Source organism: Callorhinus ursinus, unplaced genomic scaffold, assembly GCF_003265705.2.
Source record: "Callorhinus ursinus isolate GAN/ISIS: 27379988/994484 unplaced genomic scaffold, GSC_fseal_2.0 scaffold23, whole genome shotgun sequence".
NCBI lineage: Eukaryota > Metazoa > Chordata > Mammalia > Carnivora > Otariidae > Callorhinus > Callorhinus ursinus.
In genome coordinates this window covers 26,470,909-26,540,260 of record NW_027397085.1, presented here as the reverse complement: position 1 = coordinate 26,540,260, position 69,352 = coordinate 26,470,909, and the positions used below count along the sequence as shown (strand labels likewise).

At 46.6% G+C, this 69,352-nt stretch overlaps 3 protein-coding genes across 11 annotated transcripts; 2 read left to right on the top strand and 1 right to left on the bottom strand.

Moving 5' to 3' along the window:
• The first annotated feature begins 6,026 nt into the window (after window positions 1-6,026).
• DELE1 (DAP3 binding cell death enhancer 1) lies at window positions 6,027-20,050 on the top strand. Of its 3 annotated transcripts, XM_073905537.1 has the most exons (14): window positions 6,032-6,187; window positions 6,603-6,765; window positions 7,266-7,380; window positions 7,475-7,598; window positions 9,936-10,086; window positions 11,042-11,203; window positions 11,457-11,545; window positions 11,679-11,775; window positions 14,263-14,405; window positions 15,242-15,400; window positions 15,494-15,586; window positions 17,761-17,926; window positions 18,461-18,700; window positions 19,467-19,604. In XM_073905537.1, the coding sequence occupies exons 2-13, from the start codon at window positions 6,741-6,743 to the stop codon at window positions 18,697-18,699; spliced, it is 1,563 nt and encodes a 520-aa protein (XP_073761638.1). In that variant the 5' UTR covers window positions 6,032-6,187; window positions 6,603-6,740; the 3' UTR covers window position 18,700; window positions 19,467-19,604. The 3 variants fall into 3 exon arrangements, with proteins under 3 accessions (XP_025708019.1, XP_025708020.1, XP_073761638.1); XM_025852234.2 differs by lacking the exon at window positions 6,603-6,765 and having other exon boundaries at window positions 6,027-6,187; XM_025852235.2 differs by lacking the exons at window positions 6,603-6,765; window positions 18,461-18,700 and having other exon boundaries at window positions 6,027-6,187; window positions 19,467-20,050.
• Window positions 20,051-25,674: 5,624 nt separating this feature from the next.
• Window positions 25,675-38,952, bottom strand: PCDH12 (protocadherin 12). Its single transcript, XM_025852168.2, has 4 exons — window positions 35,770-38,952; window positions 32,418-32,515; window positions 30,362-30,513; window positions 25,675-26,522 (listed from the first exon to the last, which is right to left on the bottom strand). The coding sequence occupies exons 1-4, from the start codon at window positions 38,647-38,649 to the stop codon at window positions 26,047-26,049; spliced, it is 3,606 nt and encodes a 1,201-aa protein (XP_025707953.1). The 5' UTR covers window positions 38,650-38,952; the 3' UTR covers window positions 25,675-26,046.
• Window positions 26,404-66,554, top strand: RNF14 (ring finger protein 14). 7 transcript variants are annotated; one of them, XM_073905538.1, is made up of 9 exons: window positions 26,404-26,426; window positions 52,293-52,468; window positions 53,853-54,022; window positions 55,083-55,234; window positions 57,972-58,499; window positions 59,377-59,605; window positions 62,341-62,513; window positions 63,475-63,605; window positions 65,132-66,554. In XM_073905538.1, the coding sequence occupies exons 3-9, from the start codon at window positions 53,869-53,871 to the stop codon at window positions 65,187-65,189; spliced, it is 1,425 nt and encodes a 474-aa protein (XP_073761639.1). In that variant the 5' UTR covers window positions 26,404-26,426; window positions 52,293-52,468; window positions 53,853-53,868; the 3' UTR covers window positions 65,190-66,554. The 7 variants fall into 7 exon arrangements, with proteins under 7 accessions (XP_073761639.1, XP_025707956.1, XP_025707955.1 ...); XM_025852171.2 differs by lacking the exon at window positions 26,404-26,426 and adding an exon at window positions 49,891-49,914; XM_025852170.2 differs by lacking the exon at window positions 26,404-26,426 and adding an exon at window positions 49,931-50,261.
• The last annotated feature ends 2,798 nt before the right edge of the window (window positions 66,555-69,352 follow it).

Below are 69,352 nucleotides of genomic sequence, written 5' to 3'. Positions count from 1 at the left end.
CTCCAACGCTCAGAAATCTGCATCTTCCAGCAGGATCTGGTGAATTCTGACAGGTGGATCTGAGGTCACAGCAGGACATCGAATGGAAAAGTCTAGCAGATGATGTCGGGCTAGAACTCAGGAAAAAGAACAAGGGTAAGGCTAATAATTGTTGCAATTTTTTGAGTTCTTTCTGTGTGCCAGGCGCTGTGCTAACTAAGCACTTTACATGTGATTGCTCAGTGAATCCTCACATCAACCCTGTCAGGAAGGTGCCAGTACTAGCCCCATTTCACAGATGAGGAGTTTAGGCTCAAAAAATTCAAGTCACTTTCCCAAGTTCACACAGCTAGAAAGTGGTGGGGGATTTGAATCCAAGCCGTTAGGACTCTGGAATTCAAACTCTTAACCACTCCACTCTCCTTTAGGAGTCTACAACAGAAGAGAGTTCAAGAAGAGGTCAATGGATAGAGAACTGAAACATGGGCAATGCTTAGACTCCGGGTCAGGAGGAGGAAGAGGCAATGGCAGACACAGAATGATCAGGAGGTAAACAAACACAGGAGATGCAGTACAAGGGAAGCTGGAGAGGAGACAGATTCAAAGGCCTGATGCAAAAGATGGTGATTTTTTATGGGTCCTGGGGACTAGGTAGGTGTGGGAGTATTTAGCACCTTTGGGGTATCTGTGCAGATCATGAAAAAAACCAGAAAAAAAGCTAGAGAGAGGAGACTCACTTGATTGAGTCCTAAGTCCACAGTCCCGGTCTTTCCTGGGTTCTGGCTGCAGCCAAACAATTGTCCCCCCACTCCACCATATCCTGATAAAACTTTTCCAAAAAGGCAGCTTTAGTGAATTTCTAATATTTGCAATAAAAGTCAAAACTAATGTGGGGGAGGGCAGAGAAGGGAGTTGAGCCAACCCTGAGTTCAAGGTTTCTTTCCTGAATGGCTTGGGGAAATGATATAATTGACAGAAATAAGGAAGTGGGATGATGGGATGGCTTTGTATGTGGAATCAAGGAGTGGACAGTCAACTGAGTCAAGTGCTCTGGGCCAAGGAAATTGATTGAGCAAAGGCCCACTGGTGGTTAACAAGGTGGTCTTTGATGACCGCACTGACAGCTGTGTCAGAAGAACAGTGATGGAAGCTGGGAGACGAAGCTGAAGAGCAAAGGAGTCTTGAAGTCATGGGAGGCAGTATGTGCGCTACTTAATTAAGAAATCTGGCAGTAGAGAGAATGAAACAGAACGGTAGCTGAAAAGGGCAGGAGGATCAAATAAAGGATTTTCCCCCTAAGATAAGAAAGGCTCTTGTATATTTCATAGGCGGAAAGAAAATAACTGGTAGAGAGACACATGCTTTGGCATGAGGGTCAGGATAATTATAGAGACAAGGTTCTAGAAGAGACAGGAAGAGAATGGGACTAAGAACAAACACAGTTTGGCCTTAGAACAAAGGGAAGAGACAGACCTCTCCATTGAGGTTGTCATTTCCTCTAACTCATATTCATGCCTTACATTTATTTGTATAGTGTGCAACTAAACATCCACAGCTATACTCACAGCAGCTCTCAAGTTAGAACCTTCTTCGTTGTCACCATTTACTGACCATGTATGTGCCAGGCAATGTATATACTGTTATCTCACAAGGAGGCTACAATTGTCATTCCCATCTTCTAGATGAGGAAAGTGAGGGAAAAGATTTATAATTTGTTCTAAGCCTTTTAGTACTGTTTGACTTTTTCCTAGAATAGGGACTCTTTTAACCAACCATTACTTAAATGAGGGGTAAAATCCACTGAGCCTGGTCTGCTCCTTGTTCTTGGCAGGCAGGCTCTTCCTTAACACACTTTACACTTAGGTACAAGTTATTTGAACCACCTAGCCAACGTCATGTCCACATCCTACCAGGTAGCAGGCTTCCTATGACATGTTTTTTTTTTTTAAGATTTATTTATTTACTATTTTTTTTAAGATTTTATTTATTTATTTGACAGAGACAGACACAGCGAGAGAGGGAACACAAGCGGGGGGAGTGGGAGAGGGAGAAGCAGGCTTCCCGCCGAGCAGGGAGCCCGACGTGGGACTTGATCCCCGGACCCTGGGATCATGACTGGAGCCAAAGGCAGCCGCCCAACCAACTGAGCCACCCAGGCGTCCCAGCCACACTGACCTTACGTTGTGCTCTCTTTGCCTCTCTGGGAGGCACCAGCTGTTTTCCCTGCCAGAACTGACTTCCCCTTCCCTTCTTCATCTGGCTAGTTCCCAAACCTCATCATTCAGGTTCATCAGTTAAGCTGTTGCTGTTTCCAGGAAGTCTTCCTGACTTCCAAACCTAGATGTTCTCATAGCACCCTGTACTTTCCCCACTAAACCACACTTCCTAGTATTTGTGCAAACCTTTGCACTGATTGTGGGCTGACTGTATGAACTGCTTTAGCCAACAGAGTATAGGTGCAGGTTCCAGGCCTAAGGCTTAAGAAGCCTGGCAGCTTGCACTTTTGTACACTGAGAGGCTCTGAGCCACCACTTAAGTTCAGCTACTCGGCTAGAGAGGCCTGAGACTGCATGGAGAAGGAAAGAGGCTCAGCCATTCCAGTATCCTAGTTGAGCCTTCACAGGAATCCAGCCACAGCTGCCATCTGACTGCCACCTCATGAGACCTGAAGTGAGACCAGGAGAATTACCCAGCTGAGGCCAGTCAATTCACAGAACTGTGAGAGATAATAAAATAATTGTTTTAAGCCACTAAATTTCAGAGCATTTGTTATGCTGCACTAACTAAAACACTATGCTGTATTTTATTTGTCTACTGAGTGTGTCTGCCCTGCTAGATTATTTTCTCTGTGAGGACAGGGACCACATCCTTTTTCTTTTTTTTTAAAGGTTTTATTTATTCATTTGAGAGAGAGAGCATGAGCAGGGGGAGAGGCAGAGGGAGGGAGAGAGAGAGAGAGAGAGAGATAAGCAGACTCCCCAGTGAGCAGGGAGCGCGACGGGGTGCTTGATCCCAAAATCCTGGGATCATGACCTGAGCCGAAGGCAGACGCTTAACCAACTGAGCCCCCCAGGTGCCCTGACCACATCAATTTTTTAAAAAAATTGTAATATACTCAGGACATTCTCCACAGAATAAGCACTAATATATTTGATTAATGTAAATTAAGAGTCTCTACAAAAACAAAGACGATAAAAAATGTCTAGAACACTCACTGTGAGGAGTATACAGTGTTGTCAACAAAAGGTGAAGAACTGGATATCTGGGCAGTAGCTTCCTTTTTTTTCCTTTTTAAAAATTTTATTTATTTATTTGTCAGAGAGAGAGAGAGCACAAGCAAGGGGAGCATCAAGCAGAGGGAAAAGCAGGCTCCCTGTTGAGCAAGGATCCCAATGCTGATCCCAGGACTCTTGGGATCATGACCTGAGTTGAAGGCAGACACTTAACCGACTGAGCCACCCAGGCGTCCCTGGGCAGTAGGTTCCTAATGTTAAGTTAGACAGCTTATCTCTGTAGAAGGATTGAGTCAAATGGACTGGGCCACAAGCCAACAACAGAGAGCAACCTTGGGAGCTGAAGAAGAGAATGGCCAGTGGCTTTAGCAAAGGTAAAGGCAAGGGAACAAAGTTGTCATTCTTTTTTTTTTTTTTAAGATTTTATTTATTTATTTGAGAGAGAGAATGAGATAGAGAGAGAGCATGAGAGGGGAGAGGGTCAGAGGGAGAAGCAGACTCCCCGCTGAGCAGGGAGCCCGATGTGGGACTCGATCCCAGGACTCCAGGACCATGACCTGAGCCGAAGGCAGTCGCTTAACCAACTGAGCCACCCAGGCGCCCCAAAGTTGTCATTCTGATGGTGCTCCTCAGGGCAACACTGAACAGGTGATCTGGTGTGCCAATGAGGACTCCAGCTGCCCTTGCCGTTGACCCCTCACACAAGTGGTGTTTAGATTTCTAGAGACAAGAGACATCATGTCATTTTACACATGGAAACAAGACATCTTATCTTCACAATTTTTCAGCTAGCTTCAAACATGAAGGGCCCTCAGTGTTTGTACATGGAATGAATATGTTCCTAACCAAATCAATAAATCACTGATGGGGGTCTGGTGCTCTTGTCTGTAATCATCATCAGCACAAGGTGTCCAGTCAAGAGACATTGTTTGACAATTTTTGTCAAGTTCTATGTGGACACAAAATGGGAAAATGCCATCCCTCCCCTGAGGGAAAGAACTGGGGAGAGTAGACTTACACAAATGAGATAATTAAATAACAGGGCAACATATAATTACTGCTAAATTGTGTGGTAAGAAATTAAGTGCTACAGGAATTGGGAAAAGCGGAGAGCAGTGAGGGCTCAAACAGTTGGGGAGTCGTCACTGAAGAGCTGGATGTGGCCGAGCCTGGGGGCATGAAAAGAACTGCAGACAGGCTGACAGGAAGAAAGGTGCAGAAGTCCCAGGAGGAAGAACAGAGCCAAACCAGCACGCTGGTTATTTTGAGGCAGCAAAACAAGGAATGTGAAAGGTGGCTGCCCCAAATCCCAAAACAAGGATATCTCTGAATAGTTTCCCAATACTTGCACTCCTGGGCCTTTATTTTTTGTTTCTTCTGCTTGCAATGGCTTTCTGCCTTCTCTACCTAGCAAACTCTTTACTCATATGTAAAAGTCCAGCTCGAATACATCTAGTTCTCTGTATCCTTCCTCAGTATCCCATAACCCAGCATCATGCTTCTTTTGGAACATATCTATTGTTTTTGCCTACTCACCTCCTCCACCACCGCAATTCACATCAACTTACATTTATTAGGCTCTTACTATGTGCTAGGGGCTATGCTAAACATTTTAAATGTACTATTTAATCCTCAGCAATTTCATGAGGTATTTTTCCTACCATTTTATAGATGAAGAACCTGAGGCTTCAAGTGCTTAATTAAACTGCCCAAGAGCACATAGCTAGGAAGTAAAAAAGCTATGATTCAAACCATTTGTGGAACTCCAGAGGCCATTCTTAAAACACTCGAAGGTTTATTTGTGGAGGCCACAAATACTCTTTCCTCATCTGTCTGCTCAGATTCTAGGACGGTGGCCGCCATATGTCTTAAATATTGTTGAACAAATACAACTGTCCTATCACATGCCAAGGTCTAAAAGTAGGCGATTCCTGTAAACTGTTACCCCAGGTGTAGACTTCCACCCAACCAAAAGTCATGTACCTGGGGGAAAGGAGGAGGGTGGAAGTCTAAGCATCTTACATTTGAATTTGAGTTCCTTTAATTTAAAAATTCAAGTGTAGTGGAAGCAGAACCATTCTCTTCCACACAGAATAAGGCATAGATAACATTGGGTGGGTCTGGGGAGGGCTTTGATTAACAGGTGTGTGGGGGGGTGGGAGGAGTCTCCTCTTAGGTATTTTGAAAGCCACTCAGGTAGTTCCTGTCGAGCCAGCAAGGACTGGTCGAGATCACTCCATCAGACCCTATCACCGCGCAGGCTGAGGCCCAGACAGGGGAAGGGGTCGTGCGGAGGCTACACGGTGACACAAAGCTGAGCCAGAGTTGGGACCCCGGCATCAGAACGCTGCCTTTTTTCATCGCCTACCCCGTCGGTCCGGGCCCGGATCTCCTAGTCGCGGGCCTTGGACGGCAAAGCTCGGACTACGGGCTTCTCTCGTCGGACCCTAGCGCTCCTCTCCTCCAGCCACCGGCCCCGGTGACTCGTCTAGTGGCGGGGCTGGGAAACAGGGTTCCCCTTTCGCTTCTCCACTGTGTCTGCAAAGCCGTCCTGCGCTACCGAGGCCCCTAGGCCCGCCTCTCCGCAGTCCCGTTTCGGACGCGGCCCAGCTCGGCCACCTGCGATCCCCCGCCGCTGCGCGCCCTCCCCACTGTCTGGCGCGCGGCTAGCGACACCTCTTCCAGGGGCAGGTCGGGCCCATATCCACGCCCTTGCCGCAGTTCACCTCCTCGTCAGCCCCAAAGACGCCTACACCCCCACTTCCTTTCGCGTAGCGCCGGCCTTCCGGCTGCGCCCCTTTCTAATTGGCTGACTGAGCGCTTCCTCAGGACTCGGCCATTCGGAGGGCGAACGGGCCGTCCCGGCGGGCCGTCCCTCTAGCCGCCGGTCCGTGGTCGGCCCTGTGTGTTGGGCCTGCGAGTTCTCTATGCTGTTGGCAACGACATGTGGCGCCTCCCGCGACTCCTGGGCCGAGGTAAGGGGCGTTGGAGCCGCGGGTCGTGAGGCAGCTGGAACTTCGAACTGAAGGAAGAGGACGGGCCAAGGGGATGGAGCCGAAGCTTCAGTGGGCGGGGTTAAAGTTGAGGGAAGGCGGAGTCTAAATAGCCGTGGTTACAGCCGCCTGTCAGGGGCCGCGGGAATTCGAGGTGTGGGTGGGGCTCATGGGGAAGAGGGTGGAGCGTAGAGCCACGGAGATGGGTGGGGCTGTTGGAAGGGGAGGAGTCAAATGGCCAGGGCTCGTAGTCTGGGAAAGATGAGTAGGGGCCGGTGGAGTAGGCGGAGCCAATGAAAAGAGGCGGGATTTAGAGAGGGACGATTCAAGCATTGAGTTTGTGTGTGAATGTCCGGTAATTTTTTTTTTTTTAAGATTTTATTTATTTATTTGACAGAGAGAGACACAGCTAGAGAGGGAACACAAGCGGGGGGAGTGGGAGAGGGAGAAGCAGGCTTCGTCGGAGCAGGGAGCCTGATGCGGGGCTCGATCCTGGGGCTCTGGGATCATGACCTGAGCCGAAGGCAGACGCTTAATGACTGAGCCATCCAGGCGCCCCGGTAATTTTATTTTATTTTTTTAAAAGATTTTATTTATTTATTAGAGAGCGAGCGAGAAACAGCATGAGAGGGGAGAGAGCCAGAGGGAGAAACAGGCTCCCCACTGAGCTGGGAGCCTGATGTGGGACTCGATCCCAGGACTCCGGGATCACGACCCGAGCCAAAGGCAGTCACTTAACCAACTGAGCCACGCAGGCGCCCCCCGGTAATTTTATTATAACAGTGATTGTCAGCCCTGGGAGGACTTCGGAGTCACGTGGGGAGCATTTTCAAAATATGCCCTGAATGAGCCTGGTTTATTGGTTCTGGATGGCACCTCAGAAACTGTACTAGGCAAAAGAGTCCCGTATGTCCTTGTTTAAGAACTGCAGAGGCAGATGCCAGTGATTCCTCGGTTCCTGGAGTGGGGCTCTGTCAAGTGGCAGAGGGAAGATCGGTGGGGCTGCCACTACCTCAGTGCTGTTTATGTCGAGGTGATTGATCTTTGTTGTTCTACACAGCTCTTCCCCGTCTGCTGGGATCTGGCCTCCGGGGGGTGACCCCCAAGTCCCCCAACCCAGATGGGCTGCAGGCTGCCTCCTCCAGCCTGCTGGTCCCTGTCCCCAGCTTTGACAGGTGAGATACTTCCATTCTGTCACCCATCTCTTCCTCTGGCCTCCTTCTCCTCCCACTTAGGATAGAACTTGATAGCCTTTCTTGCCTCATCTAGGTCGGGCCCCCATGGCCCAGGCCCAGGCACAAAGAGGGGCCCAAGGTCTCATGGATGGAAGGATGCCTTCCAGTGGATGTCTACCCGTGTTTCCCCAAACACCTTGTGGGATGCCATATCATGGGTAAGGCTTCCCCAGTGCTGTCCTTGCCCTTCTGTGTGGATGAGAATGATCCTGCATGGAAATATAGCCTGGAAACAAGAGCTAGGGCATCACTGTTCCCACACTTGAAATTTGAGTAACCCATGGCATTTGGAGCCTGTTTGAGTAACCCATGGCATTTGGAGCCTGTTTGGTGAGATATTGCTGCTCTCCTTCCCCCACCCTCTTCCTCCTTTTATTTGTTTCACACATTCTCTGAGCATTTTTGTTAGGCACTAGTGACACAGTAGAGAACAAGGTAGATGTGATTCTTGCCTTGATGAAGCTTACAATGAATAATACTAAATAGCTGACATTTTATGTATTAATGTAAATATTATATATGCATTATTGTCTTTAATCCTTACAAAAATCTTGCAAGGGAAATATAATCTCCATTTTATAGATAAGGGAACTCAGGCTCTGAAACTTTAGGTAACATGCTTAAGGTCATACAGCTATGAAGTAGAGAAACCGTATTTATTCTGGAGCTCATGCTCTTAGCCACCATGCTCTACAGCTTATTGTTTATTTCTCTGTGTACTCAAATTTTGTCTTTCTCCCTCAGTGAAGATGTAAACTCCGTGGGGACAGAGACTGTAACTTGTCTTTGCCAGTGTACCCAGCGCCTGTTGTAACAGAGAAGTATTTGAGTGTGCACAGGAAGGGACAGGGAAAACCTAGTACAGATCCAGGTACATGGTAGTTGCTCAAAAAATATTTGTTGACTCTGACCTATAAAGTCAGGTGCTCAGCAGCGAACACTAGGTCCAGCAAGGCAGAATCTTCGTCATTCAGGTTCTGCACACATCACTCTCGTTTCTGTCACATCTCATCCCTATCACTTTTATGCTGTATACTTTGAGCAAGTAACTTGACTTCCCTGAGCATCAGTTGTCTCATTGTAAATTGGTGTCATCAGCAGAATGGAGCCTAGAATGTGCCCGTGGCAGGGCCACTTCTCTCTGTGGAGCTGTGGACTAGGGGCATAGCATACCCTGGAGAGCAGAGCATTTTCCCAATTTGTCAAAGATCTGAGTCCTAGAGCAATTCCCCAGTGAGTCCTTCTAGAAACTGGGCCTGGATTCCAGGGGTCCTGATGCTGTCCCTCAGCTCTGTCACTGTTGACCATGTGAAAGGGCCTGAATACAAGCTGTCCCCACTGCCATGGATACATGTCTCTTATTACATCCTGGCACCTTCTCTTCCTTCTGGCGTCAGTTCACACATCAGCCCTCTAGAGAGGCTTTCCTTGATGCCCTGTCTTCTCAGACCTCCCTCTTATGCTCTGTGAAAACTCCTGATTTGTTTCTTTTTTGGCATTTAGCATAACTTGTGGTTATTGTGTTTATTTCTCGGTGTACTCGAAATTTGTCTTTCTCCCTCAGTGAAAATGTAAACTCCATGAGGACAGAGACTGTAACTTGTCTCGGCCAGTGTACCCAATGCCTGTTGTCATAAATAAGTATTTGGGTGTGCACAGGAAGGGACAGGGAAAACCAAGCAGTCACTGGGCTAGGAGCTAGCTTAGGTCTTCCACAGACTTGTCAGGGAAGAGATACCGAGACACCTTCAGCAACCTGTACCTGTGAATGTGTCTCTGGTGGGGTGGCTTGGGCAGAGGGAAAGGAAGACCTGGTGCCCCAGGCTAGAGAAGGACAGTGAACCTGATGGGGAACTCTGACCTGCACTGCATTTGTGGCCAAGCCGCAGCTTACCACATTATCTTTTTGCCTGCTTAAACTTTATTCATTAACTTATTATGCATTTAATAAATACTTGCATGTATTTGTTAGTGCTATATCTTAGTACTCTCCTAGGCTCCGGGGATATAGTGGTGAGCAAAACACACACAATTCCTGCCGTCATGGCGTTTAAGACTAACTAGAGAGACAGAGCTTAGCTCAGTAATTGTCGAGGTGATTATTTAAGTACCACTGTGACCAGGGCTCTAAGGGACATTTGGGCACTGGGAGAGGATTTTTTTTCTTTTCAAGATTTTATTTATGTATTTGACAGAGAGAGACACAGCGAGAGAGGGAACACGAGCAGGGGGAGTGGGAGAGGGAGAGGCAGGCTTCCCGCTAAGCAGGGAGCCCAGTGCGGGTCCCGATCCCAGGACCCTGGGATCACGACCCGAGCTGAAGGCGGACGCTTAACAACTGAGCCACCCAGGTGCCCCTTCGCTGGGGAGAGGATTAGTTGGCCATAGCCAGGCGTCAGGAAAGGCTTCTCGAGGAAGTGATGTCTGAGCTGAAGGGGGAGACTGAGGGAGGTGACCAGTGCAAAGCTGGGTCCCTGATGTGCTGTCTTTCCCAGGGCACTCTGGCCGTGCTGGCCCTGCAGCTGGCAAGGCAGATCCATTTCCAGTCGTCCCTGCCAGCAGGACCTCGGCAAGCGGGGCACTGCTTTTGGCGCCGTCCCCTGGATCGTTTCCTCTCATCTCCCTTGTGGCATCCGCAACAGTCCTGTGAGTTCTCAGTCCCAGGGACGGGAGGGCTAGGCTGGGAGTTTCTCTGGGCCAGGAAGCATCTCTGGACACACCTCAGGAAAAGAGCCATCAGCAGCTCCTTGCCTTTCCTATCTGAAGTCAGAGGAAGGGGAATGTGAGGAAGTTCTGTCCACCCAGGGTGTGGGCCACACCTGCCCTTCAGTGTCCTCCCATGTCCTCCCCTCACCTTCCATGGAGGGAGCCCCACAGGGAGCCCACAGGCTACTTTAGATCCTGGGTGTGGCTTCCTGCTTACCTCTCAGCCAGTTGGATCATTCTCTGGTTAGTCATTCATGAATAAGTGGATCTTCATTGGAGAGCTGTTATGTACCATGGTACCCAGGCAGTACAGCCTAGTGGTTAGGACCCTGGAGTTAGTGTCAGGGTTCAAGCCCCAGAGCTGTCGCATACTGGTCTTGTGTCCCTGAACAAGTCACTTTTAACTTCCCTGTGCCTCAGTTTCCTCATCTATAAAATGGGGTAATAAGAAAACCTACCTCATAGGTTTCTTGGGAGGAGTAAATGAGTTAATACACGTCAAAGAGTTAGAATAGTGCCTGGCACGCAGTAAGTACCCAGAAAGTATTAGTTTAAGTTCTTGTTCTTATAATTATAATCATGATCGATATTATTATCAAAGTGCGAGGTGCTGGGGCTACAACAGTGAATAAGGTAGATATCTCCCTGCTACTGGGAGAAATCAGGCATTGGCATGATTTATACCCGGGGCAGGAGATCAGCATAAATGGGGGCCCCTCTGGACCCCTCCAGATGGAAGCCAGCAAAGGAAACGGAGGAGGGAGGTTGAGGTGTGTGAAGGAGGTGTCAGAGGGATCCCACATTCTTCCCCCAAACCTCAGGGGACCCTCAGTCAAGCCCAAGCAAACCGAGCTGATCCCCTTCTGATGTGACTGCTCTTACTGGGTCTTTCCAGCACTTCGGAGACACATCCTCCCCAGCCCTGATGGCCCAGCTCCCAGGCATACTGGTCCCAGGGAACCTGGGCTGGGCCAGAAAGAAGCCTCCACTCAGCCCAAGAATCTCTCTTCACACAGCTCCTTGAGGGCATCCGGTCTTCAGGGTCCCTCTGAGGAAGGTATGTTTCCACCTTCTAGAATCAGCCAGAGGTAGAGGGGGTGGGGAATTGGGCAGATGGACATTTGTTGCTTCGTATGCCCGATAAGGGAATCGTTCCTGTCAGGCCCCTGCTTTCTGGGGCACTTCAGAATGATTCTGTTTCCTGGCAGTGGCGCTGGCTGGAGGGGCTAGGGAGACTGGCACAGTGGGAGAAAAGGAGAAACCACACTTTCTCCTTTGCCCTGACTGGGTGTCACCCATTTTCCTTGCAGATCCCAGTGATCTGGGCTTCCTGCCCACCAATGGTAGCTTCCAATCCAGGGCAAAGCCAGCCCAGCCTCAGCCCGCTGGAGAAAAACAGGTATTGTTCAGATTTGGCCTCTGGATCCTCATAACATTCCCCTGGGCAGGTGGCAGTTCCAGTGAACTGTCCCCTGGGCAGGTGGCAGTTCCGAAGAACTGTCTCATGATGAGTCTTTGTATTTCTTCCTCAGGAGCAAGATAAATCAAAAACGCTTTCCCTCGAGGAGGCCGTTACTTCCATTCAGCAGCTCTTCCAGCTCACCGTTTCCATTGCTTTCAACTTCCTGGGTAACTGGGTGGACCTTGCGTCAAGGCAGGCGGAGGGGAAAATGGCAAGGGTATGGGATTGGTCAAACAGAGTTAGGGTAGGGAGCAATTTAAACGAGAGAGTTTATTTTCGCCCGGGTAGGTAGACCAAATGTGGCATGGTGGCACAGTGGTGTCAGGGACCCATCCTCCTGGTTCTGCCGTTCTTAAAACTGGCTTCCATCTCAAGGTCCAGGTTGGCTATTCCAGCTTTTTTCAGGAAGGGGAAAGGTGGGAAAGCTAAAGCATCACTCCTTTCCACCCTACAAGTTGTACAAACCATTGACCAGAATGTAGGCTTATGGCCGCACCTACTTGCAGAGGAGCCCGGGAAGTGTCGCCTTTAGCTAAATAACCACGTGCTTACCTGAAAGTTCTGTTACTGTGTAAGAAGGAGAAGAGAAATCTTGGAGGATACCTTGCATTTTCTGACACATTTAGGCAAGAACAGGCTCCTTAGGTTTGGAGCAGGCCCTCAAGTGCACAGACAGGACCTTCTTACCCACATCCAGAGATTCCAGGTGCTCCCCCACCATCTGTCCTGTTCTTCATGGTGACTTGGCTTAAGTTTCAGGCCTTTCAATGTGGCGACTCAGCTAATGGGCAGATGGGGGAGAAGCTGGGATTCATTTAGTACAAATTTCACCTTTCGCTAGGCCCTATTTTAGGTTTCAGGGATACAGTGATTCATAAGACAGAGTCCTTACTCTCATGGAGCTGACATGTGAATTGGGGTGGAGGGGAGAGACAAACAATACATTGTCAAACAAGAGAATTTCCAATGATGGTAAGTGTTATAGAGAAAAGTAAATAAGGGAATGTGTCAGTGACTTGGGGAAGTCCTCACCAATGAGAAGAACTTTGCACTAAGACCTGACTGACAAAAACAAGCCAGTCTTGTTTCCATCCAGAGAAAGAGCTTTCCAAACAGAGGAAACAGCAAGTACACAGGTCCTGAGGCAGGATTGAGTTTTGCTTGTTAAAGGAACAAAAGAAAGGTGAGTGTGGCTGGAATTCAGAGATCACCAGGAGAGTAGAAAAAGCAGGGAGGGGCCAGGTCAGGCAAGGAGTGTCGCTTTTTGAAGCAAGCAAAGCCAGTGGAGGGTTTTACACTGCAGTAGGAGGAGGTGCCATCACATGATCTGATTTACTTTTTCAGATTTCTCTGGCTGTTGTATGGACAGATGTGGAGTGCAGAGATGCCAGAGAAAACCGGAGACTGGGTTGGAGCTGTTGCTGATGGCATAGCAAAGCCTCATGGTAGCTTGGTTTAGGTTAGAGGCAGAGGAGACAAAGAAGAGAGATGATCAGGGAGCCAGTGTGGGGAATGGGCAGGCACGGGGTGGAATCCTTCGCCCTCTTGAGTCTTCTCAAGGACAGAGGGCTCTGTGAATCCTGGACAGCAAATTTTCAGGCAGCAGGGAGGTAGGTGACTTTTAATTCACTCCAGGCTGAATGGAACCTGGCTTCTGCCTCATTAGCTTTTTATGATTCTGATGGGCAGACAGCCTCTTCTGAGAATTTTCTTGCCCATTCCTTCATTCACATATTCATTTATTCAGCAATGCTAAGCAGTGTGGCAGAACACAAAGGGAGCAGAAACCATAATCATATTTTGCATTTGTATAGAGCTTTCACCCTATGCAAAGCTATTTCTTCTACATTCTTTTTCTGCTTCTGCTTCCAGGATTTTGCAGTCTAATTGAGGAGACAGGGCTTGTACTCTGGAAACCGTTTAGTTCATAGAAAAAGGCTTGTATATTAAGTAAATACCAAAAGAGTGTTAAAGCCAGAGTGTGGTCTGAAGGTTCCAGAGAAACAGGATGGGAAGGCCTGATGGTGGAGGCAGAGAGATACCCCAGGCAGGAGAGACAGCTTGAGCAAAGGTTTGAATGGGGAGTCGGCGTGCCCAGCCCTGTCTCTGTTTTTCGTTTGTTTGCTTGTTTAGTTATGTTTAGTTGGTTACAAGCAGCCTAAACCCACTCTGGCTAACTTAAGCACAGAAGGAATCCATTGAGATCTATCGACTTTGCCACGTGGCAGAAAGAACAGGAATCAGGGTAGCTCCTGGCGTCCCGGGGGCAGTAACTTAGGGACAGTATCTTCAGAGTGCTGCTGTCAGAATAAACCTACAAAAGCTGTTTTCTCTCACGCCTCAACCAGATTGACTGACTCCTGAGTGAGGGACTTATGGGTTGGGAAGAGCACGGCGCATTGATTGATAGCACGGGTGCGGGGGGAAGGGGGGCTGCTCCCGAAGGTAGATCGGGATGCTGTCACCAAGAGGAGGATATTGTATAGGAGGACGGAACCCACTGATGTCTCTGGCAAACCAGTGAAACATTTGGAGGATGGAAACATGCAAAGTGTCTAGCACCAAAAAGAAAGGAAGCAGCCTCTGAGTATCTGGCCAAGGATATGGGGACGTTCACAGAGGAAGCTGTGTTTCCACCCCGTGCTTTCTTACAGGGACAGAGAACATGAGGAATGGGGACTACTCGGCAGCCTTTTCTTACTTCCAGAAAGCAGCAGACCATGGCTACAGCAAAGCACAATACAACGTGGGCTTGTGTCATGAGCATGGCAGAGGCACCCCCAGGGACCTTGGCAAGGTACTGCACCTTCTCCCTGTCCCTAGGCCTGTCCCCCATGCTGCACTGTCCAGAGCTGACCTCCAGAAATGAGCAGTGGACAGGGCTTGGGGAGACAGCTTCTCTCTCTCTGCCACGAGAGAAAAAGAAGAGACTCCTAACTTCTAGGAATTTAGATTTAAAAGGAGTCAGGGACCTTGTCTCCTTTGCAGCTGTATCCTCAGGACCTAGAACCTTACCTTGGTGAATGGATTAATTCATTCTAAACAAGTAAGATAAGAACACAGAGATGTTATATACAAGAGTGGATTTCTTAGAATTGTATATGATGGCAAAAAAAAAAAGAAGGAAGGAATTTGAAGTTCCTTGAATAGTGAATTGGTTAATAATATCTATGTGGGTCTTAAAAATGATGCACCAGATCTATATTTACTGGCTGGGAAAGACATTCTTGGTGTATTGTTAAGTGAAAAAAATAGGTTACAAAATTGTGAATGTTGTTCTCTCTCTCATTCTGTTTCTTTCTCCCTGTTAGACACACATACATTTATATGTGTCTGTGTGTGTGTGAATGTATGTGCGTGTACGTATACATACATGGGTTTGTGGGAAGAAACCTGCAGAGCTGTAAACTAAAAGGTGAGCAGAGAATGATCTTTAGGAGGCAGAATTTCTTGGGATTTCATGTTTCTATTTTCAGTTTATCTGTATTTTGAAATTTTGGCCTATCTGTATTTTCTGACTAATCTATATTGATTATGTCCTATTTAATTAAAATAATTTTTACAAATTTCACTCGAAGGGAAAGCTGGCTTGCCGGGGTGCCCGTTGACTAGGGGTCTCTCCCTTTGTTCCAGGCAGCCCTTTCCTACCAGCTGGCTGCCAGCCAGGGCCACAGCCTGGCTCAGTACCGCTATGCCAGGTGTCTGCTGCAAGGCCCGGCCTCCGCGGGGGGCCCTAAGCAGCAGAGGGCAGTGTCCATGCTGAAGCAAGCTGCAGACTCGGGCTTGAGAGAGGTGAGTGCCCGGGTGGGGTCTCTCCTGGGCATTTGGAGCACATGGGGCCGGGAAGTGACCGAGATAACCTTTTTCCTTCCTCCCTGACCACAGGCTCAAGCTTTCCTTGGGGTGCTTTTCACCAAGGAGCCACACTTGGATGAGCAGAGAGCTGTGAAATACTTTTGGCTTGCAGCCAACAATGGGGTAGGACATCTCCAGCGTCCTGGCATGTTGGGGGATCAAGTCTGAGGAAGGAGGGGATTTGGGAACTTGTACCCAGCTCCAGGGTGCACAGGAGACGGCCGACAGGAACACACTGAGCCAGCTTCAAGTCTTAACTATCACTGACTTTCTGTGTGACCCCTGGGCAGGTCTAGTGGTGCATGGGAGCTGGCTTACACCAGTCTGCAGGAGATGCTGGTGCCTTAAAATCAGCTATGGGAGGAGTATTTGCCGCACAGAAATGACTCAGTGCAACAAAGCAGGGCTTCTTGCACTGGACAGCCCGTTGTTACATTTACCAGCACACTGCTGGGCCGGTGGCTGCTTGTTTTCCTGTTTTCCTCATCTCAAAAACTGGGATAATACTGACTGCCTCGCCTGTCTGCTGCTTCGCAGGGTTGTTTTTGTTACGAGGATCACAATCTATCTGAGGTAACGGGTGGGCGAGCACTTGGTAAGCGGCGCACAGGGAGGGTGCGTCCTCATGAGCGGTGCAGTTCAAGGAAGTCAAAAGACATAGAGCAGTTTGGGGAGCGGCAGATGTAAGGGGGCATTGGCATCCAGCCAATCCATTGGACCCAGAGTGTGTTCTCCCGAGTATTAGTTCCATGGGGTGTTCGTAAGTAATTCCGGGGAAAACATGGTCCAGGGGGTTTGGAAATACGGAGCTAACTAGGTGTCTTCAATGGAGGAGATCTCAGCGCTTTCCTTCTATGCGAGTCATCAAAAGGGCATCTCTGGTTTCTTGACCAGGATTTTTTGGGGGGTGGCCTCTTGGAGGACCAGGGCTCCTGGATTAAAGCAAGCCATGTGCATGGACTAGAATTGCCCTGCATAGGGGCTCCTGCTCGTCTGTGTTTTCGGACCAACACAATGATAGCTTCATCGAACTCTTGGGCATCAGAATACTTTATTTTTACTCGGTGTTATCTGTCGTTGCTGTCAAAAGGGGACCGGTGTCACCAGCCGGTACTGCCTCTGAACCTGCCTTCCTTGTTAGATCCCCAGAGTCTTCCTCATGTTCTTCATGTGCTGGACAAGCCCGGGGGCCCCTTGGCCTGCTTTAGTCACCCAGCACGCTGGAAGGAGAAGTGCGCAAAGGATTGCTAGGTAACACGGTGTTGGGCACAGAAGGAATTGTGTCTCTGTAGGTTTATACTGAGCAGTGTGGCAGGGTGGGTGTTTTGGCCTTATGAGTGTCTGGTACTGTTTCTAAGTTGGTCTATGGCTATGAGTCCACCATATTTATTACGTAGACTTTGGTATGCAGGTAACAGAAACCCTGTCCAGAAATTTAACGCTAGAAGGTAGAAGAGAAATGGGACCGTGGTTGGGAATCAACAGAGTATTTTGTTTTTTAAAGTTGGGGGCTTGAATATAACAATAATATTCCCCAAAGAGGGAGAGATTAATGATGTGAGCAGCTAAAGGTATGAAAGTAATAATAACAGTAATCTAAGCACTTTTCACGTATTAACGCATGTAATCCTCATAACAATGCAGTAAGGTAGGTACTGTTGTTATTTCCCATTTTATAGCTGAGGAAACCGAGGCACAGAGGCATAGAATAATATGCCCGAGATTCCTCCACAGTAGGTGGTGGAGCCGTGACTGGAACCCAGGCAGTGCTCCAAAGCACTACCTGCTACTGCCTCCTAGTTCTCAGAGGAGAGAGGATCCCAGGGCCTTTTAACCTTTCAAAGGAGGAACATTCTTTGTAACACATGTTTTGCAGCACTTTGGGAGAGGTTCAGAAAGGCATGCAGGGCCTTTGGGAAGCCTAGCCTCCACTCTTGCTCCTGGCTCTTTCAGCTGAAGTAGGAGCCGGAGTCCCGGGTTCCCCATAGTTGGGCTGGGCTGCCTGGGGCCCTCACTTCTGTCCCTGCCTGTGGCACCAGCCTCGGCAAAAGAAGCTGCCACGGCTCGAATCTCCCTGGGCAGAAGGATCCCTGACTCCTCTGTGTCAGGCAAACTCCGGGCCTCTGGCTCGTCGTACTTGAGATCCCTTGGTACAGGGAGGGCCGGGACTGGGCCTGGAGCCTGCATGGATGAAGTCCCAGCTTGCCTGACTCCTCCACCTTCCTCCTGGCTTCGCGGTTCAGTTCTTCACTCCCGCATGTGTGCATATCTGTGTGTCTGTCCGTTTTCCTCTTTAGGACTCCCAGAGCAGGTACCACTTGGGAATTTGCTATGAGAAGGGCCTTGGTGTGCAGAGGAACCTGGGAGAGGCTGTGAGATGTTACCAGCAGTCAGCAGCTCTGGGCAATGAACCTGCCCAGGAGAGGTTGCGGAACCTCTTTTCTGTGGAGGTGGCAGGGAAAGGTGCGTACCGAGGCCAACAGGTTCCCGCCCATGAGCTGATTACCCTGTGACAGAGAAGGGGGAGGCAGTAGCCCCTGGACCACTTGCCATTTCCTGCCCCAATGATGGGTGAGAGCACAGCTTCTTGAGTCAGACACAGCTGAGTTTAACCCCTGCTCTGTCACTGACCCTGGACTCAGTGTCGTTGAGCCTTAGGTTCTTCACTTCTGAAAGTGAGGGTACTACTGATACCTCACTCATTGGGTTGTAAGGATAAAATGAGATGACTCTAGAGGGCTTGGCACAACCCGGCACACAGCGGGGATTGGAGAAGCGGTAGCTGCTCTGATGATTTGTCAGGGGAGACGGTAGCCCGAGATACCGCTTCATTGCCCTGAATTACCCTTCGAGGGCTCTCAGAGTCCTGCTCACTCATGAGCCACTCGGGCTGGCCTGGGTTAACAATGCCGGAAGCAACTAAGTCCTTTAAGAAGTCCTTGTTCCACAGTAGGAACCCACAGGGTGAGTAAGAGCTGCTCTCACCTCTCCTCACAGCCCTGGGCCCCAGCGACCTGGCAGTTAGAGGATTGAAGTCCTTCTCCAGTCCCTCCCTGCACAGCCTCAACACTTTGCTGGCAGGAGCCTCCCACCTCCCACACGCCTCGAGCACAGGGAACCTTGGCCTCCTCTGTAGAAGTGGGCATCTCGGAGCCAGCCTGGGAACCCCCAGCAGGGCTCTCCCCCTGCACAACTACCCCTTGGAAAGGAGTCCCGTCAGACTGGGTTTTGGCTAAGGTAAGATAAGACCTAGTCACTGGTGCCTCTCACTGGTGTTGGGCGGAGAGGTTGGATGGTAACAAAAACAGGTGTCAGTGTCCCTTTCCAAGGTGGATATGCCAGTGGGAGCTGAGGTTCTCAAGCAATTTCAAGTGCATGGCTCATAAATGACTTTGACCTTTCCCCCAGTTGGTAGCCTCCCAGATGAGAAGTGGGAACATTCACAGTGATTTCTGGTTCTGAGCACAAAGGGATTCATTCAGTGACCTGTGAAAAACTGTCCTGAAGGGTCCAGAGGCCCTGGTCCACATCTTAGCTTAGGACCTTGAGTAAACCCCTTACCTATTTCCTCCCATGCCTCAGTTTCCTCAGGCTCAGACTGCATCAGTTTTTGCCAACATCTGATATATGTGTCTCTGGTGGTTCGCAAGAGGATTTTAGGTACTCAATATTTTCTGTCTTAGTAGTTGGATATTTAATATATAATGTAAAAATGTGACTAGCACATCGTGGTTTCACAGATAATTATAAGTAATCCATTTAAAGAAAAACATTGTGAAATTGGATAAAGGGGAGCACAGGTCCAGAGAGGTGGCAGAAACCATGAGGGTGGTTCCATGAATGGCTAACGCTTAGAGAACACTGAATCAGGCCATTCTCAAGATGAGACCCAACATTCACTTTTGGTCATCTACGGATTCATGATCATCTCCCATTTCACCTTTGATTTGGAAGGAACGAGTTTCTTGCCTACATGCCTGACGTATCTGCTTGACTTTTTCAGACCACCTCACTTCAGCCCTAAAGAAGGAAGCCTGTGGGTTCTCAGAGAGCTACCGCAACTTGAGTCCCAGGACAGAGGCCAGTTATCTACTCACCTTCCCAAAGAATCTTAAGCACCTGCCCTGGCACAGTAAAGAAGAAGAAAGTGTGTGAAGACCCAGGTCCTGGCCATGTCAGCTTGAAGCAGTGACCTGACCCGCTACATTGTTTCCTCAGTGGTAAATCAAAGACACTGGTGTCTGCCTTCTACCCTACAGCCCGTGTGTGCCATTTCGCTGCAGAAAGGACCTTGGTCCTCACTGAAGCCCAAGGAGGAGGAGTGGTGCCCACGCTTACCGGCTTTATGAGTCAGCAGGCCAGGAGAAGACCCAGGCCCCCTGACTCCTGGCCTGGGGCTCCTTTGCGCCAGTTCACACTGTAGCTTTACGCGAAAGTGTTCTTGTCTTCCAGCTGGTGTGAGGGAGGAAGTGGACACTGAGCACCTGGAGACTTGCAGCAGGGAAGGGTAGATTTCGAGATCCTTGTTTGTGAAGGGTATGCCAGAAATGGATGGGAGTTTAATAAAATAGATACTGGATTATCTCATCACTCTTGCCCTTGAGTATGTTGGGGAGAGCAGGGGGTTGGGCAGGGGGAGCTGAAAGCTGAGGCTCCAGCCTCATTTCTAAACTCTCCATTAACCAATTTGAAGGGTCTTAAAAGCTTCTCCAAGAGAGAGACTTAGGAAAAATGATTTCTGAGTCAACGCTAATGACTCCAATTACCGAATTTGTGCATAGCTGTTCCCTGGCTTCTGGATGTTAGCCCAAGTTCAATAGCATAGATGCGGTTGGGGTGGGGGTGGGGAAGGACTGAGGACCAGACCCTCTAGTAACTGTTCAAATGGGAAAGACCACCCAGCTCTGCTAGTTGAAAGGTGGGAGGAATTGGGCGGGAGAGGGTTGTCTGTGTTTCCCTCTCTGCTCCTTACCTCTCTCTCTCCCCCCAACCTCTAGTGGGTCCTACCACACTTTTCCAGCACCTTCCTCTCACCACTGGCTTCCTCCAGCTCCAGCGCCTCCCCCTGACTGCCGTTCCCTTTCCAGGGCTGCCTTACACACTTGGCCTCCCCACCCCCATGCTGGTCCCCTCACGCAGCTGGCCTCCCACAGATGGCTCCTTGGGCTCTGGGACCTTGTTGTCTTTGCATTCTGGTACCCTCAGCACTTAGCACAAGGCCCCATGCCGGTGGAGGCTCCGTACACACATTGGTTAAAGCTCGGGTTTTTAAGTTATACAGTGCACTAATCTCTCTGCAAAAAAAAAAAAAGAAAGAAAGAAAAGAAAGGTTTCTGTGGTCGAATAAGTTTGGGAAATGCTGTACCAGACATCCCGTTTTTATAGATTCACAATGCACATCAGCATCTTTAAGGTTCCAAGAAGTCCTGCAGTGAAGAACTTGGTTAACCCAATGTTTCCCAGCCTGAGCTGAGCACAGAGCCCAGCTCCGTGCAGACCGCCAATCACCCTTCCTGAGGCACCTTCTGTAAAATGTCATTTCCTGCCCTCCTGCGGAGCCCAGCATTTCAGCCTCTTCCCTTCCTGTTGTCATTTGGGGTTCCTGATTCCTTCCAGGGGAAGGAGGGGCAGTTCACACAGCCCCAGGACGGTGTCCTGTCTTGATGACCAGATGCAGCCCTCCCTCCCCCTCAGTCATTACAAGTTAAGTACTGATTCAATTCGGGCTGCCAACCATGGAGGGGAGGATATTTTTAAGCTCTCCTTGTGGAGAGGAAGGATGGAAGAGTCGTGAGAGAGGTGTTGTCAAGGGACCAAAAATCCTTGGCTGTTCAGGCACTGCGGTCTCCACATGGCCCCAGGGGATGGGCTTCATCCACAGACCCAGGCACTGCTGTGCTTTTGCCATTAAAATTCCATTAATAATGACTCATTGTCCATGCCCTGAAAGGAAATAGGAGGGGGAGGGCAGGGAAGTGGCCCCTGCCAGGAGGGCCAGCCTGGGTTAGGATACTGGGAGATCCAAGGCTGGGGACCTAGTGCCCTCAGCAATGAGACTTTTGTGTGATTCTCTGCTGCCTGAGTTTCCTTATCCAGAGATGCTGTTTTCAGGGAGTCCTGATGCTGTAGTCGGAACAAGGCTGTTTGATTCGTTATATCTTCAGTGCTAATACAGTGCAGGGTACTTGGTAAATGTTCGGTAAACATTTACTCAAAGAATGCGTGGTTTTATGCATTGCTGCATTGCCCCTCCACCTAATAGCACCAAGTCTAGCCAGCACATAGTAGGTGCTTTAAATATTTGTCGCATGAATGATTCTGTATACCCCCTACTGCTATTTCCAGTGCTACTTCTGACACATAGTAATCAATAAATACAAAGTGTTTGCTGAATGAGTGTTTCTGATCATGGCTCCTTCCTCCCCTTACCCATTACATTGTACTCCATCCTTAGTAGGAGCCGGAAAAGGCTGACCGATTGTCTAGGTGCATACTACGTGCCAGGCTGAGCCTGTGCTAAGACACCTCCCTCCCTCTCCTGTCTTCCTGTGGGGATTGGGTTCTCTTCAGGGTCCCCTGGGTAGTGGTTGCCGTCTCAAGCTTGTTTCAGCCAGAGGAGAGGTAGGGTCAGTGAGCTGCCAAGCTGAAGTTGGGTGACAGACAAGGAGGCTGCCTATCAGTCTCTGAGCTGCCCCCAGGCTCCAAGTGAGCACTGCACGGCACTCCTCGTGCTGGAGAACGGCTGACTATTGATAAAAAATGTCCCTCTGGGCTTTCCAAAGTAAGATACATTTAACTGAGTGCTGGCTGCCTTGCCTGCTCCCTAAGTCTCCCGGAGGACAGTGCCCATCTTGGTGAAAACTGTTCTGAGCATGTCCGAAGTCTCAGCTTTGACATCTTGGCTGATGCAAAGAAGTTTCTCTAACCCTCCTGTTCAGCACGCTCCATTCTGTCACCATACCCCGTGTCACTCTCAGCCTGTTCCTGGGAAAGGGCTGAGTGTCCCCAGGCTAGAAGGGGGCACTGACCTCAAGTACGTACATCCCCACACTGACCGGACATCAGTTGCCCCAGAACAGAAACAGCTCTACCCGTGAGTTCTCCAGGGTCTGCAGGCAAGGCAGAACCGAGGACCGGCAGAGAGGATCGCAGGGGTCCTTCATCTTATTTAGGTCACAGAGCCCTTTGAAAATGTGGTGAAATCACTGACTCTTCCCATAGAAAAGTGTGCTTCCTCCAATTTTGCATACAATTCAGCTAATTCATGGATCTTGAAGCCCAACCGTGGACCCCAGGTTAGGAACCGCTGATATATTAAAAAGAACATTAAGGGCACCTGGGCAGCTCAGTTGGCTAAGCGTCTGCCTTCGGCTCATGTCATGATCCCAGGGTTCTGGGATGGAGCCCCAAGTTGGGCTCCCTGCTCAGTGGGGAGTCTGCTTCTCCCTCTCCCTCTGCCCCTGCTCACTCGGCTCATGCTCTCTTTCTCTCTTTCTCTCAAATAAATACAATCTTTAAAAAAAAAAAAAGAATCATATGAATCCCAGATCCAGATCCTAGCCCTGCTACACACCCGCCATGTGGCTTTGCACAAGGCAGCTTTTTCAGTCTTGCCTTTTCCTTGGTGATATAATGTTCTGGCTCCTTATGACTAAAATTACCTGTGTTTGTGGAGGTTGAGGCCATGACTGAGACCAGTGCAGCATAACCTTTCATAGGTCAACATGTTCCTTGGAGAATCCTATAAGGACTTCGTATCTTCTGCCTGGAAAAATGCCTATACACAAGGATTTGCCTAGTAATCACAAAGTCTACAGATTAAGGACTTCTGAACCAGAGTGAAGCAGTGATCCAGGGTACCCAATCATCTAGGTGACAGCCATGATTCCAGGTTTCTTTTTAATTAATTAATTAATTAGGTCCCAGGTTTCTTAGATTACCTCTTCCCCCATCTCTTCTCTCCACCCTCCCAACACCAGCTCTGTATCAAAAATCCACTAGTAATTGAAGAGGGGGGTGGTGGCAGTCAACATTGTCTACTCTAGTTCTGTGGTTTTTATTTTTTTTATTTTTTTTATTTTTTTAAGATTTTATTTATTTATTTGAGAGAGAGAGAGAATGAGAGATAGCACGAGAGGGAAGAGGGTCAGAGGGAGAAGCAGACTCCCTGCCGAGCAGGGAGCCCGATGTGGGACTCGATCCCGGGACTCCAGGATCATGACCTGAGCCGAAGGCAGTCGCTTAACCAACTGAGCCACCCAGGCGCCCCTAGTTCTGTGGTTTTTAGACTTTGATTTCACATAATGGAAACTTTTTTTTCTTCATAATGACGTCTTAGCTGGAGCTCCAATACAGATAAAAGGGAACTCTGAAGTATTGATTTATTCATTTATTCATTCATTCATGCACTCAACAAGTAAGTACACATCAGATGTTGCTTTGTGTCGGTCCCCTGGCTGGTCAGGCTGGAGACCCTGCCTGCTGAGTCTCCCTGGCCTCTCTCATTGCCTTGGGGAACCCAACAGCTTAAAAATCACAGATCTTGGAAGGAAATCACTGGAGCCTGAAGTGAGGTGATCAGAGGCCCAGAGACTCTGCTCTTTAAGCCCTTAACTTTCGGGAGCCTTATTTTCATCATCTGTAACATAGAATAACAGGATAATGGTGCCACATTGGATTCCAAGTTTACATGGCTTTCATTATCCTTGGTCAGGAGTATGATTGGCCCATTTCTGTGGACAGTGAACATGAGTACTGGCCTCCAAAAAGGACGGAAGGAGGAGCACAGAGAGGAATTTTTGCCTTCAGTGTCGAGGAGAGTCCCATGCTACTGAGAAGCTGAATGGCTGGCTGAATGACTGCTTGGAAATTTCCAGGAAAATTATAAGGCTGAGCCTTGGAAAAATATTGGCTATTTCTTTGCTGCTTCCTGCCCTGGAAGTTTTGCTGTTGTCAGTATCGATTTCATAGACCCAGTTCATACACTGTCCTCTAGGGCCTGAATTCACAGGCCCAAACCTGCTGCAACAGAGGAAGATTTACCCACGAACGCTGGGTCTGCAAACATGACTTCTGTACCTGAAGGGCTAATCACTGGGAAAGGACAGGAGCCTGCAGAGGCCCAGGCCTGCGTCAGATCAGATCCACGTCCCTCTTGCTTTGTGCTTGGAAATGCGGAGCCGTGCAGGCCTGAGCGGCTTTAGAAATGTTCTTTCCAACAGGGGGGAACTCAGACAAGTCCACTACTGAGAAAAGCTCACTTGTAGGGCCTTTTCCTTTCCTTTCCTTGGCTGGCAATCTGGTGTCAAGATCAAGGGCATAGGTTTTGGTGTTGGTCAGTCCTGGTTCCAAATCTTGGCTCTGCCTCTACTCTTTTTTTTTTTTTTTTTTTTAAGTTTTTGTTTTTTTTTTTTTTTTTTTTTTTTTTAAGATTTAGCTTATTATTTTTTATTTTTTAAGATTTGACAGAGAGAGACATGGCGAGAGAGGGAACACCAGCAGGGGGAGTGGTAGAGGGAGAAGCAGGCTTCCCGCGGAGTAGGGAGCCGGATGCGGGGCTCGATCCCAGGACCCTGGGATCGTGACCTGAGCCAAAGGCAGACACTTAACCGACTGAGCCACCCAGGCGCCCCAAGATTTATTTATTTTAGAGAGAGAGAGTGAGAGAGCGTGCATGTGCAGGGGGAGGGACAAAGGAAGAGGGAAAGAAGCAGAAGCCCTGCTGAGCATGAGTGGCCCCACCTGGACTTGATCTCATGACCCCAAGATCTAGACCTGAGCCAAAATCAAGAGTCAGACGCTTAACCAACTGAGCCACTCAGGCACCCCTCTGCTTCTACTCTTGATCTTGGGCAAGACCCTCTGCTTCTCCAAGCTTCATGTCCTTGTCTGTGAAATGGGGATAACACCTCCCTCCTAGGGTTGTTGGAAAATTAAATTAAATCCTAGTGTAAAGCCTAGGCCTGGTTCAGGTAAACATTCCATAAATAGTCATGCTTTTCTTAGCCCTAATTTTGCAGATTATTTGATAACGTAGCAATAGAGAAGTGAGGTCAGGAGTCCACATGTTAATCACTGTCTACCTCTGTGCTCTACTCCCATCCAGGTCCAGCATTCCCTCTTGCCAGGGAATGGGTGACAAGGAACCCTCTCTCTGTTAACCTCCCCTACCCCGCCCCCACGACAGGTGCACACAAGAGAATGAACCAGTGCTTTTCCTTTATTAGTAGGTCAGAGAGCTTTGCCTGGCACCCCAGGATCCAGCCCCCACCCTCAAGTATGCGATGAGGCCATCCTTTCTTGCTTAGGACACTCCTTGGCATCTGTCCCAAGGGGAGGACTGACCCCCTGTGCTCTACACGTGTTTTGCCAGCAAACACTCGTTTCAGCCACAAACATCTCTGTCCTCCAAAAAACTCACAGGCAGAGCCAGCCCCTAACAAGGGGCTGCTTTGATCAGCCAGCTATTAGTCGTGGGGCCCCTGCCTCCTCTGCGGGGCACCATCGGTCATCCTAAAGTTCTTGGGCCACCGCTGGACCGTGAGTTCAAAGATTTTAGAAAGCAGCTCATGTCCCAGGATCCTCTAGGGCCTGGGCTCCCTGACGTCTCCCAGGGCCCCTGGTCCCTGGATCCACAGGCCCCTGCTGCTGCTGCTGCTGCCCTCGCCAGTCCTGCCCTCGGCCCCCTTCGTTGCCCCCGGGCCCCCCTGTCCTTCCGTGCCCGAGGCCCCGCTGGTGGCCAGGTCCAGACTGAGGGTCCTCCCGCACACCGAGAGCCGCCGCAGCACCTCGGAGGCCGCCTCCACCGGCACGCCGGAGCGCTGCTCCAGCAACATTTCCAACAGTGAGCTCATCTCCGAGAGGAAGGTGCTGGCCAGCCGCGTGCCTGTCAGGCTCAGCTCAGGCCCGGGCGCCTTGCCGAACGTCTGGAAGGTCCTGGGCTCCTCTACGGCCGGAGCGTCTGGTGAGAACACGTTGTCGCGGTAGTTGGTGGTGAGGGGCAGAGAGAGCCTCGCCATCCAGGCCGGGTCGGGGGCGCTCAGCCGGTCCAGGGCCAGGCCTGCACGGGGTGGAGGGGAGCCGGTGAGGGCCGGAGTGGGGGGGCGGGGCGGGGCCGGGCAGCCGAGGGTGGGGTCGTGGGCGAGGGCTCCGGACCAAGGAGGGAAGGGAAATGGCGGGGCACAGACGGGGAGGCCCGACGGGGCGGGAAGGAAGAGGCCCTGACGGGGAAGCTCGTTGGGCAGGAAGGCTGCCGACTGAGGGACCCGCAGGAGCTGAGTGGGGAGGAGGCAGGAGGAGGAAGGAGGCCTAGAATTAGAAATTGGCCCTTTTCTAAAGAATTTCCCGATCCTGCTGTGTTTCGGGCTAGGTGTCTTTCAACCACTGCGGCCAGCCAGGATTTTCACTCTCTCAGGGCATTAGTAGCTGTGGATGGTGCGGAGGTGGGGGTGGGGGGGCATCCCTTTTCTTAGCCCAGGCGGTAGTTCCTGGCTTGGTGCTGCCATCTGTTTGTATTCATGGTAATAGTGACCATTTATTAAGTTCCTCCACGCCAAGTAATTTAACCTCCGCACAAACCTTTGAAGTGAAGAGTGCTATTCCATTTTAGGGATGAGGAAACGAAGTTCCAAGAAGCTGAATCACCCATCTACCAGGCAACCAACCCAGATTTGACCCCATAGCTGATGACTTCGGAGCCCCATATGCCTGTACCCTCCTACCCACTCTCTGAGTAGCTTCCCGCCATTTCCCCCAGGGCACTCGGGGTGCATACCTGTGGCCTACGGATTCCCCAGGCCTAGGAAGGTCTGGACCATCACTATGCCCTAAACTCCTCAACATTTGCTTCTAAACTGCAGGAAACTCAGGCCTAGAGCCAGGCTAAGCACTGTCCCAGGAAAGGGGCAGGGGCAGTGAAAAACTGTCCCCTAGATCCTTAATGCCACTATGGCACTTTTCCTTTTCCCACCTCTTCAACAAAAATGCTATCTCAAAAAAACTAGCCCTAGGCCGGATGGTAGAGGCCAAGGCAAAGAAAGAAAATATAAGTCTTATGGTTCAGAAACTGTGCCTTAAAAAAAAACAAAAGTACAACATCCACTTCATCATGTGTTTAATGTTTGCTTAAGGTGAGCTGCTTTAGAATCTGTGCATATAATAAAAGACTAGAAGGAGGTATGTCAAAATGTTAACTGGAATTACTCCTGGACAGAAGTGATTTATTCTCTTTTCGTTTACCTCCATTTTTCTACCTTAACCAAATACTACTTTTGTAATTTGGAAAAGTTATTCCAAAATACAGCTCATGGCTGTTTATACTGATAAATGAGTCTCTGTCTTGCCTTGTCAGGGAGGAGTTGTGAAGGCTGTAAGGCAGGGCAGGCCTCTTCCCACCCGGTCCAGCCCATGCCTGGGATTTAGTAAGCATTTCTCGAATGACTCAGTGAACATAAATATTAACCCTGGGCATTTGGGAAATGTAAACCTTAGTTCCCTGAGACTTGGGGGTAGTAAGGTTGAAACTCTTTTGGTTACAGAATAAGGCCTTTGTACGAGGGTCAGAGAGCTTATGAAGCTTGGAATGAGAAAATTGCTAGAGTGTATGAGAATGGCTGAAAAGTGATGGGGAGTCCACCCAGAGGCAGGTGGATGCCGGGCTGGCTTGATTTCCCACCTTTGCCATTTATGAGCAGTGTGACCTTGGGAAAATTGCTTAACCTCTCTGAGCCTTCTTCATGTCTCATGAAGTGGTGAAATAGTAGTATTCATCTTGTCAGGTTGCTGTGCGCAGTCACTGAGCTCATGCAACCATTAAAATGTTGTCCTCATCATAGCATCAGATGGATGCAGCCATGACCCCCGGGTTCAGCAAGCTCACCAAAAGCCCCTTGGCAGCTCTGCCCTGTGAGCAGCACAGGCTTTTCTATCCCTGGTGCCCTCATCATCCCCCAGCATCCTCCATGCCCTCTGTGCTGTGGAAAAGCAGGACCATATGACCGCTGAGCACTCAGGTTCCAGCCCAGAGCTGGCCGGTTCAGATATAATGTGAGCCAGAGAGGTCATTTTAAATTTTCTAGGAGGCAGGTTAAAAAAGTGAAAAGAAAAGGTGAAATCAATTTGTAAAACATTTTAAACGTAATGCCATTTTATCATGTCATGAGTATTTTTTAAATTAATGAAATATTTGACGTTCTTAAGTCTTCAAAATCTGAAGTGTGTTTTATATGTTTATCACATCTTTTTAAAAAATAATAAGTTACACTTTTTTATGCTTTTTATTTTTATTAAGTAAGCTCTGTGCCCAACATGGGGCTTGAAGACGGATTTTTTTTTTTTTTTAGATTTTTTTTTTTTTTTTTAAAGTAATCTCTATGCCCAGTGTGCAGCTTGAACTCACGACCCTGAGATCAGGAGATGCATGCTCTACCCACTGAGCTGGGTAGGGGCCGCCATATATCACATCTTGATTGTGACTAGCCATTTTCATACGTGGCTAGTGGCTAATGTGTTGGACCTCACAGCTATAGAGTCTAGACAATGCTGTCCTATAAAACTTTCTATATGTGTGCTGTCCAAAGCAATATCCACTAACCATATGTGACTATTGAGAGCTTGAAATGTGGGTGGTATAACTGAGGAACTGAATTTTTTCATTTTACTTAGTTTTAATTAGATTTAATTTTACTTTTAATTTAGAGCCACATTGTCAATGTTGGGAAAATTACCAAACAACCTTGGCCCTCAGTTTTTTTCTTTATGAAATGGTGATAATGAATAATTCCTCTCTAAAATTTTCTCACGAGGAACATAGAACAGGGACTAGCACATAGAAAGCTCTCAATAAATGTTAGCTATGTTTTTTTAACCAAGGAAAAGGAAGTCTCTGCCATGCTTTCGGTGTGTTTGCAGCCAGATGGAGCACATAGGATATGTCCAGTTGAGAAAAAGATTATTATACAGAAACAGAAAACCACCGTGTAGGTATGGACAGAGGTATGGTGTGTTACCTAAAGGAGGCTGACCAGTGTCCAGCTAGCACATTCTTTTTTAATTTTTAAAATTTAATTATTTTATTTTATTTTACTTTTTTAAAAGATCTTATTTGAGAGAGAAACAGAGAGACGGAGAGAGCATGAGCAGGGGGAGGGGCAGAGGGATAAGCAGACCCTCTGGTGAATTCAGAGGTGAGGGGCAGGGGTGGAGGCTTGATCCCAGGATCCTGAGGTCATGACCTGAGCCAAAGTCAGATGCTTAACCGACTGAGCCACCCAGGTGCCCCAGTTAGCACATTCTTGAATTAAAGTCCAGATTTTTTACTTTCTATCAAAACGAATTGTTTCTCTAGAAAATGTTATTTTTGTTTCGATTAGATATGTTAACACATTAAAGAATTGACTCAGTTTTCAGGATGGGAGGATGTTTAAACCCACCAAAGAAACACAGATGGGTGGTTTAGGAAGTAAGGGGAGGTCTCCTGATGGCAGGCAGGCCCAGGTTGGCTCCCCTTCGGTCACTGATGAGCTAAGTGACTCTGGGCAGGCTATGGTACTTCTCTGAGCCTCAGTTTGCTTATCTCTAAATTGGAGCTCATAACATCTACCTCCAAAGACTGTTTAAAAGCTTAACTGAGCTAATGTGTGTAAGATACTTCCTAGTAGTACCTGACACACACCAAGAGCTCATTTACTATTCTTAGGATTTTTTAAATGAATAATCAAAGTAGAATCTGGTATTTAAACAAATGAAGACCGTCTGAAGCATTAGGGAAAGTAAAATGTTGCTGATATCCCTCCCCAGAAACAGAATGTCTGTGTTCTCCTGTGGAGAAGGCTGACGTCTGGAGATGTGGGGGACTATGGGAGTAGAAGCAGGCTCAGGGTGATCCTGAGGAGTCCTTACCTGTGTGTGGGTCCAACAGGCTTGACAGCTCTTCTTCTAGCAGCTGCTTCACGGACAGGTCCTCTTCAGGATCCAAGCACCCTTCCTCCTGGTCTGGTTCTGCCTGGCCACCAGCCCGGGTACCTGGGCATTCTGGGTCTGGGATTGCACTCCTGCAAAGTCCACGAGTGAGGAAATTCACACACAGATTCATTCATTCCTGCTCATGAACATTCTTCTACTCATGCTAGCATTCATCCATCCACTTAAGGAGGTGGATACACAGCCCGGCTTTCAGAGTCAGACCGACCTGGGTTACTTGGTCCCAGGCCTCCTGCCTACTCTCCATCTGTTGCCTCATCTGTAAAATGGAGGTAATAAATAACACCCACCTCAAGGGGCAGGCAAAATGAGACAGTGTATGTAAAGAAGCTAGTACCTGGCACCTCGTAAGCACTCAGCAAAAGAAGAAACAATGGATGCATTGATATTATTATTCACCATTGTCCCTCCCATTCCTTCGCATTGCCTGGCCCAGAGTAGGAGTGTAGTAACTTTGGTTGAGACAAGGCAGTCATCTGTCCATCCATCTCTCTATCCACCTCCGGCCATCTGAGTATGAGCTCCAGTGAGAGCAGAAATTTTTATCTGTCTCATTCCCTGGTCAGCCAGTGCTCAGAACAGGGCCCGGCACATAGTAGGTGCTTCATAAATACTTTGTGGACAAAGTGACTGAATATATTCCGTACTTCCTATTTGAGGCCAAATCCCAGACCGGAATCAGAAAGCCACTCAGACTCTCCCTGACTCCTGCTATCTCCACCCTGGCCTCTCCCTCCCACAGACCCTGCCTGCCACCTGGGGGAGGCCAGTTCCTGGGACTGCCTCAATATGGGGAGGCAGGTTTGGCCCCACATTCCAGCAGGTGGGAAGGCTCCCCGAGGGGCTTTAAGGTCTGGGGTCCTTTCTGCTTTTTTTCTGTGACCGTTTCTGCTGCCATGAAGCGATCAGGAGGGAGGTGGCAATTTTGCAAGTGATGATGACAACTAATGTTTATTAAACAGTTACTCTGAGGCAGGCCTTAGGCTTTGCAAGTTATATGCACCTTATCCTCAAACTTTTCACATCTGTAAGGGGTTCTCCCGTTGTTATTCCCATTTTGCAAATAAGAAAACCAAGGCTTGTGAAAATTATGCACCTTGCCCGAGGTCCCCACGGATTAAGTGTGAAAGCCAAAACTCAAATCCAGGCTGATGTGACTATGGAGTGTGTGTACTCACTGCTACTCTACACTACCTCCCACCATCTTTGCAAAAAAGAAGCCATGAATTGTCAAGGCAAGAGCACTGAACCTGGAGTCAGGTGCCCCGAGCTGGTTCCAGCTTTGCCACTCACTGGCCATGTGACCTCGAACAAAGTCGCTTTCGTAGGAAAGGACTTTTAGTGTCAGCTGTGCACCTACTATGTGCCAGCCACTGGGCTATGAGCTTAAAATACATTTGATCATTAAATCCTTACCCCATCACTGCAAGGAAGTATGGTGACCTCTATTTTACAGGTAAAAAACTGAGGCCCCAAGGATTTACCTGGCTTGCTCAAATTGAACATAGCTGGGTTGTATCAAACTATTTAGAGCCCCAGTTTCTATATCTGTAACAAAAAGGAGTTAGATTAGATGTCCTCTTGAGCTCTCTTTAATTCTAGGACTGCCCAAAAGAACACACCCACACACTGATGTCCTCAGTCAGGGAAACTTCATAATTACGTTTAAGGGTCAAGACAAAGAAAGCTGAAAGTTACACATTTAAAGCCCATAGCCTAGCACCTCTGCAATCAGGGGGCAGATAGAACCTCAGGGATGAAGTCATTTCCTTAGAGACTCTGGGTCCTGTAAATACTATAAATACAGTTGCTCCAGGACCACCCTGACTGGGATGGGGGGATGGATGCTGTCCGCTGCTCTTCCAGGGGGCTGCTGTCTGGGATGTGCTCACCCTTCCTCAGATCACAGAGGCTCCAGGGTGAAGGCAAGCCGGTGGGGGGGCTTGAGAAGCCTGTGGGTCCGTGTGTTGCTTACCTGCTGCCGCTGGGCTTGGCCAAGTACTTATTTCCTCGGTGGTTTGGTTTGGGCTGGAATTGGCCCTGATGCAGCAAGGACAGCAGCTGGGAGATTTGCTGCAAGACAGGAAAAATCTGTTGACTCCACACAATTCCGACCCAGCACACTTCCTTGCCGGATGTTTCCCTCAATGCCGGCGCTTTCTTTTTATAGTCTTTCCTCCAGCTTCAGATGTTTGTGTGATCAGATGGGGGATGGTGTACAGTGACGGAGGCAGGGACCTGTGCAGGCAGGATCCTTGCTTTGTCATGTCACCACAAGACCTGGGAGTCTGAGGGAGAGAAGGGGAACCCCCTGAGCCCACCCCTCCTTCTCATCCGAGTGACCTGCTCTTGCTGGAATCTGCGGGATGGGGCTGAAAAACGCATTTCCTGACCATAAATTCATTATTAATTTGATAAGGATTATCTTAAGGAGTTATTTCCCCACCTTCAGCAGTACTCAAACACTCAGCCAATTTTGGTGGGGCCAGATGCAAGACTCTACTCTGGAGAAAGCAAAATGGTATCATTCAATCATTCATTTATTCATTCTTTCATTCATTCAACAAGGGTGTGAATGAAAACAGAAGGCAATGCAGGCTGAAAGTCTGGAGGAGAGGGCAGAGGTTCAGAGAGGCTGCAGAATGGGGCAGGGGTCGGGCGAGATGTCAAGGCCAGACCCTGCAGGGCCTTGTGAAGGCGAAAGCAACAGACCCAGTCTTGGGAGGCTAAGTTCTAGTTCAAGGTCATTTCTAGTTTGTGTAATGTCAGGCAGGTTTTTAGACATTCTCAGACCTCAGTTTCCTCGTCTCTAAGCTGGAGCTGGAAATACCTATCCAGCCTTCTTCGCAGGGTGGTCAGGATTAATTCACCCAGTGGTCTGAGAATTTAAAATGCTTAGAGAATGAAAAGATTATGGGTTGTTACTCTTAGAAATCCTGGACCTACCCGCAGTCTTTCCTGAGAAGGCCCACTCAGCCTCTCTGGGCAGCTCCAGCTAGGCAGTGCCAACCACAGAGGACAGTTCGAAGAGGGCTGGGGCCCAGTTGCCTGCCTCAGGGCAGATCACATCTCCTGACCCAGTCCCAGAAGCCCTCCTAAGGCACCTGCCACTCTTCCAAGCGTTAGCTGATAGCTCAGAGATACTCCCTGAGTGTCACAGCCTGAGCATAGTGTTGTTGTTTAGGGTTGCTTCATAGTCAGAGTGCAGACTCTGGAATCAGTCAGACGCGGATTCAAATCCTAAATCCGCCGCTGCCCCAGTTCCATCTGGATGGCCTTGAGAAATTACTTAAGCATTTTGAGCCTCAGTTTCCTCAGCAGTAAAAAGGGAATAATATCAAGGCCTGTGTGGTTGTAGCTATAAGGATCAAATGAGTGAACGTATATAATTCATTTATTTATTTTTTTAAACTTTTTTTAAGGGCGCCTGGGTGGCTCAGTTGGTTAAGCGACTGCCTTCGGCTCAGGTCATGATCCTGGGGTCCCGGGATCGAGTCCCGCATCGGGCTCCCTGCTCAGCGGGGAGTCTGCTTCTCCCTCTGACCCTCTTCCCTCTTGTGCTCTCTCTCTCTCATTCTCTCTCTCTCTCTCAAATAAATAAATAAAATCTTTAAAAAAAAAAACTTTTTTTAAGTAATCTCTGTGCTCACTGTGGGACTCGAACCCATGACCCCAAGATCAAGAGTCACATGCTCCACTGACTGAGGCAGCTAGGTGCCCCTGTGATTCATTTATTAATAGATCTTTTGACAAGCACTTAATAACTGTAGGGTGGTGTATAATCTCATTTAATTCTTATAATAACCCTAGGGAAAAGATACCATCATACCCATTTTGCAGATGTGGAAAGTGAGGCTCAGAGGGGCTACATATCAGTTAGTGTCAGGGCTAGAATTTGAACCCGGATCTGACTCACTGTGGCACTGTGGTGCTGGAAAGACATGAGCATTAGGCAAGTTGCCTCCTACCCTCACATTGATCCCAGCTGGACACCCTTCTTTCCCATCACCCCAGTGGGTTCACCCCCAGTGCCTGCTCTCTGCTGTCTCTGTTCACCAACAACCAGCACAGTGTTTGGTTCAAAAAGCTCACTCAGTAAGCATTTGAAGAATGAATGAATGAATGAATGAACGAATGAATGAATGAATGAGTAAATGGCTCTGGGCAACCTCTGGAGCTACACAGGGCTCAGGGCAAGACCTCCTAAGAGAGCAGTGGGGCTCTCTCCAGGTGGCTTCCTGGGGAGGATGTGGGGGAAGGAAGCTGTGTCCTTGCGCCACAGGAAACCTGAGTTGATTGCTCGGCCAAACAGACGTGTGTCTTGAGTGGGCAGCCTGGCACAGGGAAAGTTATCTGAAGTGCAGAGGAACAGATATGGGTGTGAGATCAGGTACCGTCCCTGAAAAAGATTTCCCATTTTTGTCCAGTAAATCCTAGGTCACTAGATAACGTTGTCCTTCATTATTCCATTTAATCCTCAACCCCTGGGAGGTAGCACAGGGTAAGTTTGGAATCATAATTGCCATTTGAGGAAAGTGAGGCTCTGATGTTGGACAGACTTGCCCAAGGTTGCCCAGCTACTGAGTGGCTATGCTGAAATTTGAACCTAGATCAGACTCCCAAGTTCTGAGATTGTTTCCCCTGCCTCATTCTGCAGGCCTAGCCAACAAAGTCTAGTCTCAGGCAAGTCAAATGCAGCCCCTGAGCACAGGGGCAATGCTGCCCATGCTGGCCTGCTTCATAGGAAGGCTGCCCAGACAACAAGAGGGCTTTGCAGAAGTCATTGTAACCATTTGCTGAGGGCTGACCGTGTGCTGGACATTATTCTAGGCTTTAAGTGCACTCATTTCATCTTTAAGCAAATTTAGGAGATGGGTGCTATTAACATAGATATCTTCAACAGAGAAGCTGAGTAACACTCCTGTGGTTCACAGCTAGGAAGAGGTGGAGTCAGGATTTGAACCCAGGAGGCTTATCCCAAAGCTTGTATTCTTAAACTTTTGCTGGGTGTCTACTTGTGCCAGGCACGTTGCGTATGTGCTTTATAGGAATTAACTGATCAAATCCTCAGGACAACTCTGCAAGGCAGATGCTCTTACCATCAACTCTGTTTCATAGGGAAACGAAGGCTCAGAGACAGTAAGTTGCCCAGGATCACACAGCTAGATTTTGTTAACCCCAGAACTGTGCCCTCACTCACTGCATCCAATGTACCATAAAGTCTCTGGAGAGCCTCAGGAATGAATGTGACGAATGTAAGGGTAATGGGGGTGTCTGATGTGGTGGTCCAGGGGTGACCACAGAGAGAGCTGCCCACACCCGGTTACCTGAACAGGAGGAGAGTCCATCGTGAGCTCCTCGACAGGGTTCCGCTCCGCAAAAGCAGCCACCGATAGCCGGACCAGGCTCCGCAGGATCTGACGGGGACCCGACTCTTTCTCGGGGGTCACTTTGCCATTGAGGTTTGGCTGCCGCCTCAGGGTTGCAGAGGAGGCCAGTGGACTCAGTGGGGCCTCCTCGCTGCCCAGGTCTCCTGGCAGCCTCCCTGTGGGGCTGCCCATAACCTTTGGGGGCCTTGAGCGTGGCTGGCCCATCACAGGCTGGGACTCAGGAAGGTTCAGGTTCTCCCGGGAGGCGTTCCTCTGCCTGGGATGGTTGAAAAGGAGGTTGACAGTGTCTTGCAGCACCTCTCGGCTCTCAGCCTGTGCTCCCTGGTTGCCTTGGTTACGCAGGGTTCTATACAGCGTTGGCGTGAGGTGAAAGGGGGCCTGCAGGCACGGGTCCCAGCCTGCTTCCATCATCCCTTCCTTGCCTGATTCCTTGTGGGGCTGCCCGACTTCGCCAGGCTCCTCCGCCTGGCCCCTGAGCACAGGCACAAGGTGGATATCTGCCTTCTGAATGTGTTTCTGGGGCCTCTTGGGCTGGTGGCGGTAGGTAGATTCAGCCTCCCGACAGTTGTAGGCCCTGTTGTCCTTCTTCTCCGTCCTGCAGATGGACATGATCAGAGCCAAGATCAACCCAAAGATGGCCAGCAGTACGACCAGGCAAATCACTGTCAGTGCCGATGTGCTTAGGGTCCCAGGCTCCCGGGCCCAGTCCCTCAAGTGATCCACACTGGTGACAAACAAGACCCTCAACAGGGCTTGGGTCTGCAAGGAGGGGCTGCCACAGTCTTCTACCACTACCTCCAGCTCCCACTCACTCCCAATGAGGCTGCTGGCATTGGTGATGTTGATGAACAACTTCCCCAGGTGGGGGCTGAGGACAAAGAGTTGGGCTTCATTCCCACGCCCAATGCTGTAGAGGAGCTCTCCATTGGCCCCTGAGTCTGCATCTCTTGCTACAATGGTGGCCAAAAGGAATGGCCGGGAACTGTGGGTTGTCAGTGGTGGTGTGTCAGCACCCGCTGGAACCAAGCCATTAGGAGTTTCAATGGGTACCAGAAGGTGTCCTGTGGAGGCATTTACGAGCACCGAGAGGCTGGCTTTTCCATCGCTGAGTATAGGATGAATCACCTCTGGGGCGTTATCGTTGACATCCAAGAGGCTGACCCACACAGAGACGCTGGATGCAAGCTGGGGCTGGCCCTTGTCCTCTGCGATCACGCGGAACTCAAAACTGGCCATCTGTTCATAGTCTAGTGACCTCTGAGCAGTGACATCTCCTGTGTCTGAGTCAATAGCTACCAAGTGAGAAACTGGGGAGTCCTGGATACGATATGAGATTTTTCCATTTATGCCCAAGTCTGCATCCTGAGCCTTGATGGTAATGAGGTGAAGAGAAGGTGGGTTGTTCTCCCAAGTAGAGACCTCATATCTGCTCCTCTCAAACACAGGTGCGTTGTCGTTGGCATCACTGATCTGAATGCTGAGCTGTTTCTTGGCCGATAATGGCTGGAGTCCTTGGTCTTGAGCCAGCAGAGTGAGGGTATATTTGGGCCACTGTTCTCTGTCCAGTGTGGTGTTGGTTAGCAGCATGTATGTGTTGCCATTGGTCCTTTTCAGCCTGAAGTGGCCCAGTTCTTGGCTCAGCCAACAGTGGACCAGACCATTGTTTCCTGAGTCCAAGTCATTTGCCATGACGAGAGCAATGAAACTATCCTTTGGAAGAGCTTCTGACACCAGTGATGGCTGGGAGGCCCATGTGATGTGGATGCTTGGGGCATTGTCATTGACGTCCAGAACCTTGATGAGTACTTTGCAGTGGGCTGGAATGGGATTGGGACCTAGGTCCCTTGCCTGGACGTCCACCTCATAGGCAGGATTCTTTTCATAGTCTAGGGGTTGACGCAGAATCACCTGGCCCGTCTTTGCATCGATACTGAAGGTGTCCAAAACCTCTGGAGGCACATGCTTACTGAGGAAGAATTCCACCTCCCCATTGGGACCTTGGTCAGGGTCTGTGGCAGTCAAGTTTATGAGGAGAGTACCAGGGGCAGCATCTTCTTGGATTTCTAGTGCCAGGGAGCTCTCAGCAAACACGGGGCTATTGTCATTGGAGTCCAGGACGTTGACCTTGACCAAGCTGGTGCCTGACTTGGGGGGTTTCCCACTGTCATAGGCAGTTAGCACCAGATCAAAAAATGAGTGGATTTCCCGGTCTAGCTCCTTCACCACCACAAGTTCTGCATGTTTGGTCTCATCGGGCCCCACGATGACATCCAGGGCGAAGTGCTCGCTGGGAGACAGCGTGTACGAGTGCAGGGTGTTGGGGCCCGTGTCTGGGTCCAGGGCTCTGTCCAGGGGGATCCGGGTGCGCAGAGAGGCACTCTCAGAGATTTCCAGCCCTTGCTCACCTTTAGGGAACTGTGGCTCATGGTCATTGATGTCCAGCACCTGGATCTCCACATGGATCAGAGCCAAGTCCCCCGTGGCAAGCACGTCAAAGGAAACCAGGCAGGGATCCTGCTGCCGGCAAAGCTGCTCTCGGTCCAGCCGCCTCGCTGTGCTAAGCAGGCCGTCCTCAGGATCCACCTGGATGGGGAGTGCCTGAGACAGCTGCAGGACCTGGAAGGCCGCCTTCGTCTGCCCGTGCCTCTCCTCCCAGCCCAGTTCCCGGGACAGCTTCCCTATCACTGTGCCGGACGGCACCTCTTCTGCCACTTGGTATTTCACAGTGAGAGTGGCCACTTCCTGACCATGCCCTGGAAGGAACAAGTAGCCACCTGACCCCAAAAGCCCCAGCAGAAGTGGCAGAAGTCGCATCATGCTTACCGCCAGAATGGGCTAGACTCAGAAACCACTACAGTTCTTCAAAGGCTAGGCAAGTCCTCCAGTGTTTCCCAAGGGCCTTGATTAGCCCCGTTCTCCTGCCCCCAGACCAGCTGTCACAGCCTCGTCCCATAATTAGATGATGATGGAAGCAGCAAGGTTCCCAGGCAAGGCCATCTTCATCTGAAGAGATCTCAGAGGTCCAAGCACTGATGAAGTGGGCACCCGTGGGTCCCCTTCGGTAAATGATGGACAAGAGCCGGTCCAAGAGGGACTTGACCCAGTAAAAGCAGGATGTGGGGATCGGACTTCCAAACAGTTGCTGGGCTGGGGAAACGGAGAAGCAGCTTTTTCCTATGGAAACCCCACCTACAGGAAAAGGGAGGGCTGTAAGTTTCAATGCCAATTAGAGAGAGAGGGCTTCCCGTGAAGCCCGAGGGGCCCGCAGCAGAGGAGGATGGGCCAGGGCTCCAGGGACAGGCTGATGGGAAGGTGCTATCCACGTAAGGCGGCCCCTGAGGGAAAGGGAGCCGCTGTGTAGGCAAGTGGGCAGAGAGCCTGAGCCCCTGCCTGCCCCCCCGAGACCCCTCCTGGGCATGTCATGCTCCCTGTGTCTCTCCTTTCCGCTGCTCTCTTTGTTTCCCTCATATCATTATTCCTCTGCCATTCCGGTCTTTTCCCACACTCATCTACCTCTAAGTCCTGACTCTGCCCCGATCACCCATTTTCGTCCTCGGGAAGCAGCTGTGATTAAGAGAGCGGCCACAGGGGCCAAACTGCCTGGGTTCAAATCCTGACTCTGTGATTTACCAGCTGGGTCATGTGGGACAAGTCACTTACCCTCTCTGGGCTTCCACCACTCCATCGTTAAGAGTGTGGATGGGAATAAGAATAGTAGCCCTCACAGCAGGAAACTGTGAGGACAAATGAAATGATGTGTGAAGGGCCAGGTCCTGGCTCAGAGGCACAGGCGATGACGTTTTGTGAGTGGTGGGTGTTGAGAACTGAATAGCCGGTCTCACCTGGTAGCTCCGGCTCTTGCCCTGGCCCCGGGGCAGTCCCTGCCCACATGGACCCATGAGGGCGCCCATGGCCTGGGCTCCTGAAGCCTGGGGGTCTCTCTGACCTGACCATGTGCCTGCCCTCCCCCTTCCCTTCCTGCTCCCCAGCCTGGAGGCCCATTGTTCTCTGCATCTGGTCCAGCCTGAGTCCCTCTCTGGGGGAATCCCCGGCCTCCGGCTCCCTGCCTCCAAGGTTTTTATACTTGTCCCTCTCCCACGCCTTCCTCGCCTTATCCTTCCCTTCCCCTGATTCTTGTCTCCCCACTGCTGTTTATGACTGCGTCCCATGAACAGTACTCCCTCCCCACCCCCAACACTCCTAGGGAGGTGGATGTTTTCAGGTGTGCCCCCCCCATTCACCTCCTCACAGAAGTGAGGCCCAGGATCACCTGGGTGGCATTTGAGGGGGCTTGTGGCTTCTTGTTTCCCTCCTCACTTGCTGCACCCAGCACCCTCCTGGTCTTAGACCCTGCCTCGGGCTGAGCCTAGAGGTGTGTAAAACACTGGAAGTGATGGGAATTTAAGGCCAGCTTCCTTTAGGTGGGTGTTTGCAACTGAGTCCTTGAGGCTGGAGGTGCCCATTGGGACACAGGGGACCCCCATCAGGGCCTGTTGGCGTCTAGCCATTAGGACAGGGGCAGCAGAGGGAGCTCCCTGGCCTTAGAGCCACCTGTGCCCATCCCTGCCCCCCACCTTTTCTTTCCCGCACCCTGTCCTTCACTCCGTGTTCCACTCTGGAGGTTTCCTGTCCTTGTCACTTGTTGAACCACAGCAAGGGCCTGAATCCATGGGGCCATCTCCTATAGCGTGGCCCTAGAGACAGAACGCACACAAGCTTGGGGACCTTGCACAAGTCACTTAACCTCTCTGGGCCTGTTTCCTTCTCTATAGAGTGTGGCTGTCCCCCACCTCATGAGATTGTGGTAAGAATCCAGTGAGATGCTACCTGTAAGGGCCCCAGCACAGGGCCTGGTACAGAGAAAGCACCCATTCCATGTTACTGTAACTTGTATTATTTTCCAGGTTTTATGCCTCCAGTGCAAATGGTAATGACCTTGCATTTGTCCCTTTACCGTTTTGGTTTATTTTATTTTATTTATTTATTTGACAGAGAGAGAGAGAGAGAGAGCACAAGCAGGGGGAACGGCAGGCAGAGGGAGAGGGAGAAGGAGACCCCCCCACTGAGCAAGTAGTGAGGCTCAATCCCAGGAACCCGGGGTCATGACCTGAGCTGAAGGCAGACGCCTAACCGACTGAGCCACCCAGGCGCTCCCTGTCCCTTCACTCTTTTCTCTGCCTCTGTGGCCAAGAAAGCTCATTTTCTAGGGTTTCCTCAGCTCAGGCCGGGGCCAGATGCTGCCTGTGCTTCAGGGGGAGCCAGCACAGGCTCCAGGGGTCTGCCGCTCAGACATGTGCCCCTGTGCTCACTGCCCTTGGGTGACAGCCTGCATGGCAACCTCACTCTCTGGCTGTCACTTGTCCTATCATGTGCAACGCAGCCAGCAAGACAAAGTGACCCACACAAGTGGCTTGCAGTCTAAGGAGGGGGTGGGGAAAAGGAAAGAAGGGGGCCCAGTGGCTCTGTGTTTGGGCCTGGTGGTCAGGGGAGGCTCCTCATGGAGGGCGCTGGGCCAAATCCTGAAGACAGGGAGGAGTTAGCCAGAGGAAGGTGGGTGAGCAAGGGAGAAGCAAAACAGGCAGAGGGAGCAGAGTGGACAAAGGCCATAGGTGAGTGAGCTGGTTCCTTACAGTATCTCAAGAGGGTCTGTGTGGAGAGTGGGGAGGGAGAAGGTAGGCCGGGGATGTCAAAAGGGGCTGCCAGACCCTTGGAGGGCCTGGAGTCCCATGCTAAGGATTCGGGCCTTGTCCTGAAGGCCATGGGGAGCTTTTGAATGGCCCTGAGAAGGAAGATGAGGACAGTAGCTATATGGCAGGCCTTGTCCTGAGTGCTTTACCTACATCCTCCTGTACCACCCTCATACCCGGGCCATCGGGATAAAGAAGCTGAGCACAGACGTTTAGTTAACTTGCCCAAGATCACGCAGATTGGACCTTCCAGAAAGCCCCTTGGGCTGCACTCTGGAAAATGGATTAGAAGAAAACAGAGGAAGGAGAGGGGGAGGGCAGTTGGGAGTAATGCAGGGGAGCTTTGGTGCAGAAAATTCTGGTGCTGAGAATGTTTCCAGAATGCCATCTGGTGGCCAAAGGCAGAGAAAAAAGGCACAGAGGCAGAGAGGTGGGTACCTGGAGCTCACACACATCCACAGCTCTAGACCTGTGCTGCATAGAACACAGTGGAAGGAGCTTACACAGGATGACAATCACATATCATGAGAAACCTAATGTGACCTACTGCCCACTGAAGGAATTATGGAATTCACGATTTTATCAGTGTTAACGTTTATAGTCTCGAAAGGACATTGTTCTACTTATGCTCTGTGTGTATGTGTTGCCTTAATTATACCATGGATGCAAAAAATGGACTCCCAGGTCATAAGAAACACGTGCGCGCACGCACGAGCAGAGGGAGAGGGGGAAGCAGACTCCCCGCTGAGCGTGGAGCCTGATACATGGCTCCATCCCAGGGATCATGACATGAGCTGAAGACAGTTGCTTAACTGAGTCACCCAGGCGCCCCACAAAAAAAAATTTTTTTGAATTTAGATTTCACAGACAGTTTTTATGGTTGTGGTTTGTTTGTTTTATTCACACTGGGGACAGAATCCAAAGCCAGCAAACAAGGTACCAGATTTTTTAGGCGATAATCTCTGGGAATGAGGTCCCCACTTAGTAACTTTCTCTCCTCCTTTCTGGCTGCAGGGGTCAGCCACATGTCGAGGGGTGAATGGAACTTTCCCCGGAGTTTGTGGGGAGAGCCTTCGTCCCTCTGAGTTTTGAAAATAGATTTGAAGTTGTACAGGTACTCTGAAATAGGTTTGAAAAAGCTAAGGATGCCTCCCTCAAGTCTGAAATATTTTTTTAAAGAGGGCAGGATCGGGGCTGGTGTTTGGAAGTCTGGCTCACCACCAGCCTTGACGTCATTCACGCTTGGGCCCTTAGCTATGGGGAAGTGTTGGGGGATGAAGTGGGAGGGGTGGAGTCAGGTCAGGAGTTTTTCAAAATGCCTGGCATCCTGGGGATCCTTGAGGGGTCAGACCGGCAAGGTGGGACTCGGACCCCTGGGGGATTCTCAGGTCCACTGGATGAAGGCTAGGATCATGCCCCACACTATGAACATGCTGCTCAGCTGGCTGCCCACCCTCCCGGCTCCTTGGGAATCTGCCCAGCACCTGCCATAGTCACCATCGCCAAGGCTGCTTGGTGAAGCTCAGAAGCTTCATCCTCTTCGGGATCATTCTTGTTGGGAGGGTGACAGGACCACCCAAGGTCAGCCTCTTTCCTTTGGCAAGACCTGTTGAAATTGGAGCCGGTCTGGCCACAAATCCTGACTGGGAGACTCAGGTAGATGGGTCACCTGCTCTTGATGTGGCACTTTGTGGTCTTTGTTGGGACAGATGACAGTTGTCCACTCCCACACGATAACACCTCTTTCTGGGCCCAGTGCAAAAAGAAAAATGTACTTTGTAGGTGGAAATCGGCCCAAAACTAGAACCTTTCAAGAAATGAAAAGGCTTTGTGTCTTGGTTGTCTTGCTTAAGAGTGATAGCTCTCAAAAGGGGCCAGATATCAGAATCACTTATCCAAATACCAGGGACAGGGCGAGAAAATGCATACTTTTCCCTCTTCCACCCTGCCAAAGAGAATTTTGTAACTGCCAGCTCCATTCGAAAAGTCTTCCCCTTTCATTTGGGACAGAGTTGGGGAAGTCGATTGGAAGTTTTTTCTGGAAAGAGAGGCTTAATTGATCTACACAATAAAAGGAAAGTAGGAGAGGGGGATTGATGAAGGCTGAGGAGATCATGGAGGGGATTCACAAGAGAACAAGGCGGGGGGCTGTGAAGGAAGTAGCGTGACCATGAGGACTTGCCAATGAATCATTGCGAACCATGGATCTCCTTCATGATTTTCAAGACAAATGCAAGAAGAGACCCAGAAGTTATTTTGTCCTTTAGTAACCATAACCGGACCACATAAATTCTGAGTTGATAAGGGTTACCCATATGTTTTGTCTCTCTCCCCAACCTCGGAGGGAAAGCGGGCCACTTCCAGCATATGGATTTTAATTCTGATGTACAAGACACTCTGACATGTGCCCCATCTCCACCCCAATCTCGTTGAGAGCCACTGATTTAGAACTTCTTAGAACTACCAGCAACTTTGTAAGGGCCAAAACTCTACAGCCATCTGGCCTTTCTTACTGAGCATCCTCCTGGTCGCCACCTCTCCCTCGTGCCTGTGTCACTGCTCAGCGGAAGCTCTGTGCATAGCTGGTTCTCCCCCCATACTTCTGCAGACTGTTCCTTTGGTTTTCCTTCCTTCTGACTCCTAGGGATAGGCATGTCCCCAGATACTGTCCTCAACCTTCTCTTCTCCACAGGGTTATTAGCCTAGAAGTTGGGTGTCAGATTTAGCAAATAAAAATACAGGTGCCGGTTAAATTTGAATTTAGGTAAACAATGACAATTTTTTTTAGCGTATTTTTACCGGGCCATCCTACTCAGAAGTAATATATACTCTCAACACGAGTTTCTCTTCTGTTTTTCTGTTTTCTTTCCCCCTCTCCCTCTTCTTCCTTTTCCTCCTTCTTTAGAATTCTGATTTATACAGTGAATTTGAAAATCTATCAGTGAACCCAAAAATCAAACGTATTGACTGGGAGCATCATCTGTGCATGAATATTCAGAAGCTGACTGTGTTGATTGGCCTTGTTATGTATTCAGCATTTCTGGGTGACTCCAGGATCAAACTGTTCTCACACTGACAGAACCACCCTTGGGGAAGACTGGATCACACTCACTCATTAACTTATTTGGTCGTCCAGTCACTCATGTATCTGGTGGAATGTAGCATGTTCTTTTCTATTTACAAGGTCAATTTTTTCGGCAAGGGAAGTAGCTGAAGTTGACCCACATTTTCCTTTCCTCTGAAGCACTGGTTTGGTTTTCTTTCTTCACATAGGATCTAATCAGCCTAATTCTTGCCTTGCTTCAGAAAGGTTCTTGCAGGAAGGAAAATGAGTCTTCCCGTCGTTACATAAATTCTCATGGGGCTTCCCTTTATAAGTTTATGACAGCCAGGAGTTGAGCCTGGAGCTCTGAGAGAAATAGCCACACACTGATTTATGATGGCAGCCGCTGCTAAATCTCACCCCTTTTTCCTTCTTACAGAGCCATGTTACCTTGGGGTTACAAAACTCTTTTCACTGTTATTCAGGGGAATAATAATAAAATGCCAGGTTGCAAGTATAAACATGATCATTCTGTGCCTGTTACTGTAAATCAAATTTTACCTTGCATCAGAAGCGCAGAAAACATTTTATGCTGTCAGCCACCCCAAGCCTCTTTAGGGGTCTGTTTTTATATAACCCTGGGATGACCGGAGGTACTGTTTGAGGCGCCCTGACCAGGGAGGCTGGTCACACAGGTGATCAGTGTCTCCTTACACACCCAATTAACTGTTTTTCCTTAAGCAAAGTGTTAACTTGATCTAAGCAGAGCATTGGGGTTAAGGATGTGGGCTCAGGGCTGCAGTTGCCGGGGTCCAAAGCATTTGTGTGACAGTGAAAAGTCACTTCACTTCTCTGTTACCAGTTTCCTTAGTTTTAAAATAGGAATGATAATGATGACGGTAATTTGTTTTCAGGTTCTGTAAGGTTTAGTGTAGTCAATACACAGCCTTTAGAGCAAGGCCTGGCATGTGGGTAGCCCCTTAAGGTTTAGTTAGTTATAATTGTGCTTTTAGGGTAGTAGCTCCTCCTTTGTTTTTGACCCTGAAGCCCCCACTGGAAAGAAAAACCAATTTTTCCGATTCCCATGTGATGATTAGAAACCTTTTAAGATCTACATGGGGAGTGAACACACATGACAAGATGGTAGTGGGAATCCAGTGATACTCCTGTCTTAGAGTGGGGCTCACCGCTGTCCAGACCTATCCCAGAGTTAGGGCAGGGCTTTTCCTTCCACACTGCTACCCATCTGTTGTCAAGGCTAGTTTCAGGGCTGTTCAGGAATGGTAGCCACTGAAAAGGAGACTGTTAACACTGGGGCAGGTGGGATGAGCTCAGCAGTCTCTGGAACAGCCATTGCATGCCCCGGTGACGGATGACAAATACAGGCACTGATAAAAGCCTGCTGGCCCCTCCACTCACCAGCATATTCGGACTCACTCCTGCTCCTCTACTCAATGGCCCAGCCATGCATGAGTCCTGACCTCTGTTCTAGGTCACACATTCCATCCGCTTCTGGCCTGAGGCTCCGTCATCTACTGTGCTTGGGGACCGGTGACGGGGGTGAGTCTTTCTTTCCCCCTGTATTCTCATACTCACCTATCCTTGCGTCACAAAATCCAATCCGAACTTCCTTCAGGTTTTCCCCTTTAATTCTTTTTTTTTTTTTTAATCTGAGAGAGAGAGAGGGTGAGAGAGAGAGAGATAGAGAGAGCATGAGTTGGGGGAGGAGCAGAGGGAGAGGGAGAAGCAAACCCCTCGCCACAGGGAGCCCGATGCGGGGCTCGATCCCGGGACCCCGGGACCATGACCTGAGCCGAAGGCAGACGCGTAACGACTGAGCCACCCAGGCGCCCCTTCCCTTTAATTCTTAAGACAAGAACTCTTTTGTTCCCTCTGTATTTCTGCTCCAACAAACCCAATTCTCTTAGAGTCTGTAGGAGAGCGTCATCCTAACGAAGAGCTGGTCCTTATCCTGTATGTCATCCCTGTATGACATCAGCCAAATCGCCTCACTCCTTAGTGCCTCAGTTTCCTCATCTGTAAAATGGGGAGACAAAATTGCCTCCGCCCAGCTAAATACCTGGGCATTTAAAGGAGATAATGCATGGAGCGTCTGTGTGGCTCCGTCATTTGAGCGTCTGACTCTTGGTTTCAGCTCAGGTCATGATCTCATGGGTTGTGAGATCGAGCCCCATGTTGGGCTCTGCTCTCAGTGGGGAGTCTGCTTGAGAGTCTCTCCCTCTGCCCCTCCCCCCACTCACAGGCGCGCTCTCTCTCTCTCTCAAATAAAGAAATAAATCTTAAAAAAAAAAAACTTAAAATAAACAAATAAATGAGATAATGCATGTTAAGTGCTTAACACAGTGGAGGGCCGGGCACATGGAGAAACCTCAATTTAAAAAACTCTACGGGCACATAAAACTGAAGACACAAAAGTCTCTTATTTTTATGGAGTCTAAAACTAAAATTTATTAGAAAACTCTCTTTATCCATTCCTGGCCTCAAAACTGGACTCTAAATATTCAGTCCAAATTATTAACACTGCTTTGAAATTCTCTCTTCTATTCCCTCCATCCTGTGACCTCTGACATGAGGTCATGACATGATGTCATAATTCACCTCCTGCTCCGATTTGTGAGAATTTCCCGAGCTGGTTCTTAGGCTCCCTCACTTTTTGCATCTGGGAGGTCACTGGCAGGATACATGGTCTCACCTGTGAACACCCAGAGGTAGGGCTGCCATACATTTTGCTCTTGGTTTTACTTCCTTTGCCTAACATGAATAATGATTTTAGCGAATGGCTTCAGAAACTCTTCTTCCATCTTTGCGTCTTTAAGGAGTATGTTTCTGGTTTGGATATGGCCTGTGACAGTATGGAAAATTACGAGTGATTATTTGCATCTCAGTGGTTTTCCCTCTGTGGCAGTCAGGTAAGCCCCTTCAATGCCCTGATTTACCCACTTGATTTTTCTTCTCTCCCGGGTGCAGGACCAGCCACATAATTTGTGGAGCCCAGTGCAAAGTGAAAATGGAGAGCTTCCTGTTGGAAGATTAAGAATTTCAAGATGGCCGTAGGAGAGCATTAGACCAAGAGCAGGGCCCTTCTAAACCTGAGGGCTTCCTGAGAACAGGGCCCTGTGGGACTACACAGGTGGCTGACCATGAAGCCAATCCTGCCTGGAAGGCAGTGGTGGTAAAGACCTTTAGAATCCTGTAGGCTTGGATTAGAGGCCTACCTCTGCAAGTTGCTTTTCTTGGGGGAGAAGAATATGATAAAGAGGACACAGGAGCTTATTAGGTCATTAGGGGCACATTAGTTTGATGGTTTCCAGGAACCAGAACCAACATTTCAGCAACCCACTTAAGTGCTGACTACCTAAAATTTTTCTTATTGAGATATAATTCCCATATCATAAAATTCACCCATGAAAAGTGTACAGCCCAGTGGTTTTTAGCATAGTCGCAAAATTGTGCAACCCTCACCACTATCTAATTCCACAGGATTTTCATCCCCCAAAAGTCACCCCATATCCATTAGCAGTCACTTCCCATGCACTCCTGCCTCAGCCCCCAGCGACCACACATCTGCTTTTGTCCCTATGGATTTGCCTGTTCTGGACATTTCACATAACTGGAATTATATGATATGTGGCCTTTTGTGTCTGACTTCTTTCACTTAGCATAATGTTTGTAAGGTTCATCCATGTTGCAGCATTTATCAGTACTTCATTCCTTTTTCATGGCAGAATAATATTTCATTGTATGGATGCACCACATTTTGTTTATCCATTTATCCAGTGATGGACATTTGGGTTGCTTCTACATTTTGGCTATTGTGAATACTGCTGCTGTAGTGAATATTTATGTATACTACAAATGTACAAATGTAGTTGTGTATTCGTATACAAGTTTTTGTGTGAACATACGTTTTCAACTCTCTTGGGTATACACCTAGGAGTAGAATTGCTGGGTCTTACTGTAACTCTATGTTTAACTTTTTGAGGAACTGTCAAACCGTGTTCCAGAGCAGCTACACCATTTTACATTCCCAGAAGTGTATGAGGGTTCCAATTTCCCCCAGTCTCACCAATACTTGTTATTATCTGTCTTTTGTGGTTTCTCCTTGTGGTTTTGATCTGCATTTCCCTGATGACTAATGATGTTGAGCATCTTTTCATGTGCTTCTGGACCATTTGTATATATCTTCTTTGGAGAACCGTCTATTCAGATGCTTTGCCCATGCCACACCATGGCTAAAACTTCAAAATATTTAAAATTGGGGTTTTTTGGTCTTTTTTATTGTTGAGTTACAGGAGTTCTTTATATATCCTGAATATCAGATAAATGATTTGCAGGTACTCCTATTCTGTAGGTTGTCTTTTCAGTTTCTTGATAGTGTATTTGAAGCACAAACGTTTTGAATTGTGTTGAGTCCAATTTATCTATTTTTTTCTTTTGCTTGTACTTTTGGTTTCATATCTAAGAAACTGTTGCCTAATCCAAATTCATGAAGATTTACTCCCACATTTTCTTCTAAGAGTTTTACAGTTTTAGCTCTTACATTTAGGTCTTTGATCCATTTTGAGTTAATTTATGCATATGATGTGAGGTAGGGGGCATGTAATTTTAATTCCTGCTCAGCCTCTCAATAATCATGTACCCTTTGGTAAGTTCCTGAACATCTCTACGTTTCAATTTCCTCGTTAATAAAGTGGGAATAACAAATAGTACCTAAAATCGTAAGGTTATGGTGAAGATAAAGAGAAAATGTACATAAAGCACTTAGCAACGTGCTTGAAGCATCCTAACTGCTCCATAAACGTGGTAGTTATTACTGTTATAATATGAACAATGGGTAAATGCTTTCATAGAGGAGGTCCTACAAAGACCGGCAGCATTTCTGAGAAAGAAACTGGGATGGGGGAGGCTTTCTTAGTCTACCTGGAGGAGCAGGTGTGGGATTGTTACGGGAGTGGCTGTCTTGGATAGACCACTGCCTCCCGTTCACCTCTAGGGATTGGCAAAAATTTTAATTCCCGGGCCCATCCCAGAACTACGGAAAGGAGCCCCCTGGGCACAGAATCTGCGTATGTATCAACTGACCCACACGCAAACTTAATTTCCAGAGCGGGGTGTGCAGGGCGGTGCCGGTGACCGCGCCGGCAGCGCCGCCTGTAAGCCTTCAGGGGGCGGCCGAGGGCCCGGGGCGGTCACGGCGGCTGCGCGAAGCCCTCCCCAATCCGGGCCGCCCCAGCCGGATCCGCCCGGCTCAGCTGACAGCTCCAAACACGGAAGAGGCGGTGCCGAGCGCAGGTTGGAGCCCGGCGTCCGTAGGCCGGCGCGGCGGTGGTGGTGAGGGCACCAGGGCTAGGGCGAAGGGCGGAACCTTCGGGCCCGGCACGGCGGGGTGGCCGGAAGGTACGGTGGGGACCGCGCTCCGGGCACGCGAGGCAGAGAAGAGCGGCCGGGCCGGGACTGCTCAGTGGGCCCGAGCCCCCCAAATCCTGGACGGGGCGTCCCCAGCCGGGCCGGGCTGAGATCCCACCCCACCTGGGGCGTCCAGAGGAGGAAGGGGAAGGTCCAGGCCCTGCTCGTTGGGGACGCCCGGGGCCGGCTCACACCTCCCACGTTCGTACAGCGCCCTCTGTGTCCAAGGGCTGGGGCAGGTAGCGAGGCTGGGGCTTGCCCCCAGGTTGTAGGTGAGTCGCACGGACCAACGACTCGGCACGTCTGGTGGTGAGCGGGGGAGACACCCATGGCGGCGTGCTGATTCCGGAGCCAGGGCTGACCCCAGCTCTGCAGTTTGCACGGCGTGGCCTGGGAGAATGAGTTGGATTTTCCCAGGCGGAAGGGAAACCCGGCGGAGGAGGGCTTCCCTCCCTGGTGTAGCGGTCTCCCGTTTGCAAAGGCTAATATGTCTCTCTCTCATCTGATGGCGCCGGGGTGTATTCTTGTTGCTGGGTTACAGATGAAGAAACAGTGGTCTGAACCCAGATTTAGTTATCTCTTAGCGGTGTGACCTTGGGCCCGAAAGGGACTTAAACTGTCGTTTTTCTCATCTGTGTAATGGAAGCAGTAAGAGGACTTGCTTCATGGAGTTGTGGGAATCTAACAGGAGTTAATGCATTTAAAGGGCTTAGCACAATGCCTGACACGGGCTTAAGAGCCCAGTAAGTGTTACTTTTCTTGGTGTTATTGTGAATCCTGCTTCTAGTGGGATGTGGCAGAGCAGTCACTGAACCTTAAGATTCTGGCCCCCAATTTTCAGCACACTGCATCTCACACCCATTCAGTTCCATTTTTTTTTTCCCCAGTGTCAAACACAAGGCACTGCTAGATGGTGAGAACAACGCACAGATGCATAAGATGTGATACTTGCCCTTAAGGAGCTAATGCAGTCTGGCGGTGCAAGCTCAGAAACTGCTATAATGCAAAGTGGGATGTGATAATGTCATAGGAAAGTTACAGTAAAAAAAAAAAAATTGGCTGCATTTTTAAGGACGACATGTAAAATTTCTACATAGAATGGGGCCTTTGGACGTGTCTCTTGAAGGCTGAGTGGATAAAATGAAAATGAAGTGTGGGTCTGCCATGTGAATTAAGGGACTGGGACCAGGTGACAGCTTTAGAAGCAGGGGTCTGGTGAGGTAGGTTATGAGGAGCTGTTTACGGGAAACACTGCTTGGAGTAGAGCTTCTCAATCCTAGCTGCACTTAAGAATCACCTGGAGAGCTTGGGTAACTATTAATGCTTGATTTAATTGCTCTAGAATATGGCCTGGGTATTGACACTTTAAAACGCAGTTCTCCAGGTGATTCTAATGTGCAGACAAGATGGAGAACACTAACCTAAACCAGAATCATGAATTCATCTTTCACCCCATTTATAACTGTTCAAACAGGAAGAAACAGAAACTTAATCATGTTATCATCACACACTAAGTCTGGTAAAATTGTTTAAGATTAAATAAAATAATGTGAAAGGACCTAATGCAATATAGAGTAGGTGCTCCATAAATGTAAATGATTCTGAATTTCATTCTTAGCTTATTTGGGAGTCACACATCTGAGAATCTGGTTTAAAAATTACCGTTTCATATAATGTTTTTGCATATAACTTCATAGTGTTCTTAGGTCTCTCCGTAATCCATCTGTAGACTACCCTCCCCTTCCCCCTTACTCCCAGTTGAGAAGTCTGGCTCTAAAACTTCCAGAATAGAACTTAAAAGTATGTATGTGTGCATGCATGTGCACCCTTTTGTTGTTTTGTTTTAAATATCTTGCTGTCATGGTTAAATTGACCTAATGTTGAGTGTCCCTAGCAGGGTTGATTCATTAGTAGGTGAGAGGAAAAACTGGAAGGGGGATAGGAAATGAAGAAAGAGAAGAAGCTGAAGAGGAAAGAAGAAACAAAAACAAAAACAAACCCAAGAAGATGTTTAGATGTTTGTTATGGGACTTGGTGTGCTCACCTCGCATATGACCTTGGTATTCCACCTTGGCTCCTCCCAGGGCTGAAGGCAGTCAGATAAGGCTTGTCTCATTGCTGGGGACCTGCAAATACCCCTTTAACCACGTGGCTCAGTTAGGCTCTCCTAGAGAAAGTAATATGCAGCTGTAGATTGGCATTGACTGTGTGTTAGGATGTGTTTGACTTAAGTGGTAATAACAGAAATTCAGAATTTAAATTTGGAGAGTGTCCTAACCATCTTTTGTATTTTTTTTCTGCAGATGGCAGGATTTCTATAGTATATCTAGCATGAGTTCCAGATCTTGGCCTTTTATCCAACTTCAACAGTCTCATCTCCACCTTCTGGAGGATAAATGGGATTTGCATAAATTCCAAATTCTGAACTGAAAAGCAGACCGCATTGTTAATATCTTTTTCTTCTGGTTGTTATTAACAGGTACTAACTCACCTCAACTGGAACATGTCACTGTGTTCTGTTTGGGATAGGGATGCCGCTTAAGCAGAATCAAGATCATCTGGCAAAAAAATATATTTTGAAAACGGAGTCATTTTAAATGAACTTGTTCAAATTTTGTAGTGTCACCTTTTATAATGTCCTAACTTTTCAGCTGTGCACATTTCAAATAAAAAATTTTTAGTTGAGAGGGGGCATTTGCAAATCCAGTTATAGTCCAGTATTTTAATTGACAGAATGGTAATTTGTTTTTGCCTTAATAAAGTAATTTTCATAGATTCTCATTACATATTTTTCTACATATACATTATCTGAAATTGTGGTGCATCTTTTAGTTGATGCGCTTAAAAAGCATCGATTTCACATTGTAATTGCAGCATATTTTCATTCTTAGTTTTGCCTAAAATAATGGTAAATCTTATTGTTTTGATGAAGTGTTGTATCTGAAAAATTGAATGTTCCTTTGCTAGCCTCTCAATATCTAACCCTCTCCTATAGTATCTGTCTCTGTAACGTTCTCTAGAACAGGGTGTTCTCACCTCAGTCCCCACGCTGCACCCCTGGGGGGGGCACATTTGGCTATGTTGAGGGGGAGGCATGCTGTTAACATCTAGTAGGTTGAAGCCAGGGATGTTGGTACATACCCTATAGGGCACAGGACAGCCTCCCGCCACAAAGAATTATTTGTTCCAAAGTGTCAATAGTACTGAGGTTAAGAAAACCTGCCCTAGAGATTTCTGTGCATTTAAAAAATTTATTGATTTTTTAGGAAGTATATCACATATACTTAATCCTTCTGTGAGCAAGGCACTTTGCTGGTTTGGTGGGCAAGTCAAAATAATTTGTGATTTGTCTTTTTTTTTTTTTAAGATTTATTTGTTATTTTAGAGAGACAGAGCTTGAGCAGGAGGGACAGGCAGTGAGGGAGGGAGAAACTCAAGCAGACTCCAAGCTGACATTGGAGCCTGATACAGGGCTCAGTCCCACGACCCTGGGATCACTACCTGAGCCGAAACCAAGAGTCAGAAGCTTAACTGACTACGTCACCCAGGTGCCCCAATGTTTGGTCCTTTTTAAAAATTTTTTTTAAATTATGCTTTTTTCCCGTAAATCAGTGATACCTAACTGATGAAGTCAGCAATTAGAAGCACCGCAACCATCATTTTTGAAAAAGCCATTACTATTGCAAAGCTACTGGAATACTAGATAGGCCTTATCATTTCTAGTTTAGCAGAAAAGTGGGAAATTTGATTCTTTGCAGTTGTTTGTGAAGAACTTTACCTTTTTTTTTTTTTTTTGGTGCCACTAGACTTTTCCAAACTCTGTGCCTTTTCTATTCTTAACTAATTTGAATGATTGTCTTCAGCTCCTCAGAAAATTAAATGTCGTCAGAAGATCGAGAAGCTCAGGAGGATGAATTGCTGGCCCTGGCGAGTATTTATGATGGAGATGAATTTAGAAAAGCAGAGTCTGTGCAAGGTGGAGAAACCAGGATCTATTTGGACCTGCCACAAAATTTCAAGATATTTGTGAGCGGTTAGTTAATAAGATTCTCTTGAACAGATTTTTCTAAATGTTATTCTCAATTTCTTAGTGTTCCCTAAATTATTTGCCATCTTGTGTTTATAGGCATTAGTGGTAGATGGTAGTATTACAGATTGAATGCATGTTTCTATTTTAATTGAAAATTGGACTGAGGGTAAATAGTTCTCAATTTGATTCGCCTTTTGACCACTGAATTGGGATATTATCCTGCATATTTCATGCATTCTAATCGTCTTAACTAGCAGTTTATCAGCTATGAATCATTGGCTGTTAAATAGGGATAATAAAAGAGAAAATGACATAATGTATGTGAAAACGCTTAGAAGGTTTTAAAGTACCATGGTGGTTGTTAATACTATTTGGTTTCCAGAATCATTTCAACTACCATAAACCTGTGACATATGCTGTTACTCTGTGACCTTTTGCTTCAGAAAAAAACCAAAACTGCTGCTTTTGATACAAACTCACAGAAGACTTTGGTGCACACTTTCTCAAAAAGTTTCTACTATAAAGGCATTGAGTAAAGAAAGTAAGTGTGATCATTTAAAATGAAACTTTGATTGTGAGAGTGTTGTGTACTGTATCTTGCCCTCAAGCCTGAGATCATTGTGTTGGCACAAATTCTCCCAGCTATGATTCATGGATAGTTGGCACATGCCGCTCTAAGTAGGTCATGGCTCTTTAATAGAAATAAAAGTCCTTTTCTCTAGACTGTGTCTGTAATCACCTGTAAAACAACAACAACAAGAAAACATTGGTGTATTACTTGCTTATTAGTTAGTGTTAGGAATTGTATTCAAGAGTGTATACGAGAATAAGTTATGTGTCTTCATTAGAAATTTCACGGTGCTTAGTAGATTTCTCAAGGGCTTACAGGATTTTCTTTTTTAAGGTGGCGGCTACGAAGTGAACATTAGGAAATAGAAAGTGCTTTGGGGGAGGGTTTTTATCCCCTCAACTAAAGCATTAGTCTTTCTTGAGCACCGCTCAACGGTAATGGACACTCAAGTGTTGACCAGCTGATTCTTTCTAATCTTTGTTTTTGGTTCAGGCAATTCAAATGAGTGTCTCCAGAATGGTGGCTTTGAATACACCATTTGCTCTCTGCCTCCACTTGTGCTGAACTTTGAACTGCCACCAGATTATCCATCCTCCTCCCCACCTTCATTCACACTTAGTGGCAAATGGCTGTCACCAACTCAGGTTAGACCCGAAACTTAATTTCTCTTATCCATTTTTAGAAACTTTGAAAAATCATCTTTAATTGAAGACTACCTTGATGATCTTGAATTCAGTGCATGAAGAACAGATGGCTTTGATTTTGTAATTCTTTCCCCTCGCCTTCATGAATCCTACTGTTAATGAACTGAAAATGTTGGGTGTTGTAGAAAGGAATGGCAGTGACGAGGGTGACTAATCACTATGAATTGCAGTAGGGATAATTTTTAATCAAGTATGTATGTTTTTCCCTATCTTGCTGTTTTCCCATTTAGTCTGCGTTGTAATAGAGAGGATAAGGTCCTCCTCATTTTCCTTAGATGTTGGTATTACTTTTTATTCTTAGTTTCTTAGCCATTCCTAATGAAAGATTTAACTGTAATTAGGAGGGCTAAAATTGAGCTGATGTAGTTAGAATAAACTCAGTTCCTAAGTAAACGTAGTAAGTGCTTTTATTTTTAGAGATCTGTGTATTAGTGACAAATAATTGTTGACTGGTCTCCCGTGGATGTAAATGCACACAAATAGAAATGTGTATGATTCCTACATCTCCTCTCTCATGAACCTCGTATTATGAAGCCTTCATTTCCTCCAGCTTACATAGCCTTTTCTAGTAACAACCTCGGCTCTTGATTGAGACGTAAATATGACTTGAAGCTAATAGAAAGTACTCTGGGATACATAATGGATCAATAGCAGCTACTTCTAGAAGTCATGATGAAGATTGATAGGCTGATGTATATTAAGACAAAAGCTGTCAGAGTTACTTGACCTCAAGGAACAGCTTGTCGGTTTTTCCCTTTTGATCCATGGAGTTTTCATTCTATCCCACTGGCCAGTCTAATCTTTCAGATGAGAGTCCTTTTGTAAAATTGAGCCTATGGTTGAAAAACAAAATTTAATTTTAAAAAAGGATAACACATGTCGAATAAAAAAGGAATATTGCCTAACATGCTGATAACTGTGCCAGAGGAAATATATGCAAGACAATGGATTATTTGTCCAAGAATATCAAGGCTGTTTGACATTTAGATCACAGAGAGTTGACTGAATTATTTAGATACGGATAATCTCATTTCTCCAGAGAGCTCCTGATACTTTATATCCATGCCTGTGTGCACATGCATTCACACAGGCACAGAACAAGGACCGATTCACTGCGAGTGTGGTTGCAGTTTCAGATTCCGGCCAAGTAGCATCGACATACTGCTGTCTTTTGGGAGTGTGGGGGGAAGAGAGTTGTTCATTATTTTATGTGTTACAGCCGAAATTACAATAGGATTCTCTATCAAATAAATTCTTGTGCATATGATCGACATTTTAATTGGCCTCATATTCCTTCTTGGTTCAATTCTTGTTGTTTGCCGGGCCCTGATTCCTTGTCATTGTGAATCTCACCTGTTGATAGAGAAGCTGACGCATAGTCCTGTCTTTCCCTGGATTGGGGTTGGTACAGAGAAGGGAAGTGAGGTTAGCCTCATAGTATTCTCCATTATACTTCTCCCACTATATATACAAACACAGTCTCTCTCTTACTCTTTTCCTTTTTCAATTCCCCCGACCTCACATTTGTGTGCGCCCCAGCTGCCTCACCTGAGAGAGGCTGGAAAAGAAGATGGAGGAGAATGGCTTCTTCATTGGACTCGGTGGCTCAAATAGCACTCAGAGCTCCCCTTTTAGTATTTATTAAATTTTACACATTTCAGCAGGTTTCTCAGAAGTATGATTGATCTTGGAAGCATATTCATGTAAATGTGAGAAAGCATTTTGCGTGGTATTTAACATAATAAGTTTTTAAGTTCAGGAAGTGTTTATGTTTGTGCCTATGTAGGGTTTAGTGAATGGCACTATGTAGAGCAAGGAATAGAAAATGTGGTCCTTTTTCACTTGTTATTTAAATTTACACAATTTGTCTGCATCTGGAAGGCTTATTTTTTTATGTTTAGCTAAAAAGAAAGCTGATTATAATTCCTGAGCTCTACTTACCAATATTTTACATTTCTAATGGAAAATCCTCTTATATTTCCCTTTCATATTGAACAAACCACCTTTAAAGAGGAAAAGTCAAAGTAGTTTAAACTTTGGTTGCTTAGCCTAGGAGGTGTGAAACCACGTTGAGGGCTTATAATCACGTCCAGGTTCCGTATCAGTCTGTCTCCCTCCGTTAACCAGGATCTCATGTAAGCCCAGATTGCTTAGTTAAGACCAGCTTGTGAATCTGACTGATGAGGATTCTGAGGTTGGATTCTGTTAGTGATTCTTTCACATGAGTTGGCCTTTTGATGGGACTGAAAAAGTTAGAGTTAATAACTTGGACGATGTTTTTAAACTGCTCTCCTCCTAACCATGGTGCAGGCTACCTGCAGGAGTAGGACTCCAAAGGAGTAGAAGTAGTTCATTTTAGAGCTCCGTCTCTTTCTCCTGCGTGAGATAGGTAGCAATCCCACAACAACAAACATAGACAAAATCCTCCATTTCAGTGGCTCCTATGTAAACCTACAGTGTTGCCATTTCTCTCAGTTTCAGGTTGCTGCTTTTAGCTTCTGACTGTGTGTTCTGCGGTGACTCACGTTGTTGGATAGTGTAAGAAGTGCTCCACTAAGATCACGTGAGGAGTTGTAAGGGCTTAGCTTAGAAGTTAAAAAGATTTCCAGAGAAATGAGGAGTTGACAGTACCCTCACCTTTCCACACTCACCGGCGCCCTCCTGTGCTCTCTCCTAGCTCTCTGCCCTCTGCAAGCATTTAGACAACCTGTGGGAAGAACACCGTGGCAGTGTGGTCCTGTTTGCTTGGATGCAGTTCCTTAAGGAAGAGACCCTAGCATACCTGAATATTGTCTCTCCGTTTGAGCTCAAGATGGGTTCTCAGAAAAAGGTTCAGAGAAGGACGGCTCAGGCCTCTGCCAGCACAGAGCTAGATTTTGGAGGAGCTGCTGGATCGGATGCAGATCAAGAGGAGGCTGTGGATGAGAGAGCTGTACAGGATGTGGAATCGTTGTCCAGTCTGATCCAGGAAATCTTGGACTTTGATCAAGCTCGGCAGATAAAATGCTTTAACAGTAAATTGTTCCTGTGCAATATCTGTTTCTGTGAGAAGCTGGGTAGTGAGTGCATGTACTTCTTGGAGTGCAGGCATGTGTACTGCAAAGCCTGTCTAAAGGACTACTTTGAAATCCAGATCAGAGACGGCCAAGTTCAGTGCCTCAACTGCCCAGAACCCAAGTGCCCTTCGGCGGCCACTCCTGGTCAGGTAATCCTCTGCTCTGCTGATAGCCGCTTCCTGATTCTCTTTCACAAAGGGAGACATCTTCTCAGGAACTTCTTTGATAGGGCTCCTCGGGGCAGGCTGAGGCCTTAGAGCCAGCCCGCAAGTAGTTTCATGGATACCAAGGTATCGATCAAGAATACCTTGGTCTAGGGGCGCCCAGATGGCTCAGTCGTTAAGCGTCTGCCTTCGACTCAGGTCATGATCCCGGGGTCCTGGGATCGAGCCCCGCATCGGGCTCCCTGCTCTGCGGGAAGCCTGCTTCTCCCTCTCCCTCTCCCACTCCCCCTGCTTGTGTTCCCTCTCTCACTGTGTCTCTCTCTGTTAAATAAATAAAATCTTTAAAAAAAAGAATGCCTTGGTCTTACTCAATTGTTGAAGCAAATGTAAGTGCTTCCTCTGCTGGCCTCGGCATGAGCAGTTCTTGGCAGGGATGAGTGTCAGAAAAGTAATTATAACGTGTTCTGATGATTTACTTTATCTGCTGGGATCCCATCAACCTTGGAGAATCACTAGCCTGCCTTTGTGTGAGGTTGGGATCCGAAGGGCATATTCCTTGGAATGGTGAACAGAATCAGGGACAGCATCCTTGGTTTGACCTTTTTTTTTTTTTTAAATCTTTATTAACCCATAAATGTACCCATTTAAAGTGTGCAGTTCGCTCAGCTTTGACACATGTGTATACCCATGTAGCCACCATCTCAGTCAAGGTATAGACTTGGCCACATTTGGTTTGATTTTGAAGTAAGAGAGAGAGTTCTAGTTCATGTGCATCTACTTGGCACCAGCATTTTAAGGATCTCCTCAGAATCAGAACTGGTTGGGAAATGCTCACATTAGTGTGTTCTCTATTTCCCTCCAGGTCAAAGAGCTAGTGGAAACAGAGTTATTTGCCCGTTACGACCGCCTTCTCCTCCAGTCCACCTTGGACCTGATGGCAGATGTGGTGTACTGTCCCCGCCCGTGCTGCCAGTTGCCTGTGATGCAGGAGCCCGGCTGCACCATGGGCATCTGCTCCAGTTGCAATTTTGCCTTCTGTACCTTGTGCAGATTGACTTACCACGGGGTCTCTCCATGTAAGGTGACTGCAGGTGAGTTGTCACTGTGTGAACTCCATCCTCCTGTCCTCTGTGCGTGCGCGCACACACACACACGCACACACACACACACACACCCGCCCCAAGAAATTAAATTGTGCGATATGGAATTGTTCATTCAACAGATATTTTTGTTTCAGTTACTGTCCTGGGCTCTGGAGATAGGGTAGTAACCAAATACCCTCATGGAACTTAAATTTTAATGGCGGAGACAGGCAAACAAAATAAGAATATTAGATGCTCGTAAGTGCTATGGAGGAAAAAAAAAAAGTAAATCAGGGACAGGATATGAAATGTTCTGAAGTGGCTTGGGATTTTACTTAGGGAAATAAAGGGAAGACCTCAGTGGTAAAGTGGTTTGAATAAAGACTTGAAGGAACTAAGGAAACAAGCCATGGAGTTGGCTGGCGGGGGTGGGGGGAGGGGAACATGACAGAGAAGGAATGGCAAGGTAGTTTCTATCTATGAACATGGGATAATGCAGCTCCTGGTTGGCCGATGCAAGACCGTCTTAGCTGCCACCCTTGTTTCCATGGCATGTATGTCTGATCAGCCATCAAGTTCTTTATCATTGAGTCCAGGAACGCCTCAGAATCTTCCTCAACCTTCAGTGCTTCAGAAGCATTTATTGAAGCGGCCAAGGAGGTGAAACCTATTTATAATTCTGATCTAAACAGGGATTGAGAAATCAGGCCTCTGACCTCAGTTTAACTGGACTTTGATAGCTTAGTCTTTCTTATACTAACAGGGGTAATGATAATAGCTATTTCACAGGGTTATTTTAAGGATAAATAAACTATCATAGTGCTACTTGAAGCTTGTATTTTTGGGGTTTTTTTAAGATTTTATTTATTTATTTGACAGAGAGAGACACAGCGAGTGAGGGAACACAAGCAGGGGGAGTGGGAGAGGGAGAAGCAGGCTTCCCGCTGAGCCGGGAACCCGGATCGGGGCTCGATCCCAGGACCCCGGGATCATGACCTGAGCTGAAGGCAGACGCTTAACGACTGAGCCACCCAGGCGCCCCGCTCGTATTGTTCTTAACACTGGTCTGTGACAAGATAAATAAAGAAATGGAGAGTCAGGGCTAGAAAGTTACAGCGATTTCACAGAGTAATTTTATGTCAGATCTCATAAAAATTTAAACTTATGTTTCTTGTCTTTGTATAATTTTTCTAATAATTCATTTGATTGTATTTTGCATAAGTTTTGGTCCTTGGCAGAGTGGTGGGGGAAAAAACTGGTCCTTTACCATGGATAGTTTGAGAACAACAGGCTAATCTATGTAAAATGCAAAATGGTAACCGTTAATGTCATTATTACGATAGTTACTAACTACGCCTATTAGCAGTGTTACTACCTCCAACAGAGTAACCTTAACTGATTCTTCAGTTGCCCAGAGCAGAGTCTTGTAGTGGGTATGGGCAGATGGGGTGGAGAATTGCTTTAGACTTCTGTAACCTTATCGTTGAGAGGATGAAGTACGTATGTCTCAGGTGTTTCATGGCATTTGTGGAAGAAATCAAAGAAGCTTGGGGGCTTTAGCAAAATTAAGAATCTCTTTCTGTATCTATCTGTATCTGTATATATCTGTACATATCAGATACTACTATATGAAATATATGAACTACTAACAATTATTTTGAGAATGTTAGAGCAATAATCTTTGTCCTTAAGAAATCTGGGAACACAAAAATGCTTTGAATTTTTAGAAGGATAAAAATGACAGGATAAAAAGATACATGTGTGCTCCATCTAAATAGAGGTGATGGAGCCATGGGAGTGCACAGTACAGAGAAAGAAATCTTCCCCAAAAGATCCGTGGCATAAAAAGGGAGTCAGACGTCTAAATAGTACGAGGAGAGTAAACTAATAAAACAACTACAGCACTCTTGAGAGAGGTCTTCAGTTAATCGTGTTGAAAAATTAAGGTGATAGAATGTGAACAAAAGCCTTTGTCTACAAGTAAAGCCCTTGTGAATGGCTGCCTGTTCCATCTGAGTTAAGTGATGGAACAGTGCAGTGAGATTGAAGAATATCAGGGGAAAGTTTGACAGGAGGAACTTTTGCAGTACCTGTGGGTGGTAAATTTTAGTCACTGACTTTTTTTTTTTATCTACAGAATTGAACGGTCTTTGCTCTTGAGCCAAAGATGCTTTCGTTTACTTTTAGGCCTTGTTATTGTCAAATGATGAATGATGCTGACTTCGTGGAAAATCAGTGTCTCTTTCAACCTTTGTGTCTTTTAGCTAAGTCAGTCTTTAACTGTATGCTACTAGTTGCCCAAATGTGCCAACATTAATAAGTCAGAATCAACAAAAAAGATGACCTCTTATTCGAACACCTTGCACAAGTTCACCTTCTCTAGCTGGAGTGTTCTTATACATTCTTTGTCATTTGTACGTGTGTCATTTTTACCTAGTCATAACCTACATCTGCCTTTTTCTGGATTCTGTAATGAGTATTTTAATTGAGTTGTAGCCATCTCATAAGTTTTTAATAACTAAGTATGTCATTAAATGGCTCTTTCACATGTGGCTGGACATTTAATTTGTTTTCCATTGTTATAGGCATCTCAATGCATATAACTGTACTTTGGATTCTTTCCTCATGATTATAGTTCCAGCAATAGCATTATTGAATAATCAAAGGTTATGACCATTTTTTTAATGGTTTTTAGTCAGCTTTGCAAAGTTGTATCAAAGTTAATTTTCCATTTCACTTTCCAGAGAAATTAATGGACTTACGAAATGAGTACCTGCAAGCAGATGAGGCCAATAAAAGATTTTTGGAACAGAGGTATGGTAAGAGGGTGATTCAGAAGGCACTGGAAGAGATGGAAAGCAAGGAATGGCTAGAAAAGAACTCAAAGAGCTGCCCGTGCTGTGGGACTCCCATAGAGGTAAAGGTTTGGGCCGGACTTGGCAGACAGACTTACAGGCTTATTAGGATTGCCTTAAGAAGCCTATTAATTTTATGACTAAGAAAACACATTTATTAAACCTTCTTACTTGTAAAATGCATATTCACTAGTAAATATTGTTATTGATCTTCAATGTATATAGACTTACCTTTTTAAAATGCTTTCATAGATTGCAAATTGTTCACACATTTTATCCATAACAAAATTGAATGGGTTATGAGAAAGCCCTCGTAGAGCTACAGTTAACTCTTAACTCATCTACATGATAAAACAAAAATCAAGCCTGACTTCTTAGAACTATGTATCTGGAACTTAACACACCTGCTTAAGAAGTATAAATTTAGGAAGTGAAGACATTTTCCTATTAATCTGAGCCAAAATAGACATTTAAGTCTATTGCGTCTTGATAAAATCGTAATTATGTTTTAAAGTTGGAATTTATCTTTGCATTTGATTCTCCTATTCCAGTCCATTATGTCTGAACTGTAACTGGTGGTGATTCCCCAGTTACTCTGTTAAGGAAGCTGGCCTTCTGTTTAACCACGTCAGACATGCTTCAGCCCTATATTACAGTGGAGGACTTGGTACCAAATGTTTACTTAGATTTGTGTAAAAAGTTTCAAGTCACACATATTAAGTCCAGACATTTTAATATTAATTTACACATTGGGGCTTATAATGTACATGTTTGGTTTGTGTCTACTGTTAAACAGAAAAGATTTGGGGAAGTATCTAGTTGTAGGTACCCCTGCTAAATATTTTCTGTATTTTACTTGCAACAGAGGAAAGCATTTAATAGTTACAGTGTGTTACCTGTATATCTCAGCCCTGCATGGGGAGAAAGGAGATGACTAGGAGAAGGTTGTACTCAGTCTTTTTGGCATGTGCTTTTCTCTTTTGCTTTTATAGCCTTGATACTATTCTCTTTCTTTTCCACCAGAAATTAGATGGCTGTAACAAGATGACATGTACTGGCTGTATGCAGTATTTCTGCTGGATTTGCATGGGTTCTCTCTCTAGAGCAAACCCTTATAAACATTTCACTGATCCTGCTTCCCCGTGTTTTAACCGGTATGTATACACCATCCTCTGGTCTCAGCAGCAGTTTTTAGTACTCATTTGTAGACCACTTTGCTTAGAGAATTCTCTTACATATTTTCTTACACATATACGGTCTTTTATATTTTCTTGAAAGTGAGTTTATGATGAAAGATATGCTATCTGGAAATTTGCTTTTTTATCCTCAACTTTTTATAGTGAAAATTTTTAAGCATACAGAAGAGGTAAAAGTTGAAAGAGTATGATTAGTAGGATACCGTCTACCAAAATGAACAAGTGATAGTATCTTGTCATATTTGTTTTCTAATACTTGATCCTAAGTTGGAGATAGGATGCTTTATCTCTAAATACTTCCACATTGTCTCCTAAGATAAGAAAATTCTTCTACGTAACAACAGTACTTAAATTGAACAATGATGGCATACTATCATCTAATAAACATGTTTTCAAACTTCCCAGTTATCCCTAAAAAATCTTTTAAAGCTGTTTTTAAAACCAAACCAGGATATAATCAAGTTCAAACATTTCATTTGGTTCTGTCTCTTCAGTCTCTTAATATAGAAGAGTTTTGCCCGCCTTTTTTCATATGTGTTGAGGGGAACGTTGACATTTGAGAGAGGCCAGACCACTTGTCCTGTAGAGAACATCTTACTTTCTAGACTTTTGCTCCTCCCTGTTGTCTTTTAGTTTTTCTGTCCTATTTCCTGTAAATTGGAAGTTAGATCTAGACTGAGTTTGAATAGATTTCGAGTAACATTTTTGACAAAAATACTTGTGTACTTCATATTGTATCACATTAGGTCCATAATGTCAGGCTGTCCCACGTTAGTATGCTGCTCAATTCTATTGTTTGCTCCATCGTAAATGTAAGTTTTCTTTTTTGTTGTTAGTAAGTAATCTCTGGGGTGTGTGAATATCTTGTTTTTCAGCAGCTCTGACTTCAGCATCAGTTGATGACCTTTGTGAAGAGGCATCTGTCTAGTATCTACAGTCATTGGTGTTACTAAAGTATAAGAGAAGTTGAAGAAACAAGCTCTGTGAATCATTGTAAATCTAGTGTTGAAAATTGCATAAATTTTAGGTAACATAGGGAAGGAAAACAAGTTGGCAGCTATGAAACATTATACCAGAGGAGAGTACAAGGACAGTGAAGCAGAGAGTAGAGTGATTCACATGTAATAGAGTTATGGTGGTTTGGAAGAGTTCCCTTTCTAGATTGCCTGACTTCCCCAATCCTGGCTTAATTCCATTTACTGTGTACATTGAGTATCAGTTTTTTGAAACCCACTTCCAATTATTGTTAATCCTTGGCCCTAGAGAGGTTGTCTGGATCTGAAAAGGGCTATTCTTGTAAACTTTAAGACAGCTTGTTCAGAGGGAGCCGGATTTCAGCCCTCCCCAGTGTAGTGATTAAAGGAAAGGAAAAGATACACAAAGATGTTTTCAGAAGAGTACAGAAAGTAATTTTGGGAGAAGGAAAGAGATGATACTAAATTTTTCCCAAGTGCCTACAAATGTACCTTATTTTATGCTTCCAGGTTGTTCCATGCTGTGGATGTTAATGGAGATATTTGGGAAGATGAGATTGAAGACTAATTAACTCCTCCTACTCAAGATAAGGAAGTGGAATGGTTTGCCCTAATCTTTTGTCGCGTACACAAAATAACTTTGCAGGATATTTAGGGTACTGTTAATTCACTCTTCCTTTGTAGAAGATGTGGAAGAACAAGGTTTATATTTTCGTGTGGTACTACTGATCAAGGCACATTCTTATGTTTTTCAGTGTAACATAGAGAAAATTATAAGCCAAAGGTTCAGAAAATGAAAACTAGAGAATATTAAATACTACAGTGTGCCCGAAGCTCTGAATAGTTAAAAAGTAAATATTTATTTTCTTCCCCAAGCTTTAGGTGAGGAGAGGAGTAAAGCATTAAAATTATAGTCCTTTTTATCTGAAAGCATCCCTCTAAGGCATTGTGTGGGAGTCCCCTCAGTACTACTCCTTATAACTGGGCTGGGTAGAAGGAAGCCTTATTAAAATTGTACTGAGAGCCTGATCTCATTAACTCCGTGTTACATTCCTTTGAACCTACGTTTCTGCCAAGTTAGTTTTCTTTGGAGGAAGCCCTTTACTCTAACTGATTGGATGGCCCAGTGTCATTTTGATCTACTGCTTTTCAGAATAGAAATTTATAGATAATTTAAAAAATATTTTTAATGCCACAAACACTGTGGGTCACGTGGTATTTATTAGTGGTGTGCAGTCCACTGGTTTTGAGCCAAGTCTAGAATATAATGATACTGGCCCAGAAGAATGTTAGTCCCATTCAGCTCTTCTGGGCCATAGAGCCTAGATTCAAAATGACTTGTCTTTGCTACCTTTTGTTCTACCTTCTCTCCCTTCACTCTTACCCTACCTTCCATCTGGAAGGACAATTTTAATATTAACTCCAGCAGCTCATATTTTTATTTCTGCTGGAGTAAGAAAAAGCCAAGTATATTCCCAAGCTGAACAAGCTGTACGTTCTTGAATTACCTCCATTTTGAACTCCACACCATTGTAGTTCCAGTCCTCATTTTCTGTATACTTTTTAAAGGTCTTCTCTAATGAGCTACGGAAATTTGGCTTCCTACCCTTTTTTGTAACAGCACTGTTTGGGGGGATAATTTTAATTCCTAGATCCCTGTTTCTGGGTTTTGATGGCTTTTTGAAAAATTGTCTTTCCTTATGGTTTGGTGAATGGCTTGGTAGCAAAATAAGATTGTTTGAAAAAGAAGACAGAGGCATACAGCTTCAGCTATGAACATGTTCTTTTTTCCCAAATTGTCATTGAAAATTGGGGAATCACTTTTAACCATTTTATGTGTGTGTGTATATCCAGAGTCAGCGAAGACTGTTTCTGGATTGTCAATGAGGCTGCTTAATCTTAAAATAAAAGTAATTTAAAAATTGTCTTATAATCAGAGCAGAGTTCCTGCTATTCTGTCTCCAAGGCAACTGATCACATTTTAAAAAACTGTATGGCGTGTAACACATATTCTTAAAGTGAGCAGAAAGAAGTCATAGAATAGCACCTCCTCTCTTATCCAGACTCGTGACTGAATTTAGGTTTTAGTGCCCATATTTTGTTTGAACCATATGGCTCATGAGCTTTCATTTTGCACATTTTATAGAAGAACTAAAGTTAAAGAATAAGTTGAATACAAGAAATGGAAATTAAAATAATTATACAGTATACACCTAAGAAGAGTGGCTCTGTGATTGAATAGGAATTCAGTGGAGATTTTTTTAGTAGTAGCCATTCAGAAGCTCCTCAGTTCATGGACTAGTTGGTATTTGATAGAGGTTATTTTATTTTAGGCTTTTGTACATTATGTTGATGATATAGTGGAAGTAGGAAAGAAAGCTTCATCATGAAGTTTTGTGAAAGAAATGGGAGGTTTCTCTTTATGATTTTAAAAAACACAGCAAGTGGTTAGTCTCAGACTTGTTTGTTCATTTGAATGTTTCATCCTTTTTTCCTTAGGTACAAAATCTTCACCTTGCAATTTTAACAAAGACAATAGGGCTTGTAAAGTCTTAATTTTGAGGCATGAGTTACGAGGTAATTTTAAGATGGTGTAATTTTGGGTAGAGTATTTTTGTCTCTGAGTAAAATGAAAAATCGGGATAACCCCCTGAATGCCCTATCAAATACCTGAGTTTGTGGAAGGTTGGCGTATCAAGAAACTATATGAAAGAACAAAGAATTTTTTTGTTTTTTAAAGATTTTATTTATTTACTTGACAGAGACACAGCTTTTTGGGAAAAGTTGTCTTTCCTTATGGTTTGGTGAATGGCTTGGTAGCAAAATAAGATTTTTTTAAAAAGAAGACAGAGCAGGGAGAGTGGGAGAGGGAGAAGCAGGCTTCCCGCAGAGCAGGGAGCCCGATGTGGGGCTCGATCCCAGGACCCTGGGATCATGACCCGAGCCGAAGGGAGGCGCTTAACGACTGAGCCACCCAGGCGCTCCAGAATAAAGAGTTTTATACTTAGCTTAATTTCATGAAGGCCTTTTTTTTTTTTTTTTAAACAAGTGGGCCAAGATTTGTCCTACATTGACATGAACCTCATGTGTCCTTTTGATGAGAGCGAGAGAGCCAAGGGTCCCTGTACAGACTGCCAGTTCATCGTGCTCAAAATTATAGTTTGAAGAGGCTGCATCTCTTGATTTAAATAAAAGTTTTGAGTCTAGAACATACAGATGAAAATAAGCTACTAAATAACTTTTAAAATCAAAATGGAAGTTTTTGACTTTTTAAGCTTGTGACTGAACTGACTTAAGGGCCCGCTTTTGAATTGTCATTTGAATTGCATCTTGTCCCATTTTTTTTTAAGTAAACATTTTTAGAAGTTTCAGATTTACAGAAAAATTGCAGAGGTAGTACAGTGTTCCCGTATGTTCCACGTTTCCATTCTGTTACTGGCATCTTAGTATAGTACATTTGTCACAATAATGAACATTATTAGTAACAAAAGTCCATACTTGATTCAGATTTCCTTAGTGTTTTCCTGTTGACCTTGAGCTGTTCCTGGGTTCCATCCAGAATACCACATACTACATTTAGTCATCTTGTTTCTTTGTCTCCTCTTGGCTGGCACAGTTGTGCCATCCACTTTTATTGTTAGTATGACTTAAACATCCACTGGATTTTGATGTACCTGGATTGGTCAGGACCTGAAAACCTTTTCTTGGAGACTGATGACCTAATCCTAGCAGGCTCAGCAAATCATTGCATTTTTTTAAATGTCTCTTTGTGGCTTTAAATCCGTTATTTCTTAGGACACTTCATTGTCTTTGTATGGAGTTTTAGTCCATGTACCGGTTATGGTCATTTTCCTACTCAGCTTCATGAGGAAATCATCAAACTGGATAAGTTTGTTGTTGTTGTTTAAAAGATTGTATTTTTGAGTAATCTCTACACCCAGCGTGGGGCTCAAACTCACAACCCTGAGGTCAAGAGTTGCAGGCTCTACTGACTGAGCCAGCCAGGTACCCCTAAACTGGATAAGTTGATTAGACTTGTGGATCATCTGGACCCACAGGTCTCTGCCCTGGTGTGAGAGGATAAGCTTGCAATCTCAGCTAAATACTGAATCCCATGAGTGAGCATCAAGTGGAGACATCTCTTGCTATTGAGAGGAGAGGAGATGGATAATGAAGAAAACACTTGGCGGCCCCTTTGCTAGACATATAGCAATCTCAGCAAGATCATTTTTTTGTTGTTGTTTATTTAAGTAATCCCTGCACCCAACGTGGGGCTCAGACTCGTGACCCCAAGATCAAGAGCCGCTCGCTCTTCCAACTGAGCCAACGAGGTGCCCCAGCAAGGTCATTTTTTAGTAGTAGAAGGTTCTAGTTTACATTAGAAATCCCTTAATATACTTAATTTTTTTTACTTATTTATTTGTTTAGGTTAAGAAAAAAAGAGTTAATTAGATGGGATAATCGTAACACCATTCATTCAACAATTTGGAAGGAAATTTTGGAAATCCCATCGAGTATTAACTTTGTCATAAGCATGACCTGCAGGTGGCAGCAGTTCTCATGTTATAAAAATGCAGTAAATAAGACAGTAGTAAAAATAAAAAAGACAGTATTTTGTTACAGAAACAGGTTTATTTGGGGGATTTTAATTTTCCTCCTCGTGTTCCATTATCGTCTCCTATACATCCTCATATCTGGAATGGCATCTAGTGATACCAGCAAGGCAGGAAC

What these genes read in the sequence shown, in the direction of transcription:
- DELE1 (XM_025852234.2), top strand. Translation starts at nt 6,157, where the DNA reads ATGTGGCGCCTCCCGCGACTCCTGGGCCGAG. An exon ending in GTGGCATCCGCAACAGTCCT is followed by an intron (nt 10,087 to 11,041) that starts GTGAGTTCTCAG and finishes GGGTCTTTCCAG; the next exon opens with CACTTCGGAGACACATCCTC. An exon ending in CCCCCAGGGACCTTGGCAAG is followed by an intron (nt 14,406 to 15,241) that starts GTACTGCACCTT and finishes CCTTTGTTCCAG; the next exon opens with GCAGCCCTTTCCTACCAGCT.
- PCDH12 (XM_025852168.2), bottom strand. Translation starts at nt 38,649, where the DNA reads ATGATGCGACTTCTGCCACTTCTGCTGGGGCTTTTGGGGTCAGGTGGC. An exon ending in TGGACTCTCCTCCTGTTCAG is followed by an intron (nt 32,516 to 35,769) that starts GTAACCGGGTGT and finishes CCTGTCTTGCAG; the next exon opens with CAAATCTCCCAGCTGCTGTC. An exon ending in GCCAAGCCCAGCGGCAGCAG is followed by an intron (nt 30,514 to 32,417) that starts GTAAGCAACACA and finishes TGGACTTTGCAG; the next exon opens with GAGTGCAATCCCAGACCCAG.
- RNF14 (XM_073905538.1), top strand. Translation starts at nt 53,869, where the DNA reads ATGTCGTCAGAAGATCGAGAAGCTCAGGAGGATGAATTGCTGGCCCTG. An exon ending in TTTCAAGATATTTGTGAGCG is followed by an intron (nt 54,023 to 55,082) that starts GTTAGTTAATAA and finishes TTTTTGGTTCAG; the next exon opens with GCAATTCAAATGAGTGTCTC. An exon ending in GCTGTGGGACTCCCATAGAG is followed by an intron (nt 62,514 to 63,474) that starts GTAAAGGTTTGG and finishes CTTTTCCACCAG; the next exon opens with AAATTAGATGGCTGTAACAA.